Here is a 72,089-nt window from a genome sequence, read left to right as displayed (position 1 = left end):
GTCTGGCCGCTGTCCCGGATTCCTGGCAATGTTTTTGAAAACAGACAGACCAACGATTAAGAACCTCTGATACGCGGCAAAGGAGGAAACCAAGCATAGACTTGTTCTTCGTGCTTGACCATGAAGCCTTCTCGTCGCACAAATTCTTGCTTACCACAAGCTATCAAGCTATTAGCTGACATGCCATGCTTCGTGCGCATGCGAGCGTCGGTGTAACACAAGTGCAGCTTCGCCCGTTCGGCGGCACGCTGGAAAGCGGTTAACTAAAGCCCCTTGCGGTTAACTGGAGTGCTTCAATGCCGAATCCAAAGTTCAAGGCTGCGACAGCTACACCATTTCTGGAGAGGGGCTCAGTGTTGCGCCGCAGCAATTTTATTGCGAAAGGCAGCACTTTCAGCTGCCTTTCGGCTGCATTCTTGAACATTAGTACGCTCTGCATGAAAATTATGCGATCCGATATAAACCGCGCTTACTTAGCCCGTTATTTCACATAGACATTCTTCTGCCGATGCGTATCGCGTTTTTTGTCCCCATTACATTAACGTGGATAGTATACACTCTAGCCGCGATATCACGTGTTTGTCAAACAGAACGTCATCATATGAGGCAAACATTTCTATTGAAATGATCGTAACTGACAGAGGCAATCGCCCAGCCAAGCATGGCACTCATGCGTACGCTGCTGTCTTAGCTCACGAGCGCCCACACTTTGTAGGGTTCGACAGTCACTTTTGTGAAAGGCCTTTAGAAACCAGTACTCGATGCCGAGGTCTGAAATAGCCCTGTTACAAACTTGCCCTACCACTGCAAGGTCCTATACATTTCAAGCCATTGGTAGGATTTCAGTGCCGGCGCACTCTATGGGCCAGGCTGTTATATAGGTACACAATAAGAGAAGCTTTTAGCACACCGGAGGCGTATACCAGTTTGCCAGACCCCTCCGGCGCACCCGCAGTGGCAAATGGCTGGGGTCACTTTTCCAGCTTGAGGCAATTTTTTCAACTGGAAATTGCATACTGGTCTGGGTACTGGAGTGCTGCGTCTTATCTAAATATCGCTAATGCAGAAAATACACATTGTTGGACAGTTCCGCGACACTCCGCACAGCAGAGAGAGTGGACCGAAAATGACGGTATTGAGAACCAAGCCGGCGCGCCCATTCGACTACGCGCTCACCTGACGTCATATTGTTTGCAAACAGGGAGAAATTCACTGCATCGTCTGGTGCAGTCCCGCCTTGCAGCGAGCGACCAGTTTTTCCGTCGGAAGAAGTTGGTTTCGTACCGATGGTCTCCGCTCGAATGTGGGCTGCGGCAGCGGATTTCACTCACTCTTGAATCAGGATGTCCTGATGTGAACGTTACCATAGCAGAATCGATGCGGCATTTCATGACATTGTTCGCTGCAGAAACATTCGTTTACAATCATACCGTAAACTCTCACAGACCCTCCCTTCTGCGCTTAAAGGGACATTGAGGTCAACTCCATTCAATTATTGTTCTGCATAAAATTGATTCTGTGACTCCGGCAATGTTGACGCTTGCAATGTTGATGTTTGACGTTGATGTTTGAATTCCTCGGACCAAACTACAACGATAGAGTGATACATCGTATGTGCACGTCACTATAATAACCCTTCTGGGGATTTTTACCGTGAAGGGCCATTATATTAAGGTAGCGCTCAGCAGTTTTTTGTCAAGCAGTATAAGAATACTGTCGCACTACAACAGAAAGACCGCGGAAATTCGATGCGCCGCTTTGCTCTCCTCTCCGCAAGACATTGCACAGCTAGCCTTTGCATGTCAGACCGAATGTGCGCCACTTGGAACAACCCTAATCCAAATTGAAAATTCGCAGTTTTGGCCCCATCCATTTGCCCAATCACTACGAAATCTGCACCTTGAAGCTGTCATTACAATAAACAGACCTATATATAGTTAACTCGAACTCGCATATCCCGAAATATCGGGGGAATTGGAGGTTTTTCACGTACACAAAAATCTCTACTACGTGCAATATGTCGGTTAACGCTTATGTCCAAAGGTTTACGCGGTGAAATTCGGATATCTTGTTTTCTGGCCGATGAAAATTCTATGGGTAGTGGTGTCGTCTGAGCCGAAGCGGAAAGAATGGAGGTTGCTGCCTTCATCGCATTATCAGCGCGATCAGGAACACTTCCGTTACATGGGTTTTGTTTTGTTATAATGAAGTGCTCGAGCGCTTTACGTAGTAAAGTAGCACAGAAAGACGAGGGTAAAGGATAGAAGAGACGGTGCAAGCGCTGAAAAGAACAGTCAGAAAAACTGACAGACATCGCCCTGATGGTCTGGTGCAATGAACTTCGTAAGCTGAATGCAATGGCCAAGAACATTTTGAAGCAGGCTTTGTAACAGGCGAAAATTCCATTAGGAGCTGCTTTGTCGCGTTTAGTAGCAAGAGCCCCAAACTGAGATATAAGGCAGAAATGCGATTACCTATATAGGATGTTTCACCTAAATGAGGCCAATGTTTAAAAAACGACAACGCACTGCCTGCAGATCTGAATCAATACTGGAGCGTTGTAGGCATGCAGTCGTCTTGTCCAGGTCCGCATATTTTTCAATGCACCTAACTTACCAAAATGCCCAAGAAAGATAAATTAGCTAACCTTTGTGTCATTAAGGCTGGTGCCAAACTTTATTTCTGAAAGCTGTACAGAAATTTGACAAATGACCATTTCAGATTTGTCCAGTTTAAATTTAGCGCTTTTTTTATTCAAGCTTAAAATAATGCCTGCGAGATTTAAAAAGTGTCAGACGACAGTTCACTCTCCCGCCACAATTTTAACTTGCACCCTCAAACCTGCACTGATGGAATGAGATCGGTTACGGAAAGTCACAATTAATAAAGAGGGCACCACCAGTCACAGCATGGGTCACAGTGATTGTTCCGGGATGAGCACGGGCACTTTGATTTCGTAGCATTATGAGGCTGCATAGAGTGCTCCTGCTATGGTAGCCACCAAAGCCACCATAACTACACCGTATAAAACAGGTAATTTCCTGCACCCCAATGTGACCGTGCCTCTCGTGACGAAGCATTTTGTCGCACATGCATGGCCTTTGACTCAAACAACAGCGCCATATTCGTCCGCTCATAGTCTCGCAATTGTCCGGCATATACCACGCGCTTCACTACTTCTCATTATATTTTATTAAAGGGACATTGACGACTGAGAATTTGGCCTGTATCAACAGATTGCATTGTTCTAACGACAAATTATTTCACTGAGAACAGAGCTCTTACAAGATGGAAGAGGCAAAAAAAATGAAAAACAGGTGTAGACACCACCAGATGATTTCGAAACTAAACAGTGCATCGTCAGTTTTTTGAGCACAGATCTCAAAGGTTACGCGTACAACACCAAGTCCTTAGAACAATGATAACGGAGTATAGGGGATGAGTTTGGACTGAGTGGCGGAAAAACATTTAAATACAATTTCCCGAGCAATAAAAACGTGTTCTGCTGTTGGACGATTAGCAACACACCCACAAAGAGATTCGAGCTTTACTACGAACAAAACAATATCGTATTTCTAATGAAGAGGCTAGGTTCGGATGATTTTCTTGAACTGAGACTATAATTCAAGTTGTTAATTCTGGGGTTTAACATACCGAAGACGAATAGGCCATGTGGGACGCTGCAGTGCATGGCTCCGGAGTAATTTAGACCACCCGGGGTTCCTTAGCGTGCAATGACACCGCACAACTCACGGGCGCCTTTGAGTTTCGCATACACAAATATGTAGTGACCACGGCTAGGATTGAACCCGGGTACCCCGGTTCAGTAGCAAGGTACGCTAACCACTGAGCCACCGTGGTGAATTTATAATTCACAAGCTCACATGGCACAAGCTCGAGATCATGAGCGTACAGTGTGGTCGCGGTATGTCCGCCCCGTCATTGTAAGTAATACAATATGAACTCCTATTTAAGCGAACTGACTTTCTACCCCGAAAGTTTCAATTAAGTATTTTACCTGTGCTAACAGACCATAGCAATTACTCACTGCATCCACCCAAGCACAGCCATAAAGCTACAAAGGAAAGCCAAACAGATTTCACAGAAACCTTGCAGTTGAGGAAAAATTAGTGCTGGTCCGGGGTTACAGCGAGCATGAATGAGGTCCGGTGTAATAGAGGTATCAGCCGTAACACGTGCGAAACCTTACTCGTGGGCAAACATTTACCCTGTGGGAGAGGAGATGGTGTCGGGCAAGCACTAGATAAGGTTCTTCAAAAGCGTTTTTTTTTAATATGCACTTTTCGTGTTCGTTTCGGACAATGTTGGCAGCGTCGTCGAGGCAGATGTGCAAAATGTATGGATGCCGTATACTCACAGTAGGCGGTAAAAGACTAACAAGTGAAACGGGGCGGATTTGGATTCTGTAGTTCATCTTTCTCGTCATAAATTGAGAGAAGAAACCAGACTGATGCCTGCGTATTTCAGCGGTTACCTGTGCCACCTCGGATGTGCCATAGTTCTTGGTTTCTGAAATGGCATTTTGGTGCAGCATTGGCGCAATTTCATCAAAAATCATGGATTTGTACCAGCGCGCAGCAGGTTTAATGAAATGGCGCAGGTTAGCGCAGGTTGGCGCAAATGGCACAACATTCCCACGCTCTTAGGATTATGTTTTTCCCTTTTGCCACACGCAGTTGCTTGATAGTTTTTGCCAAATAATTTCGCTTTACTTTGGCTGGCTTTTATGGCTCGCTCTTGATTTTGTCATGTGTAAGATGGTGGTTTATTCGGATAAGCTTCTAAACTAGAGCAGGGCCAACAGCAGTCTGAGGTCAGCTAGTCCAGCCAGGAGCGTGCACCTTGCGATGGCCATGCGTTTCGCGCGTATGCCGGTCGTCTTCCTTAGAATGGCCCCCGAACAGAAAAAGATCCATCCTGGCGACTTAAGGCGCGGATAAGACAGCGGGGTCGTAGTATCTCTTGAGGCGCGAGATATTTACAGCCTTACGGCCGCGGCGTCTGAGATCGGTTGACGACGTAAGGGGCTCAACAATATAGCTGACTGGAGATGTTTGGTACAAGATGCGATAGGGCACTTGATATTTAGCGAGCAGTTTCCGGTAGTTACCCGGAGTACGGGGAGGTATCCACAGCCAGACAAGAGAGCCGGGCGAGAAATGCTGGGAAGGTTGATCTTCATCTTGGCGGATTTTTTGAAGGGACTGGGTAGCTGTCGTGAGTGACCGGGCGGTCTGGCGGCAGCCTTAGCTGTGCCTTTGTGCTTCGGAAATGGTAGTGCACTCAGATGCGTCAGGGTGGTAGGGCAGAAAAGTATCAATGGGAACGGAGGGGTGTCGGCCATAAAGGAGGAAAAAAAGAAAAAATGCTGCTGTAGACTGAGTAGCAGTAATGTACGCGAACGTAATATACGGGAGAATAAGGTCTCAGTTCGTGTGGTTCGAACCGACGTACATTGCCAGCATGTCCCCCAGAGTGCAGTTAAAGCGTTCAGTGAGGCCGTTGTTCTGAGGGTGGTAAGCGGTGGAAGTCCGATGGATGACGTTGCACTCACGGAGCAGTGCTTTGATGACATCAGATAGGAAGACACGGCCTCTGTCGCTTAGGAGTTCTCGAGGGGCACCGTGGCGAAGGATGAACCGACGCAGAAGAAAGGACGCCACATCCTGTGCCGTGGCAGCAGAGAGCGCGTCGGTTTCAGCATACCTCGTGAGGTGATCGACGGCAATAATGATCCATCGTTTGACAGAAGCAGTGTACGGGAGGGGCCCGTATAAATCAATGCCGAGTAGCTGAGTCAAAGGGGCAGCAATTGAGGCAAAGTTGCGAATGAAATGCCTAAAATAAGAGCAGAGCCCTAGGAAGCTGCACTGGTGGAAGCTGCACAGTAAGGAAGTTCCTTACTGGTGGAAAGTTTGGGAAATTCAGTCACGGCACGAAGTTTCGCGTGGTCAGGGCGTGCACCGTCTTTCGACACAACGTGACCTAAAATTGGCAGTTCACGGGCAGCAAAGTTGCATTTTTTAAGTTCAACTGCAGGCCTGCGTTTGTGTGGCATGTCAAGGCGTGCTTCAGGCGACATAGATGCGTTTGAAAGCCGGGTGAAAAGGTAACGATATCGTCCAGGTAGCACAGGCACGTCTTCCACTTGAGGCCACGCAAAACGGTATCTATCATTCGCTCGAAAGTAGCAGGAGCGTTACAGAGGCCGAAAGACATGACGGTAAACTCGCAGAGGCCGTCTGGGGTCACAAACGCGGTTTCGGCACGATCTGCAGCTGCCATTGGCACTCGCCAATAACTAGAGGGCCAATCAAGAGAAGAAAAGAGCTCCGCGCCTTGTAGACAGTCTAGAGCATCATAAATACGAGACAGAGGGTAGACGTCCTTGCGTTTGATATTATTAATGCGGTGGCAATCGACGCAAAATCCAACGGAGCCATCCTTCTTCTTGACTAGGGCAACCGGGGAGGCCCAGGGGCTGGTGGAAGGCTTAATAACGCCGCTCCGAAGCATGGTGTCTACCTGTTCTTCAATAACTCGTCGCTCAGTGGCGGAAACACGATATGGGCACTGTGGCAGAGGGGCATCGGCGCTGGTTTCAATGCGATGCTCGGCAGTCGACGTGCGCCCCAAAACGCGTTAGTGGCAAACGAAGGAGGAGCGAAACTCCTCAAGAAGCGCAAGAAGCTGGGTGCGCTGAGTTGGAGGAAGAGTGGCGTCTATAGAGCGAAGGAGTAGGTGGGTCAACAACGGGGCGTACGCAGGAGTAGGTGAGCTGAGAGCGTCCATGGCGACCGGCGCTGATTGTGCGGCAGCGTCGGGGTGTTTGAAAACAGAATCAAAGAGCTTCACGGTGCCGACGCATTCCCCGCGGCGCAAAGCGAAGGGGCTTGAAAACGGGTTGAAGACCCATAGTGCGGTTAGGCCGGCGGAGAAAGTGAGCAGGGCATAAGGCAGCGGCAGACAATGGCGGCGTAGAAAAGTAGGAGACGGCGTGAAGATGACACTGACATCGCGAACACAAGCACAGGACAGAGGGCACAATCACGGAAGAGCACGCAGGAAAATCGGTAATGTCGGCGACAAAAGCTTTGGCAGAAACAGGAGCGCCACAAATTTCAGTCTCTGGCACGGGATTCGGCAATGTAGAGAGGGCTACTTGAGCCCGAGTACAGTCGATGACCGCGTCGTGGAGCGATAGCAAGTGCCAGCCCTAGATGATCGAATGCGAACATGAGGGCAGAAAGATGAACTCAACCAAATATAAAATGTCTTCTATGACTACTCGAGCAGCACACGCTGCTAACGGCTGGATGAGGTGCGCACTTGCAGTTCGTAACGACAGGCTAGAAAGGGGCGTCTTCACTTTCCTCAAAGAGCGCGGCTAAGCGCTGCATCCATGACAGAAACCGCAGCATCGGTGTCGACAAGCGCCAACACAGATACGCCCTCTACAAATACTTCAATTAAATTAGTGGCAGACAAACGAGGACTTTGAAATTTCGACGACTGCCCAGTTCTCGCCTCAGGAACTGCGGCGCGTAGTTTTCCTCTTGAGGGGTCGAGGGACGCCGTCCCATCGAAGAGATGGAGCGCCGACGTGGAGAAGGCGAACGGCGTCCAGATAAAGCAGTGCGCTCAGGAGACAGAGAACGGCTTAGGGGCGGCTCAGCAGGAGGTGGGTACTGACGCTGGGACCAGTAACCGGGAACTTCAGGAGGTGTTCGTGAGACGTTCATGCGTCGACGGCACAGCCGCGCCACATGAACTGGCAAACCGCAGAAGTAGCTGATCGGGCGGGCGGGATTTACGGACGGTATGTGATGTGCGCTGGTCCCGTGAGTGGAGACGAACGTATGGCTTGCGGAAACCGCAGCAATAGAAGAGAAGGGGATGCCTCGCCCACTGCCGACGGTAAAACGATGGCGCACGACACTGGGCTGGAGATCTGCTTCGTGGGGCCTGGCCTGCCGTGTAGGAAGTGGTCGAAATGGTCGACGGGGTGCACCGGCTGTCTGCAAAAACGAACTCACTGTGGCATTGGGACATGTGGCTTGGGGCAGAGGACGCAAGTCCGGGGCGTAGCTATCGGAATCGGAAGGATGAGGTAGTGCCGAGTCCATAGCAGGTGGTGGATGGAGCCCGCTGTAATGCGTCGTAAGCATTCCACCACTTTCGGTGGCCGTCTCGTCTGTCACAGAGGCACAGTCACGTGGGAAGGCACCAAGTGGGAAAGGAGCCGTGGCAGGCGGTTCGGGTGGCGCGTTTTGCGCGACAAGGCTCCGGTGTGACTTGCATGCGCGCCTCGCGACAGGAAGGACAGTTGGGCTCACTGTGGTTGGGCTTCAAGGAGCAGGGAACTTGGGACTAGAAGGGAGTCTGGGCCCGGGTCGAGCGAGGGTGCTGCCGGTGATGGCCCAAGGTCAGGTGCCGCAGCTGGGAAGCAGGGCTGGGCAGGAGGCGCCCAGGGACGGGAGCTCGCAGGTGTATGGCCGTCCGTAGGGGCCGTTGCAGCAAACTTGGGAGAGACCGGGATGTAGTACGAGGCAGCTGGGTGTGAAGATGGGCAAGAGGCCGACGCGCGCTCACGTGGCACTTGCCGAACCGTGGGTGGGGGTACATGCGGTGGCGGCGATAGCGGAGAGACCGGTGTGGGAAGGGGCGCCGACGCAGGAGCGAGCGGGGGGAAAGCCGAAACAGCTCGGGTAGGGAATGTGGCCAGAGGTGGTGGGTCGAGTGGAGCCGCAGCCTATGAGTCGGGAAGATGAGCGCAAAGAGGCGGCGAGAGCTCCAAGCCAAAATACCCCGTCAGGCCCTTCTTGAAATCGGCGTATATGTCGGGGCCAGGAGGCTGCAACCGCAGCTGTGCCAGGGGACCGGGTGGGAGTTCGCGGCTGGCGTGCTGATAGCGCAGCAGCTGGCTGGACACGTTGTTGACATGAAAGTGCGAGTCCAGCAGCGCCAGCCACAAAACGGGGTTCCTGGCATAAAACGCGGGCAGGCCCGGCACCCGAGGAAGGAAGGAGCGTTGATACGGCGGGAGAAGCTCACCGGATGCGATGATAGGCGCATGCATGGTGGCGAGGAGAAAAGAAACTGCCGAAGGCCGGGTGCGAACAGTGGGCGTGCAGCGGCAAGGCCAAGTGGAGGGACAGAACGGGCAGGAGCGCCGAGCCGGTGGGAGCGGCGTTGCGTGCGTCGAAGCTGTCGTCCAGTGTCACCAGATGTGGTGGGAAGACCACATTTATTGAAGTCCCGGTAGCCGCAGCTGGTGAGCCGGCGGAGCGGGCTGTTGACGTCGCTGGCCAGGCCAGTTGCCCAAAGCGTTCTGTGTTGCGCGTTTCAGGTCGCTTTCCCAGCTTCATCTTCAGCGCCGCTACACGTCGAAGCTCTGACACAGGGTTACGACTTCCGCGACGATGCGAAGGTCTCGCGCAAACAACATATGAAAGGCATCGTCATCATTGCCCTTGAGAGTATGCCTGATCTTGTCGGCTTCGGACATCTGCGCGTTCACCCCCTTGCACAGATCGACAACATCCTCGATGTAACTCGTGAAGGTCTCTCCTACCTGCGGCGACCGCGCACGCAAGCGCTGTTCGGCACGGAGTTTTCTGACAGCCGGAAGGCCGAATACCTCTGAGGAGTTTGCTTTGAAAACGGATCATGTTGTAACGTCCGCCTCGTGGTTTCGATACATATTCGCCACGCCCGTCAGATAGCAAATCACATTGTTCAGTTTGGTTTCCACGTCCCACTTGTTGTATGCGTTCACTCGCTCATACGATGTGAGCCAATCCTCAACATCATAGTCGTCCGTGCCGCTGAAGATAGCGGGGTCTTGCTGGCGGAGAGAACCAGCACAGACGACGGCGGCCGGGCTCACTTGTACGGTTTAGTGGTTTGCATCCGAAGGCATCGCGGTAGGGGGTAGCGTTCGGTTGCGGAGTTCCAGGGCGAGACGATATTACCCGGCACCTGCGCTAAATGTAAGATGGGTTTAATTCGGAGTAGCTTCTTAACGGGAGCAGGGCCAACAGCAGTCCGAGGTCAACTACTCCAGCCAGGAGCGTGCACCAGGCGAATGCCATGCGGCTCGCGCGTACGTCCGTCGTCTTCCTTTTTGCATCTTTTACGTCCCTTGCATTTGTTGCATTTTACTCATTTATCCTTGGCACGCCGCGTGGTACACTTTGACTGCATTTAGACACCCACCTGTTAAGTACTCTGTTAACAAAGTGACAATGCAAAAAATGGTTTCTTCAGATAGCTCCGCCTTCCTTTACGACATCCTGTTGGGACATATCTTGTGTAGTTGTGGAGAGTAATTCTGTGGCCTTCCTTTAAAGTTATTTAATAGCAATTACAAAGTCAGAGCCTTTTAAGCATCTCATCTGACTCCCAAGTTGCCGTTACCTTTTGGTGCCCACTACTGAATTCAAATGTTTTTGTGGTGCAAATTACATCTGCTCAGCACCGCCTCCACTTGCCAAGGGCACAGGCAGCTTTAACTTGCCAACATATACAGGCAGTTCAAATATCTGGCATTAAAGGGCTTTCCTAGTGGATTTTAGAGTCCCAAAAGCATAAAGCATTACGAAATATTTCGCCTTTGGTCTAAGTTGCATTAAAGTGGCTATACTTGATTGCAAGACATTTTATAAAACTAATCCCAAGCCAAATTACCTTCAACTACCGAAGAAGCCCAGCAAAAATCAGAGTTGCATAGGCCAGAACTACAAACTCCTCGCAAAGAAGCAAACTTATTCATGTTATGACTTACTAATGAAGCCAACAAGCAAAAACATGCTTCCAAGTTACCTTCCGAGATTCTTCCCTGTGTTGACTCAAAATGCAACTATATGCACCAAATTCGAAGTCAAATTCATAACCATTATTCTCCCTGAGGTATGAGGACACTCCTGAAATGCCAGTTTTCTAAAAAAATGCTATTTTGCACTTTTTTGGGAAAAGTTATAAGGGCGTTTGAGGTTACCAAAAATATAAAAATGCAAACTATCATTTTTTGAAGAGGGAGAGAGAACTTCTTTCTCTCTGCCTTAAAAAATGGCATGAATTTTTAAACTTTTTGTAGCCAAAAACACACCTCTACCTTTTACGAAAAAAACTATGATTCGGTCTTGTGGTGTTCAAAATTTACAGGCTACATTGTTACCTGCAACATGCTTGTGTCTATAACGCATCTGTTTAAATCTTGTTTTTCTAGAAATGAAGTTCTTTGTTGTGTTTTTCCAATATGGATAGAGCTGCACTCAGTGAAAATTTCAAACTTTGTACGCTCATTAATTATGTATCAAGGGACCAATGAACAAGGATTACCGAAATCCGCTAATATTTTTTATGCTGTAGCCTGTTATCTGAACGATCATGCTTGTGAAAAGCCAGTTTTTGTGTATGCGTTTAATTTTCTTGTGATAACTGCCTGAAAACTCATCACAGGCTCTTTATTCGAGTTCACTGCACAGGTGATAGACCCGCATAAATTCCGAAGCAATATGGCTAACAATGGTACGTTTCCGTGTTATCACTGTTGACTTAGAGGCAAATTTAGCACATTTCAAAGTAAAACATCATGTTTAAAAATTAAAAACAAAATATACTCACTGATGACATCAACATGGTATGCCTATAAATTAGAAATAGTAAATTGACTTATATTTACTATTTTATTAATATTACTAATTAATGTTTATTAAAAAAAAACATTCTTCCTTCACGAGTGTCCTCATACCTTAGCGGATAATACCCTGTAATGGTAGCTCAACAAATGCGGCATACATGACGAATTTTTTTATCAGATTATATTGACAATTACTTCCTCACAAATCTTATAAATGTAATTTAATTACGTTACAATTACTTCATAAAAGTAGAGCAATTACTTTTAAATTACCTTTGGTTTCTGACCACGGAATAACATAGAAAGGAGCGCCTGTTTGGCTGATAACGGGACATGATCTTTACCACACTGGTGAAACCTCAGTGGGCCATCTGATTGGCGGTGCTTAGATTTGGCATTGGCGCGGGTAGAAAACTCCCACTGCACTGCAGCTCCACCGGTTCCAGGGTCATTGGTGCTGGAAACTCTCTCCCTCTTATTCTGCAGGCACACGCGTGCGTCGTGGTTGTCATCTGCTTCACAGTGCCGCTCTAGCACACCGCTTGCAACGGCACAACCACTGATCAAAACAGCATTTCGTTTCATAGCATTGTCGAAACGTGGAGCATCGATGAGGTTATTTTTGCAAGGTGAACAGCGAAATAGGGAAAATGTGTACATAGCCGCAACAGTGAGCGAAGGATAGCGGAAGGAAAGAGTACTGTGCAAAGCTGAAAGCTTAGTGCCCGACGTGCACTGGGCATTCGTGTAGCAAAATCGTGCCTGCTGATTGCATTGCAGCAAGCCTGAACTGGAGCACCTGTCTATCTTACTCTGTGTTAAAGAAGTACTCCGGTTACAGCTGTCAAGCATTTCATATTTCTTTATTGCAAGAACAACTGAGCTTCAAAATGGCCATCGGAAATTTTGCCCTGCTTTGAAGAACGGGTGTTCTTCGCCATGCTGAACAGCCTCTCTGCAGAGGCAAATGAGGGCAACTCAGGGTTCTACATCATAAATGACTTTTTCACCCTTGATTACAACTCAAAAGCTGTACAATCACCTACTTCGTTCTTCATCCGCTGGCGAAAGTCATCGTTCATTGCGTCATGTGGTCGTGCCCTCTTTATTTTGAACAAACTGTCATCAGCGTCAGTTGTGGGCGGTGCAGTGGCTTGATCTTCAGACTCATCACCTCTGAAATGACCCTGGTAACAGGAGTGGAAAGCTGCCATTTGTTTTTGGTGAAGTTTCTCGTCCTGGAGCCACGCCAACTTAAAATGTGGATGTGTGGCTGCTGCAGTGGTGTAGTCCGCGTCCGCGAATTCTACAGTAACTGTACAAAGAAGCTAATCATCGAGTGCAAACTTGTATAAGCTGGGTACACACCATACATCCGGCATGTGACTTGCTGTTTCCAGCTGTTACCGCAGTACAGTAACCATTAACAGGCATTTGTACGCTAAAGCAATCTGCTCTCTCCCAGTCACTTAGCGCAGGGAAGTGTTGTACTACATGAATTGGGTAGCTGTTTGGAAGAGGATCATCGCAGCTCAATGACTGCCACTAGGACATACAGGAGTGTGACAGCAGTTACAGATTACACGACGCGAACGAATAAACAGACACCGTGATGAACACCTGCAATGAAACAGAGTTGAAAAATAAAATAAAAAACCTCACTGCACGGTTGCGACTATGTATTGCGAGATTCAGCGATAGCTGTCTAGGTTTCTAGTCATGTGATCACTGGTGTAGTGGTCACGTGATGCACCCCTGCTACAGTGATCTAGAATATGGGTAGTGGGTTCAGGGAGCGGCCGCCGGTGAGGCGACTTGTGTCGACGATACCAGATGGCGCCACCAGAGCATGGGCTGTATGAAATGCGGCGCGCCGCGGCGTGGCTGCGCGCTGTGCATAGAATCGTCGGAGAAATAAACAAGGCTCTGTCTTTTAAAACAGGACCTACAAATAGGTGAAGCTGCACACAGATATTATCGGCGAATCAAGAGAATTAGATGTAGTAGTAGCCAGCAGCCGGTAGCGCGGTGGTGCGGACGAGCGGCCCCGTTAATGCTTCGCAACGCTGATCGTGCTCTTTTGCAGGTAAGGCTCCCATATTTCAACGTTAGTGCATAGCAGTATTATCGCCGCCCTTAGGAAAGGCTGAGTAAAGGGAGAGGGGTAAACATTCTATCGATCATCGGGGTTATCCAGCGGCCAACTCGAAGCTGTCGGCAAACGTGGCCGAGCGTACTCCAGCTTGAGCTATCGGAAATGTTTTAGTAGAGGGACGGGGCAACAAGAAATTGGAATAAAAAAAAACGCTTCACTTAGAGAGCGTTGTGTGTACCACGAACTATATGAGAATGCGATAACTTTAAGTGGGGTATGCATGCCCCTGTTTTAGTTGTTGTTCCGATGCATGCATTTGTTTTCTCTTCAAAACGAAGGGTCAATTGCCGCCGATGTATAAAGGCTGATGAATGCAAGACAAGGCAAAATAACTTTTTATAAAATAAAGCACTCCTTTATTGCAGCGCGCCAACTATGCACAGTGTGAAACATATTCTTGAATTTCTCAAAGGAATGCCGTGTTTTCTTGTTTGCACAGTACATTTAGCCGCGCCACTATGAACACTTGCCCATCTTAGCATGAAGCTTCTTTTTCCTGCGAGCTTCTCGCGACTCATTGATTGCTTTAACATAAAAATACAGCCTTGTCAAAACATAAAACATGACAGTGCTGGCAGTGAGCGCTTCTGCGTGCTGGCTGCACTCTACACCACATGAAATCTGAGATTTGCCCAGCACCATAACATCTACTATGCTGTTACTGCACAGCTTTTCCTGACTAAAAAAAGTTGTGTAAAGGTTTTCCAGCCTTCTCACCGTCAAAAAAAAAAAGCCCACGGGACGGGTAGAGCAACCCTCCTTGGTCACAAATTGCAATAAACTCACTGTCTTGTCTTTCCTGATTTGGCGCCTGTAGAAGCAAGTTTTTGCATTCGACACAGTCACTAGGTGCAGTGAACTTGCGCGCTACATAACCCGCCATGTAGTGTATTAGCCGGTCATCGCTGTTTTCAGTAACATAACCGCTGTGATCTGGAGATATTTGGAGTAGTTCGCCTTCAGCCAATGAGAGATTGCCGGACTCTATGAGTTTGCCAATGTCTTCCTCTGCAGTGTTGGCATCATATGCGTCCAGCAAGGAACTAAGTGGCTCATTGCTGTCGGCGTTGCCTGATCTCACTACGCTCGCTAGATTGTAAAACGAAAGACAATTCACTACAATAAAAAATTGGGTTGGTTTAGGGTGATCGTTAGATCCACAGGACTGCCTAACGATACCGAAAAAGTTCTCCAATTGGTCCTGGCTCAAGCGCGATGTCATTAAATAGTTAAAGCCCTGTGTACTCGGGAAGTCCAATAGTTCGAGGGTGGTAGAAAGTGTGACCTTAAAGCCAACTGCTGTGGACAAACTTTTGAATCCTGCACCATTTGCATGCGTTTCCCAGCGTGATAACAGCTGCAGGAAGTCCTTGATTTGCTGTACACTGTTAGAGCCTGGATGCGATTTTTGCGCTGTAAACAGACGTCATGATCCTTATGAGACTGCTGACAGTTCTGAAGAAGTGAAAAGCAAACTTTAGTGCAGACATAGGACACCACATGGTAAAATAACCAAATTAAGTTGCTGTCGCAACGATACATTAAACAAGCATAGGAGCAAGAACGCAGTTATGCAGAAAAGTGAGAAATTAACATTTAGTTTAACATGTCCGGCAGTCATCAACAAATGCTATTGCTGTCAATGCTATAATGTCACGTGGTGGTGACAATGCCGCAGGCAACAAATGAACTGGCAGGTAGGTGTAGCCCTCGTATGAACTCTTTATTGGGCTGACTTGCGCCCGCAAATCTACTCGGCGGGCTCAGTAACACTGGCGCATCAGCTTCACATGCCGCAATTTTTTTTGTGGTCGTATAAAGAAATGAAAATGAAAATTGGTTTATAGGCGCCCGTGTGCTGTGCGATGTCAGTGCACGTTAAAGATCCCCAGGTGGTCGAAATTATTCCGGAGCCCTCCACTACAGCACCTCTCTCTTCCTTTCTTCTTTCACTCTCTCCTTTACCCTTCCCTTACGGCGCGGTTCAGGTGTCCAACGATATATGAGACAGATACTGCGCCATTTCCTTTCCCCCCAAAACCAATTATTATTATTATTATTATTATTATTATTATTATTATTATTATTATTATTATTATTATTATTATTATTATTATTATTATATAGGGAAAGAAAATGGCGCAGTATCTGTCTCACATATCGGCGGACACGTGAACTGCACCGTAAAAAAGGCACAAAGGAGGGGGCGAAAGGAGAAAGGAAGAGAGAGGTGCCGTAGTGGAGGGGCTCCTGAATAATTTCGACCACCTGGGGATCTTTAACGTGCACCGACATCGCACAGCACACGGGCGCCTTAGCGTTTCGCCTCTATCGAAACGCTAAGGCTTCCACTGAAACGGATTTCGAACGCCGTAAGTATGATCTTCATGGGCAATATAAAGATGCACCATCCCATGTGCCAGAGAGATAGAAAATTGAAAATTGGCACCGTCAGTTAGACGTGGATGGGTCACTGCCATTTATTCTTCTTGTCATCACAGAAAACAAAAGCTGATTGAATGAGAAGTTTCAAATATAAACACTGCAAGTTCGCAAGAACAGAAAAAATCTCGTTAATTGGACCTCCGTTAATTCGGCCCCCACGTCCGGTCACACGTATGTACCATTCTATGGCGTTAAACCATGGCTAAATCAAATGAAATCGTCCCCACCTCGGTTATTATTTATTTATAATTATTTCAACATACTGCAGGCCCTTTTCGGGCCCATGCAGGAGTGTTAACAAGGCATCAATGTGATCAAACACAAAAATACAGATCTTCTGTGATCTGAACACAAAAATAATAAAGAATAATAAACACAAAAGTCAATTTTATCAATATAATTAACAAATAATTTCACGGACGTACACTTCACCGCATCTTCAGGCAGTTTATTCCAATAGGATATAGCATCTGGAAACAGGGAGTACTTGTGGATATTTACACGGCTGACTGGTTGACGGACTGTTTTACTATGGTTAGTTCTAGACGAGTGTTCGAAAGGAGGGTGTAAGTATTGTGAATTTGTTATTTTGAAGTGGCCGTGAAGAAGCTGGAACAAAAACTTTAATCTTGAAATGATTCTTCCCTGTGACAGGCTTTGCAAATTTGATTGAATTATTAGACTGGTAGCGGTAGTCTGGCGAGAATACTTTGAGTATACAAACCTTACTGCTAGTTTTTGGATGCGCTCTAATTTGTTGATTAAAATTTTTTGATGGGGGCTACAGACTATATCCGCATATTCTCGGGTAGGTCTGATGAGAGTTTTATAGGCACTGAGTTTAATATGGGCCGGCGTGTTACGCAGCTTTCTCCTTAAATAATTTAATTTACCTTCAGCTTGAGAGCAAATTGATTTGATGTAGGGTTCCCAACGCAGGTTGGATGTTAGGATGAGTCCTAGATATTTCACCTGATCATATTTTTTGACCTGTGTGTCGCCAAGTGTGTATGTAAATCTTAGAGGCTGCTTCTTATTAGTGAATGTGATGCTTTTGGTCTTTTTCGCGTTAAGTTTCATTCCCCAGGTCTTACACCAAGTGTGGATTGATTCTAAAAAATTGTTAAGGAGAATTTGATCTTCTAATTTTTTTGCAGCTGTGTATACGACACAGTCGTCTGCAAAAAGACGAAGCTGGATCGATGAACTAACACAAGAATTAATATCATTTATGTAAATGAGGAACAAAAGAGGCGCAAGAACTGATCCCTGGGGTACACACGAATACACATCCAGGTTCTGCGAGACGTATTCACCTATTTTAACACATTATTTTCTGTTCTGTAAATAGCAAGAAATCCACGACACAACGTTACAATCAATTCCAAAAGATAGTAATTTTGTTTTAAGGTAATCGTGAGGAACAACATCAAACGCTTTAGAGAAATCTAAGAATATTGCATCTATCTGGTTGCCTTCATTAATTGTGTTAGCGATGTCATGAGTAATTTCAGCAAGCTGCGTTACTGTTGAAAGCCCTGTTCTGAAACCATGTTGTTTTTCGTAAATTAGATTATTATTTTCTAGATATGAAACTATGGCTTTAAAAATAACGTGTTCCATCATTTTGCAGCTTGTACTTATTAGTGATATTGGACTATAGTTATTCAGTTCAGTTTTAGAACCCGATTTGTGTATAGGAATTATTTTGGCACAGCGCCAGTGATCTGGGATTACGAGTGTTTTTAAGGATCTTGTATAAATTATATGCAGGTATTTGGACACCCATTCAGCGTATCGGGCTAAAAATGTGTTTGAGATGGAATCAGGACCCGGAGATTTTTTTGTGTCAACTTTTTTAAAAGAGAAAGGATTCCGACTTCACTAATGGCTAGTTCTGTCATGGGTTGCTTGATTGTGTAAGCGGGTAGCGAAGCGTGGGAGGCTGTTCGGGTGAAAACGGACTGGAAAAACTTATTGAATTTATTTGCAATAGCATCAGGTTTACTTGTGGTGTCACTGAAATCGGTAATGATGGAACCAGTTGACTGGTCCTCAGATAAGTACCGCCAAAACTTATGATGGTTGTGGGCCATGAAGGAAGGCAGCGTCAAATCAAAGAAACGAGATTTTGCATCTCGGACATTGCTCTGTAAACAGTTAACAACGCTTGCAATTTCGTTCTCGTTTCCCTTTTTTCGCCGTCGTTTTATTTTTCTTTTAATTTGAATTATCTCACGCGTTATCCACGAGTACTCTCCGTTTATACGTTTTTTTCGGAGCGGAACGTATCTCTTTTCGCAAGTATGTACAATGTTCTTGAAACAAGACCACAGTTCACGCACATCCGTCAATGCGCTGAATTCGGCAAAGCTGCACTCAAGTGCATTTAAAATTGCAGGATCATCTGCACGCTCATAGTCCTTGACAAAGGTAGGCGGTGTTTTCTTTTTTTTTTTTGCAGGTGACTGATATGGGACATGATAGTACTAGCAATTTGTGGTCAGATATGCCATCTTAATTACGCACTGAACAACCTGGAAGTGTACTGCTAACGAACATTAAACCAAGAAGTGAAGAGGAGGACGATAAAACTCGGGTGTTATCGGCAACCAGCTGATCTAAAGAAAACCCAAATGCAGTAAATAAAAGTGTTTCCGCGCTTTGGGCATTTTTTCCGTCATGTGAAAAGTCTGCCCAATTTATCCCTGGCAGATTAAAGTCACCCGATAAAATCAACTTAGATCTTGAATTAGTGTGCTGGGACAGGTAATCGTACATTTTTTCAAGATAATCTGGAGGGGCGTTTGGCGGTTGATACACGCCTCCCAGTAATATGCTTTTACCGGAATATGTTATTTTGCACCATACACTTTCGTGGTCATCGATACCCTTCAGGACTGAATATTTTATGTTGCTTTTAATTGCTATAGCTACTCCTCCCCCTCGTGATCCTCTATCTTTACGTAGCAATTTATATGTTAATGGGACAACTTCGGAATCACGTACCCCTGCTTGTAACCATGTTTCCGTTATAATTATAATGTGAGGATGGTGCCCCAGAATTAGCTGCTCAAGGTGACCTAATTTATTTGCTATACTTCTAGCATTAAATGAAAGGATTCTTAGTGTTTTGGTTTTGGTTGGTCAGATATGATTGCTGCTCGAGTTTGCTGTTCCTGGAGAGGAAATTGGTTGGGTTTGCCTTGCATCATCGGTCCTTCTGGTTTTGTCGACCCTGGTTTGTTGTGTTTCGTCTTAAATGAAAACCTTGCCATTGACCTTTAGCTTGTCAAAGGAAAGCGACACCTTCGCCCCAGCCGCCCTCTCGCGTTCCGATGAGCGCCATAGCTTAGCGCGTAAGTCTCGTACCCTTTTTGAAAAATCTTCAGATATGGAAATTTTAGAACCTTTTAGTTTGAAACAGCTTGACATAATATCCGTTTTCTCTGCAAAATTGAAGAGCCGAACTATGAATGGACGTGGTTTTTTTGCTCTTAGGATTACCTATCCTGTGAATTCTTTCGACAGATTCTACTTCCATGTCCAGCTTGTGTTTGAATATTTCTTGCTTAACGTGTTCCTCAAGTGATTTAGCATCCTCCTCCGGTTTCTCGATCACACCGTAAATCACTAAGTTGTTGCGCCTACTACGGTTTTCTAAATCATCTATTTTGCAGTTATACCTTGAATGTGTTTGTTCGTACTCCTGAATAGTCTTTCACTTTCATCAATTCTTTCATCGCATTTCTTCAGCCTACCCAAATCGTTTTCAATTGTTTCAATTCTCAGCCTCATATTATCGACCGTTTTCTCGACGTGTTTTAGGTTTGTAACTAGTTCCCTCAAAGTTTTCTTGGTTTTTGCTTGTTCTTTCAGAATCTTTTTCAGTAGTTCATTGCTAGGTTGACCGTCAGAATCAGAGTCAGAGTTGGGGCCTGGGTTGAGTTCAATGTCACCCGATGTCAGCAGTAAAAGCCCAATGACACTATAACAATCACAAAGCATACTAAGGAGAAATTGTGGACCTGGTAGCACCATCAGGGTTACATCATTGTCTCTAACTGAGGAAACAGAGTATTTGCCACCAACCTGTACAACAAAGACGAAGAATTTGAGCATTGGTCTCTAGTCGGTGCCACCAAGTCCACTGAAGTATCCAGCTGGCGGGATTCTGGTTATATTCCCGGGTAGGCGTGGTTCCGTTGAAGTCCCAGCAACAGCACGGTGATAGTGGCGCTCCGGGCTTGCTTCGATGTAGCGCAGATTACACGCATCTTTTTGGAAAAGCAGCTGCTTTGCCGCGTCCGCCGATAAACTGCCTTCCAGCAGGCCATGTGCCTCCGTGCTGGTGATCAGGCTGGACGGCCACAGAACAACCTGCACAACAAAGACAAAGAATTTGAGCATTGGTCTCTGGTCGGTGCCACCAAGTCCACTCGAACAGGTATCAGATCACTTGAGCAGATGGCTCCAGGGATGGCGCATAAGCTCTTGGCCATCCGGCGGGGCTGACGTGCTGTGTTATGATGGGCCCCGCCCTTCCCAATCAGCTAATAACGTTTTAGAGCGAAAAGCTATACTGCTCCCATGCAGAGCCTGAAGTTCGTCTGGCTCTTAGATTTGACCTCTAACGGGAGGCGCGTCGCGTGTGCAAAATCGCGCGTGGCAGGTACCCGCTGCGGTGGCTCAGTGATTAGGGCGCTCGGCTACTCATCCGGAGTTCCCGGGTTCAAACCCGACCGCGGTGGCTGCTTTCCGACGGAGGCGAAACGCAAAGGCGCCCATGTGCTGTGCGATATCAGTGCTCGTTGAAGACCCCCAGGTGGTCGAAATCATTCCGGAGCCCTCCACTACGGCACCTCTTTCTTCCTTTATTCTCTCACGCGCTCCTTTATCCTTTCCTTTATGGCGCGGTTCAGGTGTCCGGCGATATGTGAGACAGATACTGTGCCATTTCCTTTCACCAAAAACCAATTTAATGTAATTTAATGTGCCTCAGTCTTCATCTTGTTATTCGCCTACATCTTCCTCCTCTGCGTCCTTGGCAGTCACGCCCGCCGCTGTGTTGGCTGCTGCTCGGCCGCTCCTCCTCGCCAGTTGTGGCATGCGATGTGTCATAGTTGAGAGAAAACTGACGCCAACCAATGCTCTTAACTTTACCCAACGTATCGAGACCAACTCGGTCCCTTCTTCAGGGGTGACTTGGGTAAAGTTAAAAATATTGGTGGGCGTCTGTTTTCTCTCCGCTATCTCAAGAACCCAACCAGACGGACTTCCGTCGAAGATGTTTTCGTGATTTGTCATGTGATTCGCTTTTCGCTTGGCAGTCACCGCCGTTCCCGGACGCTCGCTTTTGCACTTGTGGCACGTGACGCTTAACGTGATCTGCTCTCGCTGAAACAATTTGCTCTCGCTGAAGTCTTGAAACATTAAAGATGGACCAAGGCTACACCGTGTCTAACCACGGTGAACAAAGCTTTCGCTCTGTATATCCTGGCTCAGCTGAGTTGAACCGCAGCCACTTTTATCGTCTGTCTGTCTTCCTGGATCTCTGTTGCTATCGGCATCACTGTTCTGGCATTTCCACTCATCTGTGCGGTTTGAAGAAGAAGCAGCATGATAGGAACGGCTGAAGAAGCCGAAGTATGGGGAATTTATTTATACCTCGCTGAACACTCCTTTTCTTCCCTCTCAGCTTTTTATATGCTTTGAGAAACACTTTTTGCTAGCTCGTATACGCATCGAAATATTATTGGATACGTAGAGGCTTTTCTGTACCAAGTTTTTTTACATGTGCGATATTGACGTCACCACGGTTCAACGGGTGCCAGCGGTAGACATTGAGTGATGATAAGCAATCTTTCTAGAAGAAGATCTGCTAGTCTTTTTGAGGATGCAATGATAGAGATGAGTTTTTTTTTACTGCAGACGTGAATATTATAAACAAAAACGTAGCATATGGGCGGGACGTCTATAGAAGGGCGAAGACAGGACGGTCCTGTCCTTCTACGTCCCGTCCATATCCTACGTTTTTGTTTATAACATGTCTTACCAACTGGCCACTCAGTATACTCTGTTAAAAGAGAATATTCCGCGCGGCAATTACATCAAATCTTAAATTAGTTTCTCTGATGAACTGAAAAATCGAAACTTTTGCTTCGTAGAAGGTGAATGTTAGGATTTATTTATTTATTTATTTATTTATTTATTTATTTATTTATTTATTTATTTATTTATACAAATACCTCACAGGTTCCACACTTGGAACATTGTGTGAGGAGAGGGGTTACAATATTTAGCAGACAAAAGATGGTACAAAGTGGAAAGAACAAAAAATAAACAATATTAAATACATTGGACTGCAAACAATGATTACACCGTACATGAAAAAAAAACCGTAATATATTGACACAGAGGAAAAACAGCAAACAAATAGTGGCACTGCATGGATTTGACAACACATACGAAAACAATTTATGTACAATATCATGGATGCATGAAGGTGGTCAATTCGTTTTTGAAGATTAATGGGTCACGTATGGTAGCAATGCAATCCGGAAGGCCATTCCAACACTTGATAGCACGTGGCAAAGCAGAAGAATTAAACGCGAGTGTTCGGCCGAATAGACGTTGGAAGCTAAGATTATTATGTAGGCGACGTGAAGTGCGCATTGGGCGTGTAAGTGGCAGTTTGGACGCGTGACGACTGTATATTAGTTTCTGTAGTAAGCAAAGAAGTGCGATATCCCTACGTGTCTGTAAACTTGTTAGCGATAAAGATAACTTGATGCTTGTTACGCTGGAATGACGGTTGTAGTCGTGAGAAATAAAACGCGCTGCACGGTTCTGAATTGCTTCGAGTGAATGAATTAAATAAGCCTGATGTGGTGACCAGATGGCTGATGCATATTCGAGTTGGGGACGGACAAATGTTAAGTATGCTAGCTTGCGGGTAGAAACAGGTGCGCTATGAAGATTTCTTATCAGGTAGCCAAGCGTGCGCGATGCTTTAGCAGTTATGCATTGAATATGTTCCGCCCAAGAAAGATTTGAAGTCAGATAAACGCCAAGGTATTTATAGGAAGACGTGCGGGATAGTGTGACACTGTTAAGGGAATAAGTGAATAGCGAGTTTGAATGCTTCCGGCTAACTGTCATGATTTTACATTTGTCAGTATTAAGTGTCATTTGCCATGATGTGCACCAGTTAGTTACACATTCAAGGTCCTGCTGAAGAATTGCATGGTCAGTGGTTGAGCGGATTTGGCGATAAATTATGCAGTCATCGGCGAACAGTCGGACCGATGATGTAAGATGCGATGGCAGGTCATTTATGAAAATTGAAAATAATAAGGGACCGAGAACACTTCCCTGAGGGACGCCAGAAGTGACGTCACTAAGGGGTGATGAAAAGTTGTTTGTTACCGTGAACTGCTTACGAAAAGATATGAAGTTCCGGATCCAGGAGACAGTTAGCGAGTCTAAATTAAGCGACGATATTTTAGCTATAAGGCGACAATGGGCAACACGGTCAAACGCTCTGGAAAAGTCAATGAATATGCAGTCAGTCTGGTAGTTTTCAACCATTTCTTGAATAAATCACTGGTAAGTTCAATTAGTTGTGTATCACAGGAAAACCCTTTTCTGAATCCGTGCTGGCGTGGGAAAAAGAAATCATTGTTCTCGAGATGGCGCGCGACGTTAGATGCAACGAAGTGTTCAAGTAACTTACATGGAACACTCGTTAGTGATATGGGGCGGTAGTTACTGTGTTTTTGTCGCCAGATTTGTAAACAGGGATTATTTTGCCAATCTTCCAGTCATAAGGAATTTCGCCGGTTGCTAAAGATTGCCTGAAAATATGACACAGAATTATACTAGAGGGATGTATGGTGTGTATGAGAATTTTTGTATTTATTCCGTCTACCCCTGAGGAAGTTGATACCTTAAGACTGTTAATTAGAGACGCTACGCCTTCTGCTGTTATATCTATTGTAGTCATGAATGGGTAATTGAGTTCTTGGGGTTGAGGTAGGTTGGAATAGTCTTCGGTAGTGAATACTGATGTGAAGTAGTCATTAAACGTGACTGGACAGTTCTCTTGGGGTATTGGACATTTGATTTCATCAAGCAATGAAATGGTGTCCGACGTGCGTGACGGGGAAATTGTTTTCCAAAATGTTGCGGGGTTATTTTTTATGAGCGATTGAAGGTCCTGTGATAAAAATTTATGTTTGGCTTCCCGGATGGCATGGCAGTATGATGCTTCACACAGTCTGTGCTCAGCATGCGCAGAATCAGTGCGCAATCGTTTCGCGGCTCTGAAAAGACGTTTTTTCTTGTTTTTCAATGCTCGTAAGGAATTGTTATACCAAGGTTTAGATATGTTGACCCGTAATGTTATTCTCGGAATGTGTTTGCGCACCAGTTTCGCTATTTTTTCTTTGAACAAAGTCCAGTTTTCGTTAACAGACCGGGATGAAAAATCACGCACAAAAATTTCGGAGAAATGCTCGAGACAACGATTAATAGCGTCAAAGTCAGCCTTCCTGTAATTTAGAATCTGTTTTGGTTGGGTGCGGCGTGAGTAATAAGGGGCATTAATCGATAACTGAAGAAGCTGATGATCACTGAACCCGTCATTATAAGATATATCACTAACCCTCTCGGGAGCAGATGATAAAATAAGGTCTAAAATATTAGCATCGCGTGTTGGAGCATTGACTAGTTGAACAAAAGAAAAGTCGAGTGTTAGCTGCATGAACTCATTAGAGGCAGATGAATGTGAACATAGGTTCAGCCAATCAATGTCTGGGTAATTAAAATCCCCAAACAAGAAAATGTCAGATTTAGGAAATCTGGTTCGAATAGCCGTGATATTGTCATGTAGGTCAGCGACAAACGTGGCAGGGGAGTCCGGGGGCCTGTAGCAGATGCCTAAGACAGTGTTACCGAGGCGGGATGCTATTGCTACCCATATGATTTCCAGTTCACATGGAATATCCACAAGGAAAGACAAAATGTTATTATTAACTGCAATTAATACTCCGCCGCCCCTTTTGCTTATTCTATCTTTTCGGTAAATTTGAAATCCGTTGCTATCAGGCAGAAGTTCCTCGTCAGCGATATCTGGACGCAACCACGTTTCCGTTAGAAGTAGTATATTACAGTTGCTATTATCAAGATATGAGCAGAGTTCGGTGCGTTTAGGAAGAAGGCTGCGTATGTTAGTGAATGTCAAATGGAGAGGTGGGCTTGGAATGCTATCTATAGGCGACTGGATCGGGTTTTTGGTAACACGTGCATTGCTTCGGCATCTTAGCTATCGTGAGACTTCTATTACTTGGTCAGTGTCAGAGTCGTACATGTATACTGAATCACCCATGCGCAGTTCGTCTACGCTGAGCTTGTAGGCCGTTTTTTTAGATTTGGCAAATTCCAAGAGCTTTTTCCTGGCGAGCCGCGTTTGTAGTGAAAAGTCCTCACGCACTGCATAATCGGTGTCTTTAAACTTCTTTCCGTTTTCGAGAATAAGTTGTTTATCCTTAAAATATGTAAGTTTTACTATGATTGGCCTGCATTTCTCAGTCTGAAACTGCCCTAGACGATGCGATCTTTCAATTTGTGTACATTGAAGATTAACCCCTAGTTTTTCGGAACAGAGATTTATAACTTTATTTTCTGCTGTCGACCATGTTTCAGACATCTCGTCCGGAATGCCAAAAAACAGCAGATTGGATCGCCTAAGTCTGTTTTCCGCGTCTTCACATCTCGATTCGATTTTTCGAAGCTGTGCGCCAATAGTACCTGACATATTCGGTCCGGACTCGGATGCTGCCGAAACCTGCTCAATCTTACGTTCCGCCATATCAACTTCGACTGTGCGAATCCTTTCAGATAGTTGCTTCAGCTCGACGTCAACACAGGCACGCCAGTGCTTAAGCGCAGTCAATTCGCTCCGAATGTCGTTTTGACCTAATTCTATTCTTTGTACCGTAGCGAGCACAGTTGACAGTACATCCTCGTTTCCGGGGTTGGGACCAGGGTTTGTCTCCACGTCGCCGCAGAGCATCAAGAGCAGGTTACTAACGCCGTGAGCGGCTTTGCCGTCAAGCAATCCTAACACATCACACAACAGCTCAGGGCACGACACCGCAAAGAAACAACGATTGCTGGATCTAACGCAACGGCAAGCGTTTAGGTAACTGACCTGGAAGAAGAGGCGAGGTGAGTGCACCATTCTGAATGCGGTGTCGTGCCCCGCAGGGGCGGCTGCTGGAGGCTGCTTATATTCCCGGTGGTCATTGTGGGAAGCAAAGACAATTCGGATGTTGGCGAGCGGCAACCGGAGCAAATGAACAATGCGAATGAGCGGACGCCTCACCTTCCGCTTTCACTTTTTTTTACCGCTATGTAGAACATCCTGTGAGCATCGGCAGCGAGCTGCGGGAAGGGGCTTGCGCAGTGCATCTCGTGCACCCTCGCTCGTGCAGCACGGGTGGGACACTCTCGACACTGTGAACAATACAGTGTGTGTGGCTGCTTTTAGTGCAGTAGCTCTACTCAATGCAAAAGTCGCTCACCGTTCCGTGGCTGATTTGACCTTGGTTTAACCTTGAGAAGCACAACATAGCAACAGAATGGCTTTGACAAGTTGACCTTGGCCGATTTGGACCAAAATCTATGTCCAACCATAACTGACCGTGCCCGACACGATGGCGACCAATGAATTTGGTTCGGGTAATTTCCAAAATTTTCGCCCGCGCCACCCCAGAAATTGACCTTGGCCGATTTGGACCAAAATCGATGTCCAACCATAATTCAGCATGCCCGACCCGATAGTGACCTCCAAATTTGGCCCGGGTCATTTCCAAAAATACGGCCCGCGCCATCCCCGAAATTTGACCTTGGCCGATTTAGACCAAAATCTATGTCCAACCATAACTGACCGTGCCCGACACGATGTTAACCCCCAAGTTTTACCCGGGCCATTGCCAAAATGCTATCGCTCGAGCTTGGGTATAACCGTGGTTAAACCCTGCCTAACTTTTTCAAAAGCTCCAGCCATTAGCGGCACATTATATACGAGCAGCAGGTATGTTAGTTGATTTAACATACGGATGGCCGTACAGAGCTGTTAATTCTTACGCGTCGAAGTGGATGTGATGTGCCACAGCTGGCGCATGATCAAGTTAATTGCAGAGATATGAGAGAGGCCTTTGCCCTGCAGTGGGCATAGTCAGGTCGATGCTACCGCTGCTGCTGATGCTGATGATATCCTAGCAGTAACCAAAACCGACGCGAAACGGGTTATGCACACATATGGCGACACTGTGCCCAAACAGGTAAGGGTCTAGTCAAGTCGTGGGGACATGGTTTGGGTCGTTTAAAGGGACACTGAGGAGAGCTCTATCAATTTTTTTTGTTAGCAAAATCTGATAGTTCGGCATTTCATGGCTTCGTTGCTGCTTGTCCGGGCGCGAAAGATGCATTTATTTGAAAGCAGTTTGAATTCGAAGACGAAGAAGTTTTTCCCGCCGCTCTGATTCAAACTCAGGAAACTCTTATGACGCCACGGCAACTCTTATGACGTCTCAGAACGGAGTGACGTGACACGTGACGTAAACGCAGACTCCGTGATTTCTGACGGCTAGCGGTGCGGTGCGCAACCTTCCTTTGCCAGCCTCAGAGATTCACGACTTCCATGAAGTAAGGAAAATTCCTCCAAGGTGGCGCCTCTTGTCCTAGGAAGTCATCACGCTTGTACTTGCGAGATTGGCCTGTGGCGGCGATACCTGTATTTTGGTTCTTGCTTTTTCTACATTACAAGAGCTTTGTTTTCAGTAAGAGTGGCGTTTTTGTGATCAGGAACTGCTATTCTATCGATACAAGTCAACTTCAATTTCTCCTCAGTGTCCCTTTAAGAGTGCTTACGCCGCAGCGAGTGGGAAACGACTGAAAAACAATTCATTGACGGTCCCAGCTAATTCAATGGCTTATGCTGGTCGTTGCAGACACGGTAGCCCTGGACAATCCGAACGTAGTGGACCTGCGGTCGGACACTGACCAAGCGGACACCCGAGATGCGTCAGGCTATGAGAGACGCTGAGGTGGGGGACGACGTCTACAAGGAGGACCCTACCGTCAACGGTAAGCAGGGTGAAACGCACAGGGGTAAAATACTAATGCGATGGCATTAGAGGCCCTGTCCTGTTCTCGAGAAAAACCGGCGTACGTCCGCCCGTCCGGGTAACGAAAAAACAGGTCGTCAACCTGCCATGCTGGGCAGGTGGCAACCTAGCCACCATGGAAGGTGACCATGAAATTAATTCAAATGAATTCAATGCACATGCTGCCTGCCCACCGAGGCACTGCGCATCAGTACATTGGTCGAGGGATAAACAGCGCCCTGGAGAACTATTGGTGCGACAATGAGCCTGATGGGAGCCTTGGAAGAGCAGCCTGGGTTTCATTAACCGCCACAGCACTCCGCCAGTAGTGGTATGAGGACACCCCATGATCTGTGAAGGGGAAAGAGTACTTGCATGGGAGGGATCTACAATGCTTTCGCATTATACTCTTAAGGGTATGTTAAGCGGTGGCCGAGCTTTTTTTTAAACAGCAAGAAAAAAAATTCGACCGAAATTACCTCGCTATTAAATCAACCATTCAATGCGGTAGCAATAAAACGGGCTGGGCGAGGAAATTGCGAACATTTGCTGGTAAAACAGGAAAGAGTTGAGGTACGAGGGGATCTCCCGCTTTCCCCACATCCCAAAATAAAGCTTGATCTGAGGGTTGCGACAAGGTCTATACTATGAAAGTTCATCGACTATAAGTATCGCGTTATCTTCCATGGGCTTTAGGCAGATGCTATTGAGTGTTCAATTCGAGACAGCCAGACATACACGCTGCCCTGTAAAGCGCAGGATTAAAGGGACACTGAGGAGAAATTGAAGTTGGCTTGTATCGATAGAATAGCAGCTCCTGATCACAAAAACGCCACTCTTACTGAAAACAAAGCTCTTGTAATGTAGAAAATAGCAAGAACCAAAATACAGGTATCGCCGCCACAGGCCAATCTCGCAAGTACAAGCGTGATGACTTCCTAGGACAAGAGGCGCCACCTTGGAGGAATTTTCCTTACTTCATTGAAGTCGTGAATCTCTGAGGCTGGCAAAGGAAGGTTGCGCACCGCACCGCTAGCCGTCAGAAATCACGGAGTCTGCGTTTACGTCACGTGTCACGTCACTCCGTTCTGAGACGTCATAAGAGTTGCCGTGGCGTCATAAGAGTTCCCTGAGTTTGAATCAGAGCGGCGGGAAAAACTTCTTCGTCTTCGAATTCAAACTTCTTTCAAATAAATGCATCTTTCGCGCCCGGACAAGCGGCAACAATGCCATGAAATGCCGAAGAATCAGATTTTGCTCACAAAAAAAAAAAATGATAGAGTTCTCCTCAGTGTCCCTTTAAGTGCTGTTGTGTAAGCTTTTCAATCTATTTATACTAATGCTGTCAATTGGGTCGCTGACGTTGATACGCGAATTAGATTTATGCCTTCCCCTTTGTGTAGTGGCGAATTCTGGAGCTGGTTTTGCAACGGCTATTACTTTTTTTTTTCAAGCGTATGAAATAGCATTCGTATCTTTGGCTGCACGATGGGCATGCTTCGCTGGTAGACTCGAAGCGAGTCGGTCTGAACTGACAAAGGAACCTTACTTCCTTGCTTCGAATCGAACACACAGGCTTGCGTTCTCCATCCCCGAGAAAACAAAATTGGCAGTGGCTTAACTTAGCTAAGCCTGGAATTCAGCGAAAAGCAAGGACGCTTGCTAAGCGTCTGAGGCTCGTTCATGGCGACTCCGCTGCCCGCTCGCGACAGCCGTTCTATGTACCACACGACCACGTGGCTATGACGTGGTATCACGGGGTCTTACGACACCCCTATCGGATGTCATCACGTGACCTCACATCCCACTATCGGATGTTCTTAAGGTCAAAGGTCATCCCAAAGGTCACCCAATGCCAAAGGCCAAGATCAAAAATTAGAGGTCATTTCAAGGTCAGAAGTTAAAGGTCAACTAAAGGTCAATGGTCAAGGGTTTGACGCCATAACTGTACCACATATGGTCATACACGGCTAACGTGGTTGGGCTGAAGGTAGTTGAAGGTCATTCTCCGGCCTACGCGACGACTGCTTTACCTACAGAAGTGAAGCTTTTCGCTTCAAAAAAATACATATTAAGGCACAGGAAGCCGATCTTTGGAATTCACCTTAACTAATTTACCTTAACGCAGAACTCGCATCTCTCTCTAAGTCGAAGCTCTCCACCAGCTGCGCGGGTGCAGGTACAAAGACGTGCCTCTTCGCAAGCGGCCTCTCGGGGGAAGCAAAACACGAAATTCACGTACTCTGTACAATGTCAGCGAGAAACAGGACGAAAACACTCGTTAAAACGAATCCTTCCTTCATGGAACAAATACACAGGCTCTTGCTGTGACACACTTCAAGCGTCACCCAGTATTCATACCCAAAAATTGTGGACAAAGGCATTTTTGAGCGGGGAACAGTTTATGAACGAAATTTCTCTTTCCACCCTCCACCACGAAATCTGAAGCCTCACTCCTTCCACTGACTCTGTCCGCACCGTCAGCAAGCATGTCTCATGGGTGCCGGGCTGTTGACTGCCATTCTCCTTCCTCTCCGCCGGGGGGGGGGAGGGGTGGCCTGTAGCGGCACTATCATCGTCAGCAGCGCTACGCCGCCTCGGCTCGTAACATAGCGCTCGCGCTGGCTACGTGGGGCCACGTGCGGCGTAGAATAAATACAGTTGATTCCTGGTTCCCGGCCTGTTCGCTTGGTCCGCGTCGCGCTCCGTTAATTTGTAGATGACGAAGTCAATGTCCCTCTACACAAGTCTATCAATGTGTCACATGTTGATGAGTGTGAGCAAAGGGTGGGGGGGGGGAGAAAGAGTAACTTCCTCGACCAGTAAAAAAACGAAGGCACTGCAAAAGGAACAGTTCAAGAACTGCAGTACATGTCGCATAAACTGGTGTAAGGGCCGCACTTTTGTTTTTAAAATGCAGGAGGGAATATTGAAGTTGCGGCCCATACAATAAGTACCAAAAAGGGTATAACCGCATTTTTTAATAAATTATCTAGGCCAAAAAAGGGGTCCGATCCATAAGCGGGGTAAGCTAAAATTGAAAAAAATCATTTTTACTTTTCTACCAATCTTGAATGACAAAACCTTGGAGAATATCTTTTGAGTGGGCACGCTTTAATGCCATTTAGCAGGACAAAAATAGCCCGGATCGCAAAACTGAGTGGTGAGCGGGTTTGGCTGATCTCCTTGGAGCTTGCCGTCACCCGCATTGCTGCTGCAAAAAATGACGTCCAATGTAAAACTAGTAGTTTCACTCAGTCGAGCTGATTGTTCAACAACAGTTAGGCAGAGAAATAATTGACATGGTGTGTTTTATTGAACGCCAGCGCGTTTTACCCTGTGCCCTTCTCGTTCATTCCGAGGCCATTTCGATGGCCCACTGCGACCAGCGGAGACAAGAGATTCTGGTGGGCGACGTCTCGCGCATCTTTATCAATGAGCAAGGAGGCGCGGCACATGCATGTGCAAGGGGCGCTCGAAGCATCATCATCATCATCATCATCATCAGACTAACTACGCCCACTGCAAGACAAGGGCCTTACCTTTATCCCAATGAATAACCCTGTACTGTGCTGCCTGTGGCCCCCTTATCCCGGCAGACTTCTTATTCTGATTCACCCACCTGACCTTCTGCCGCCCTCTGCTACGCTTGCCTTCTCTCGGTGTCTACTTCGGTGCCCCACACTTCAAACAGAAAGGAGCAAAAAGAGAGTAAGCAATTCTCTAGCGCACTCCCTTGCACAAAAGGGAGCGAACTAGAGTGCTTACTCCCTTTTGACTCCCGTGTATACAGACGTATACGTGTTTACAGTGTAAATGACCAATAACAATAACAATAATGGCTCTGATAGCAGAGACTAGTAAGTATCTTCAGAGTCAAAATGTAGGACTGCACCGCTCCCTTTGGTGTAGTGTCGCTGAGTCGCTACCTTGTAATCCACACCGTGTTCGCTCGTGTATGTGTGTGTACGTCTTGAGCGTATTTTTCTTCTACGGGCAAGCATTTTGATGGCCATTATATAGGTCAAAAGCGGATGCGTTTTGAATATGTAAAGCAGTGCTGTCGGAAGCGGCGGATTATATCCTCCTCGTGTAAGTGCTAGTCTAAGACGGTTCCCAGGACAATGTTTTAGTGTTGGTAGCATTAGAAGCCAGGGCCAACATTCGTCTTGGGTTGTAAAATTCTCCCTTTTGCTGGAAAGAACCGACGTCCCCAGACCGGAGCATTCCCATTGGGAGGAAGAAGATGACGTCACCAGACGGGAGCGTTCAGACTGGCTATGGGGAAGTGACGTCATCAGAGCGGAAGTGGCATCGATACCGTAAAGCATCAACAGCTGCTAGCGCTAACACATTGCCAACACACAACAATGAAACTAGGTGTCCCTTTTATTTTATGGACTTGAGCTCTTCTTTTTAGATGTACCCTCCTCACCGTCCTCGCTTCATCACCTTTTGACAATTGAGCACCCTTGGACGCTCCAGCAGTTAAGTGAGATATTCAGATCTTAATCAAGGGGGACAAACCGAAGAAGGCCACTTGACCAATGCATTACCGTACATACCTGCTGGAGCAGATCCCCCCGCCTGTTGCACTTCAATATAACCACGTCGCCACTGTAGCTCGGATTGTGAGTCGCTTTATTAGAAAGAGTTTCTCCCAACAGGTGGCGGGGGTTCATAGCTGGGATGTACCCATCAGAAGAACAGCCGCCTCCTTCTGGAGGACCTGAAGCCCCGCGTCAGATACAGGGACTTCCACTACTGCCCCAGGACTTCGCTGCTTTGCCTCGAGAACACGCACAACTTCTGCGGGGGCACCGTCCTACCCCTGAACTACATGGAACAGGTGCGACAACTAGGTGCTTCCGGTCAATGCCAATACGGCGCCGGTTCTCAAACCGTTGTCCGCAGACTGTTGGCGGACATCCTCTGCGACATCCTTAGGGAGCGAATTCCGAGAGTATTCTTCAGTTACACTTCTGCTGCTCCACTTATGAGGCTCGAAAGTACAATTGTGCATATCCTTGAGGCCTACAGGTCAAAGTATACCGTGTGCTTGCATCGACGTGGTTTGTGCATGGCTGTTCCTAAGCAGTCATTGCTGGATTCATTTCTCCTCGGATTTATTATTTATTAAAAGAGGGCCCGTGCTTCTTGTTACATGAATATAAGGACCCCGGTGCGACCATCTGTCGGCATTGTCATCAGAGTTTTTTTTTAGCGAAAGCTTCACTACGCTAGGTTTTCAACGGGGCAGAGTCAGTTCAGTCATGTGACAGGTTTCACGTGGTGTCACGTGACAGGTCATGTGACCTACTGACGTCTTCACAATCTGCCCACCGTGGCAGATCTTGTTGCCTCTTCAGGGCTCCCTTCTTCCTTCTACGGTGACACGGTGAGGCCGTTGCACGTGTTGGGAGTTTGGCCAGGTGTTTTTTATTGCTCAATGTCAAAGTCAATGTATTGGTCAATGTCCCCCTAGGCCTCGTGCAATATATTTAGCTTCCCCGGGTGGGGGTCCGGCTCCCTGGTTCGATAGCCTGCCGGCCCAAAGTTTGCCCTTGGATTCTTTCGGTCGAAATGGCGTCAGTGACATCCCAGTGGCGCTTGTACCCATTGGAGACGGGGCCCTAAAATTGAAAAAAATTTAAAATTATCCAGGAGCAGTTGAAGGCTGTTACCAGCCGCCACCTGGAAATCTATGAAGTGCGCCCTTTCGGCCGTAGGGGCATTCTGTGCCGATCCTCGGATGTGCAGTGCGTGTCGGAGTTTCTGCGCTGCACATCCTTCGCATCATTTCCACTAAATCATTTTATTCTAGAGCAACTGGCATGTTCAAAAGAGATCATCCGCGACGTGGACCCATAGGCCTCTCCTCAGGAACTACTTGACGACTTTCAGGACGCTGGTATCGGCGTGTTATCAGTTTACCGCTGCACCAGAGATGCTAATGGCTCACATGTGCCGACAGAGTCTGTGACTGCAACGTTTGCAGGATCTTCATGCCCGTCTGAGCTTAAGGTTTGGCCCATAGTGTACCGAGTCGACCCGCTATATCCTCGTCCGTTGCAATGCAGGAACAGCTGGCGCTTAAGTCATAGCAGCAAAGCTTACAAATCTGCGACGCGTTGCCGACTATGCGGGTAGAACCATTCCGCAGACCTCTGCTCATCTGAGGGTCCTATTTGCATGCTCTGTGGCGGCATTCATCCGGCTGATGATGCTGGCTGTCCCAAACGTTCAGATGAGCAGAATGTTCTGGACATCATTTAACAGAGAAGGTGCTCTAGAGCTGATGCTTATGCACAATTAGACCGGAAGAGGCAATTTTATGCGGGTCTTGCAAGATCATTTGGTTCTGAGGCACAGGCGTTGCTGACAAAGTTTGTGGTGTCAGCTGTCGAGAAGGCGCTTGCAGTTATTGTGGACCGTATGCTGACTACATTCACTGAAGCTCTATCCCAGGGCATTTCAAGTCACGTTGCTCATTCAACTGCTGGCCTTCCAGTTCTATGAACTATATCCTTCCCATAGCCTCCCTGGTGTCTCTCCCCTGGCTCCTATTCCTGCTGCGTCCTAGTCTGTGCCTGTACGTGGCGCCGGGGATACAAGCCTTTTTACCGTTTGCACTACGGACGTCGAGATGGCGAATCCTTCCCAGAAGCGTCGAGCTCCTTCCTCTCCGTCGAAGTCTGCCCTCCCAAACAACAAAAGCAAGAAAGGTTCCCCCAGTAATCCACATACAACTGATGTGTTAAAGGAGGCTGTCACAGCCTCTCTGCTTTTACAGTAACAATGGCGAGGTTAAAAGTACTACAGTGGAATTGCCGTTCAGACGTATCTTCGTTTCACGCTTTACAGAACCTTGTCTCACAATTTGACACAGACATAATCTTACTTCAAGAAACTTGGCTTATTCCTATTAGGTCATTATCTCTCAAAAAAATCCGGGTATTCCGAGCCGATCGCAATTGCGGCCGGGGTGGTGGCTTGCTAACATTAATTTCTTCTAAATTTGTTCATCGGGTGCATGTGTCACATCAAATTCAAAGACCTGACTGCGAATTGTTGGCTGTTGATATCGCAGTTCCACAGTGTACTCCCCTTACCGTTCCTAATGTTTACGTTCCTTCAGGTGTCCAAAGCACAGATCATTAAATGATCTTTTGCGGTCTAACAATAGAGGGGTGTTTGCTGGTGATTTCAATTCTCATCACGCAATTTGGGGTTTTCGTACTGATGCATGTGGGCAGCTGGGCAGCTTATTTGGTCATGGATGTCGGCAAGGGACGTGCGTTGCTGCAAAAGTCCAGGAGTTACTTTCTTGCGTTCCTTTTCTCGGTCTGTCATTGACTTAACATTAGTCATTAACGGGGTTTCTTCGTGGTCTATAGTGGATTGCGGTACTTCCAGTGAAAACTTTCCGATATCTTTCACAATAGCAGCTTCTCCCCTCAGGGCGACTGCTTCTTCACAAACTTAACATTAGCAGTGAACGGGGTTTATTCGTGGTCTAAAGTGGATTGTGGTACTTCCGGTGATCACTTTCCGATATCTTTCACAATAGCAGCTTCTCCCCTCAGTGTGACTGCTTCCCCACAAAAATTCGTAAACCGCACACTTTTAAAAAACTTGTGCAATCCTCTTTCACCTTCATTGCATCATCTGTTAACTTGGATCGCGCTAACCAAGTTCTCTATTGCGTGTTCACGGTGCAGTCTACGGTCAAAAACAAGCAACCCTCCCTGGGGTGGATTGATAAGTGTGAGAGTGCATATCGACTTATAAAAGCTGCCTGGAAAACCCTCTGTCATAGCCACTGCCCGCGGAATTGGATAAATTACTAATTTTTCGCTTCTGCATTTAAAAGGACCATTGGTAAGGAGAAGGAGGAGTACGATGCGAATTTGAACAGCTATCTATCAAGCCCAAATAAGCGCAAAGCTTTATACCGATTCATGGAACGAAACCATAATACGCCGTCCTCTCATGTTATACAGTCAGTGGTGTTACCACCCCAGGATGCAAAAAACAACTTGACCAGACAGCACAAGGCCTTGCTCTGCGCTTTCAAGCGCGGTTGGTGGTTCCATTCGTCCTACCCCCTCCGCGCGCAGACTTTATTGCGATTGCACCCTCTGAATTATTTTCCATTGCTCCTGGCCTCAAACCTCCAGCTCCCGGATGCGATGGGATCTCTATCGGTATGTTGAAGTCTATTGCGGATGAATTTACCTCGGATGTATTGCATATGGTTAATATGTCCCTGAAGACAGCTTGGCTCTCTCGTGGATGGAAAATTGCGAAAATAATCTTACTTCTCAAAGATACAACAAAGGGTTTTGTATTTGATAATATTCGGCCGATTTCCCTCTTGCCTATTTTAGTTAAACTTATTGAACGCATTGTTCACAGCCGTCTTACAGATCACGTCCTTGCAATAGAAGCCTTCAGTGCTTCTCAGATGCGGTTTCGTCGGTGTGCTCGATTTGAATCGCACATTTAGATTTGGAAAGAAGAATTAGGATTGCAATGGAGAAGGAAGAGGTCGCGGCTTTAGTCACTTTGGATATCGTTAAAGCATATGACAGCCTAGAGCATTCAATAATATTGAACAAGCTTGACGAAATTCGGCCGCCGTTTTATATTCTTGCATGGGTTCAGGAATTCCTAAAAGATATGCGTTTCTTCTGTTCTGACGGTTCCTTTACTTACGAGACTTTTTCACGGACTAAGGGTGTGCCTCAGGGTTCGGTACTGTCTCCTTTTATTTTTAATATACTTATGCGGGATATACCAATTCAAGGTGACGTCAAAGTGTAAGTGTATGCGGACGACATCGCCTGTTTTGCTTCTGCTAGAGACATTCACTTGCTTTACTAGCTTTTGCAGGCCTCATTTAATTTAGTCTCATTTAATTCTCATCGTGAACAAATCTTCCGTTCTCGTTTTTTCTCCAGCGTCTCCTCTTTATATCTGTCTACTGTATTGTGGCGCCCAAATCCCTCCAGTTGAGTCCTTAAAGTACCTAGGTGTAATTTACTACCCTCATCTAGACTGGCGACCTCATAACAGAACTATAATCCTCAAAGGTGAGCGAGCTCTTTGTCGCCTGAGGCGAATCAGCAATAAGAAATTCGGAATGCGCAGAGACGCTCCCTTATTTCTCTATAAGACTTACGCAAGACCAATTCTGGGGTTCGGTTACGTTCTGTTCTCCGGTTGTCCTAAATACAAAATCCAACCTCTGGTTCTTTTGAAGAGGCGCGCTCTACAGCTTTGTCTGGGTTTACCAAAATCAGTGGCGAGCTGTGTCCTCTTTCTGGAAGCTCGCATACGGGACTTGAACTCTCGCTTCCAGCTTCTTACAGTGCGCACCTTCTTCCGGGGCTTGAGGTAATGCCTGGAGTGGCTCCTCCAATTTTTTTACTAACCCAGCTTTGTTTATAGATAAACATTGGCCGCTTTACAAACTGCCTCAATTTGTGTTTACTGACCACCTTTTGCCCAGGATGGCAGTCTCGCGTAGGTCTGTGCAATGCGTCAGCAGTTTTCAGGCTGCACCAAGCTGTTTGCTTCGACCATACGCAGCAGCTATATACAAAGCACTTATCTGCCAATGTGCTAAACGGTCTCCTGGAGGAATATCTGTTTCAGTATTCGAGCCATGCTGCAATTTTCACAGATGCCTCTCAACAAGGCGAAAAGGCAGCAGTAAGCGTTTATTACCACACACTAGATTGGAGTTATTCTCTCCGGGCCCCTGATTACACACCAATTTTCGCTTCTGAATTTCTCGCTATTGGTTCGGCCCTTCAAAAAGTTCCCCGCAATATTTCTCAAGTTATCATTATCTCGGACTGCCTCTCAGTCTTGGCTGCACTAGAAAGTTCGGCAACTAGTCTCCTGTACCGATTCCTAATGTACTTTGTGCCACGTCATGTCCTAGAGGCGCGCTTTCAGTGGATCCTAGGGCACTGTGGCGTTACTTCAAATTCGATGCCCGATTTCTTAGCGAAATCAGCCATCAATGGGCCATTTGCCCATGTCGTTACGAACCTCACCCTTCTGGCCACGTCCCGTTATGAACTTTACCTAATACACCATTACCTGAGCCCATCCTTGGTACAGCGCATTTCGAACATTTGAAATTCCCATAGAACATACGTTCCTGCGCATCAAGACAATGTGAGGTTTCCATGACACTGTTGCGCTGTAGGATTCCTTGCCTTCATCTATATTTATGCCGTTCTGGGTTCACGCCGTCGAATCTATGTGTCATTCGGGGACGTTGAAACGATAGATCATTTCATCCTGTGTTGCCGGCGGTTTGCACGGCAGAGAATTCAGTTTTTGCAAAATCCTCTCGCTTAATTAAGGTTGCCGTTTACTCTTTCCGTCCTCCTCCCGTTAGGTGGAACCGTCAAAGGGCATGCCATTAGGCAGGTGTGTCAGCTTCTTCACAAGTATATCATTGAAACCGGGAGATTTTTGTGTTAACTTCTCGATGCCTTTACTTTCCTCTCAAAATTAGTTTCTTTTGATCAGTTCGTAAAATTTAGTTATTCTACTCGCACCGCTTTGTTTCCTTGATTTTCATTCCAAATTCCTCAAGCTCTCTCAAAATTCTTGATTTTCTTTTTCTCTCAGAGTCCTATTTATGAGCCGCTTGAGATAAACCTGGATGAGATTTTTCGTGTTTGGATCTGCACCAAACCCTGGCCAATCCCCCACCGTGGGTATGTGCCATCGTATTTGAGGCAACAACAACATCCTCGGTGATTGTAACGCTCTTGCAGGTTCGCAAAGGGGACAGGTCCTTGCTGGCTGCTGCTGTTCTCTGCTTCTCCTGGTGGTTCCGACTTGTTCATCATTGGTGAGGCCGTACTACGTTGGCGGTTTTGGCCAAGGCGTAGGATAAGATGCAGTTCATGCGAACCTGAGGGCGCGTTTTTGCTGAGAGATGTCGTTGACCTCTCCAGGTGGAGGGTTGACAGCTTGGTTTGCCAGCTTGCCAGCCCAAAGCCTGCCGCTTGAGTCCTTAAAAAATAGCATTGATGCAATTGCCGTGGCTGTCGTCCCAATCGGTGAGGGTGCGATCAAAATGAAAACCCCCCAACTAATTCAACAATAGCTAAGATCATTGACAGCCCACTATCTGCCGATCTCTGAAGTGCATCATCTTCTTTCACTCCCTCCTTTATCCCTTCCCTTACGGCGCGGTTCAGGTGTCCAAAGATATATGAGACAGATACTGCGCCATTTCCTTTCCCCAAAAACCAATTATTAATTATTATTATTATTTGGCGGTCGAGGCATGGTGTGCAAGTACTCGGACATCGCTTGTGTTGCAGACTTGCTTCAGTGCAAAATTTTCAGCTCACTACCGGTTAAAGCATTCATTCCCGAACAGCTTGCATGTGTCAAGGGTATTGTACGTGGTATTGACCAAGCACCTTCTCCGCAAGAAATTCTAGAAGAAATACAGGATGTAGGAGGTGGGGTCCTTTCAGTCTACCGCTGCAGTAGAGAGGTAAACGGCTCGCATGTTGCAACTGAGTCTGTAATAACAACTTTTTCTGGCTTTTTCCTGCCTGATGAACTAAAAATTTGGCCGATTGTCTACAATGTGGACACTCTACATCCCCGCCCTCTTCAATGCACCAACTGCTGGCGGTTCGGACATAGCGGCAAAGCATGGAAGTCGGAGACACGCTGCCGTTTATGTCGAGAAGGTTATTCTGCTGATAACTGCACCTCATAGCAGCGTCATTGTTGCCTCTGCAGCAACATCCACTCAGCTGATGATGCCGACTGCGCAAAACGTAGTGAAGAGCGTAGCTTGTTGGATATTATCAAAGAGAAGCGGTGCTAAAGAGCCGATGCTTACGCTGTTCTTAACAGGAAAAAAGACTCATACGCTAGCCGTGTGCGCGCTTCTGTTGGGAACATTGAATCCAACTTGACTGCCTCAATTGTGACCTCAGTAGAAAAAGCCCTTAATAATGTGGTTGCCGGAATGTTAAACACTTTTTCTGAGGCGTTGGCTCAGTTTGTTGCAGTTCAATCTGTGACACCATCAACATCCATTCTGGCAGCAACGCCTGCATCTGTTTCAGCTTGTGCAGCTAATGCTACCCGCTCAATATAACCTCCTGATGCTCCCCAGGTCTCACCTAACATCTCTGTTCCTAGCATTGCGTGTCGCACCGACATCTGCACAACAGATGTCGAAATGTAGTGCGCTACGCAGAAGCGCCATGCTTCCTCGTCACCATCTAAATCTAGTTCTGGACAGATGAAAGCTAAAAAAGGACCACCCAAACTTCTTCCCCATGTTGATATCCTTAAAGAGGCGATTTATGCCTCTTCAATTGGTCAGTAATCATGGCAGGTATAAAAGTGTTACAATAAAATTGCCGCTCCATATTTTCTTCTCTTCCAGATCCAAAATTACCTATTCGCAAACATAAACCTATGTTGTGCTTTTACAAGAAACGTGGTTATCACCTTATAAATCATTTTCAAAGAGAAACACCACATGAGCATATATTGTCACCGGCAAACGGGCGAAGCACTCAAACCAGGTTTAATTAGACGTGCTGGGAGTGCAAGACAGCAGGGAGCTCGAGCGAGGAAGAAGACGAATACCCTATCCCCTCGAGTGCGCAAGGCATGGCAAGTCCCATCTAAAACAGTTCGGCCGTGGTATGGCGCCACTGGATTGCTGGGTACTGTGGCATTACTGCCCCTCGCTGAAGGGCAACGACTCGGTGCCGCAACAATGAGAAGCAGGAAGGCAAGCGACGGCGAATGTTCCGGCGGCTGGTGTAGACACGCCTGAAGACCTAGCGGGATGGTACGGCTCCTTCCGTGCGACATGGACGACTTCGGGGGTCGGCCGTCTAGAGGAGCGAACTGTACCCTGAGAAAGAACCTCATAGTTCACCTCACTGACTTGGCGGAGTACCTCGTAGAGGCCAAAATATCGACGTAGAAGCTTTTCGGAGCACCCACGCATGCGTATTGGGCTCCAAACCCAGGCTTGTTCGCCGGGCTGGTAACTAACAGCTCGGTGGTGGAGGTTATAGCGGCGAGCGTCGAGGGCTTGCTGGTGCCAGATGCGCTGTCGGGCGAGTTGCCGGGCGGCCTCGGCGTGACGAAAGAATTGGGCAGCACCCATAACAGATGAGGTACTACTAGTCGGGAGCAGCATGGCGTCCAGCATGGTTGTGGTTTCGCGACCATGCGCTAAACGAAATGGAGGGAAGCGTGTAGAGCAGTGTTATAGGCAAATGTGACGTAAGGGATAATGGCGTCCCAGTTGCGGTGGTTTGCGTCAACATACATGGAAATCATGTTGGCGATTGTCTTGTTGAGCCGTTCGTTCGTTTGAGGGTGGTAAGCGGTTGTCTTGCGGTGACTGTTGCCGCTCAGGCGCATAACCTCCTGCGTAAGGGCCGAGGTGAAGGCCGTTCCTCTGTCAGTTAAAACGATGGCAGGTGCACCGTGACGAAGCACAATATTTTGAACGAAAAAGTTTGCAATTTCTTCAGCGGTACCACGAGGGAGAGCTTAAGTTTCACAGTACCGGCTGAGGTAGTCGGTGGCGACCACAATGTAACGGTTACCCAGCGAGGACTCAGAAAATGGGCCGAGTAAGTCCATGCCGACTTGGTGGAAGGGGACTTGAGGCGGATCAATAGGCTGCAGTAGTCTGGCTGGCATAGTCGGCGGCGTCTTGCGACGTTGGCAATCGTGGCAAGTTCTGACGTAACGCTGGACAATTGCAGCAACCCTGGGCCAGTAGTACTTTTGGCGTATCCGCGCCAAAGTGCGGGAAAAACCCAGGTGACCAGAAGATGGGTCATCGTGGCACGCCTGCAGGACTTCGTCGCGCAATGCCGCAGGTACGACGAGCAGATAGGCAGCTTCTGTCGGGTTGTAGTTTTTTTCTTATACAGAACGCCATCGCAAAAACAGAATGATGACAGTCCACGTGAGAAGATTTGCGGGGGCGACGCAGCGCTTCTTTCAAGACTCAATGAGAGGCCGTAGTTCAATGTCGTCCATTTGGTGTTGCGTGAGGATGGACGTAGAGATGGCGCAGAGAGAAATAGAATCGTCGTCGGGATAAACTCGGTTATCCTCGATAGGAGCACGAGACAGACAGTCGGCATCACTCTGCTTCCTACCGGACTTATAAACGATGGTGACATCGATCTCTTGAAGGCGAAGGCTCCAGCGTGCAAGCCGTCCCGAGGGGTCTTCGAGGTTCGCCAGCCAACAAAGCGAATGGTGATCACTGACGACTCTAAAAGGGCGGCCGTATAAATACGGGCGAAATTTGGTCACTGCCCACATAATTGCCAGGCATTCTTTTTCAGTAGTGGAATAGTTCGCCTCCGAGCGTGAAGAAGTGCGGCTTTCGTATGCGATGATACGTTTGATACTATTCAGCCACTGCACAAGGACCGCACCGAGGCCGATGTTGCTGGCGTCGGTGTGCAGTTCAATGTCGGCTGATTCATCGAAGTGGTCAAGGATGGGCGTACTCTGGAGACGAGTACGGAGGTCTTCGAAGGCCTGTTGTTGCTCCTGGCCCCAGAGGAACGATTCGGCATCTTTCGTGAGGTGGGTGAGGGGCTCAGCGATCTGGGAGAAGTTCGGCACAAAACGCCGATAATAGGCGCAGAGACACAGAAAGCGGCGCACACTGCTGCGCTTATCGGTTTGCACGGGAAAAGCAGCGACGGCGGCTGCCTTATCGGGTTCAGGGCTGACTCCCTTAGCGCTCACGTTGTGGCCGAGAAACTTCAACTCCTGGAAGGCGAAGTGACACTTTTCGGACTTAAGGGAAATACCGGCCGAACGAACTGGTGCGAACACAGCGCGCAGGCGCCTCAGGTGCTCTTCGAACGTGGCGGAGAAGATGACAACGTCATCTAGGTACACTACGCAGGACTTCCATTTTAGATCGGCAAGCACGGTGTCCATCATCCGCTGAAAGGTAGCAGGAGCCGAGCACAGGCCGAAAGGAAGCACCTGGAATTCGTACAGACCATCCGGTGTAATAAAGGCGGTCTTTTCCCGGTCGCATTCGTCCACCTCGATTTGCCAATAGCCACTGCGTAAATCTAGAGACGAGAAGTACGTGGCGTGGCGTAACCAGTCCAGGGAGTCATCAATGTGTGGCAGAGGATAAACGTGTTTTATGGTGACGTTGTTCAGACGCCTGTAATCAACACAGAACCGTATGGTTCCATCTTTCTTTGCTACTAGAAGCGACGCCCACGGGTTCGTCGACGGTTGTATCACGTCGTCTTGGAGCATTTCTTGAACTTGGCGGCGAATGGCATCCCGTTCCTTCGAAGAGATCTGATAAGGCGGCTGGCATAACGGTCGTTGGTTTGCGTCAACTATAATGCGGTGCTTCATGAGCGGAGTCTGCCCAACCTTCGAGGTCGAGGCAAAACAGTCGCGTAAAGATTCGATAATGCTCTCGAGGCAGCCTTTCTGATTAGACGGGAGGTTCGGGTTCACGTCGGTTTTTATTGGAGTGGTCGGTGCCTCCACTGATGCCGGGATTTCGGACAGCGAGTGCTGTCCCGCGAATTCGCTAAGTTCTTCGAAATACGCTATAGCTGTTTTGCCAGGCAAACACTGGGGTTCAGAACCAAAATTGGTCACTAAATGTTCGGTTCGCCCACAGTTCAATTCAATAATTCCGCGAGCTACACACAGAAGCAGTGAGATGTTGGTTTCAGCGATGCCACGAGTGCTGGGGCTGTGATCACACTCGACGGTGACAAACATGCTGGCTCTGGACGGGATCAATACGTCGTCGTCACAGACGCATAACTTAGCCCTGCGTGGCTCGGTATCGTCGTCGACAGGGCCTTGGGTGGAAAACGACACAATTAGCTCCTGGAGGTTGATAAGGGCACCGTACTCCTGAAGGAAATCCAAACCGAGTATGAGGTCTTTGGAGCACTCGGGTAACACAGCAAAGCAGCCAGGGAAAGTAACACCGCGGATCTGGATTCGCGAAGTGCAGACACCGATCGGAGTTACCACGTGGCCACCAGCTGTCCGGATCTGCGGCCCAGACCAAGAAGTCAGAACCTTCCTCAAGGCCGTGGCTAACCGTCTGCTCATTACGGAAAAATCGGCGCCGGTATCCACGAGTGCAGTAACGTCGTGGTTGTCGGCGGATACCGGCATTTCGGCGGAGACCAGTCGGTCGGAGCGCGTCGTCGAGGTCGTCGGTTCAGGTCGTTGTCGGTCGGAGCATCGCGGCGGATCACCGGTTGGAGGCTCTTGACTCGGTCCTGTAGCGGCAGCCCTACCCGCGGAGGACGCCGTCTTCAGTTTTCCCGACGTGGGGACGTGCCTCTGAACTGGCCAGAGGATGATGGGCGGCCGGGCGAAGAGAACCGCCTTGGGGAGGGATGGCGATCGGGACTGGCGTAGCTTCGAGGTCGAAGATTGCACGTTATCAGCCAAGTACTGCTCGATATCACGTGGTCTTTCACTGTAGCGTGGTCGAGGTGCGTCAGGTGAAATACCCCTTAAACCCATTCTGCGGTAAGGGCAGTGGCGGCGGATGTGGCCGGGCTCCCCGCAGAGGTAACAGAGCGGCCGATTGTTTGGCGTACGCCAAACGTGCGCTTTGCTCACGGGTGGCCTGAACTCCTGCTGCACGGAGGGTACAGTTGCGACTGGCTCCTGCAGGTATGGCACAGGAGCGACGGGGAAAAAGGTTCGCATCACTGGCCCGGGACTTCGTAGCACCTTGCTGTACGTCATAACGGAGGGCGCCGGGTGTGGAGCTGGGGGTGGCTGCACAACTCGTCGGATTTATTCGCGGACCACGTCCGTTACGGCAGCGGCGCTGACCTGTGGAACTTCAAAGCGAAGTTTCGCCAGTTCTTCGCGCATAAGGCTTCTTACAAGCTCCCGAAGATCCTCGGCGGGCAGCGACGTAGGCGTGTACTGGGAAGCGGCCGCTACAGTAGCCTGACGTCCGTAGTGGGCGCCTCGTTCCTGCAGAGAGCGCTCGATACCCATTGCCTCCTTGGTGAAGTCGGACACTGTTCGTGGCGGGTCACGGACCATTCCGGCAAATAGCTGCTCTTTTACGCCACGCATGAAGTGGCGTACCTTCTGGGCTTCGTGCATAGCCGGGTCGGCCCGATTCAACAGTCGCGTCATGTCCTCTATGAACATCGCGACCCTCTCATTCGGCTGCTGTGATCTTGAGTGCAGTGCGATTTCAGCCCTTTTTCGTTCGCTGGTGTTGAACGTGGCTAAGAGCTCTCGGCGAAAGATCTCCCAGTTAGTGAAGGAAGCTTCGTGGTTCTCATACCACGTCTTGGCCGAGTCCTGTAGTGCGAAGTGCACGTTCCGCAATTTGCGCTCGCCGTCCCTCTCGTTGAAGCCCGCCACACGATCAAAGCTGGCCAACCAGTCTTCGACGTCTTCAAACCTCTTACCGTGGAATGATGGGGGCGACCGAGGCGTGTGAAGGACGAACGGCGGGGCATTCCCGGAATGCGGACTTGTCTGGCTAGCCGTAGCGGACGTCATGGCCCTTGCTGGTCTTGCGAGTTGTTCGAACTCTGGCTGTAGGCCTCGCAGGCGGCGGCTCGCCTTGTGGACTGGTGTTGTAGACACGCGTTGAGAACTGACGTCAAGAGCGTCCTCGAGGTCAGCGTACATGGACCGTTACCCAGCGGTTCCATCAAATATGTCACCGACAAACGGGCGAAGCACTCAAACCAGGTTTAATTCGACGTGCTGGGATTGCAACACAGCAGGGATCTCGAGCGAGGAAGAAGACGAATCCCCTAGCCCTTCGAGTTCGCAAGGCATGACAAGTCCCATCTAAAACAGTTCGGCCGCGGTATGGCGCCACTGGATTGCTTGGTACTGTGGCAATATTACAAGAATACTTAACCGTAAACGAAAAATACAGGGAATATACAGCATTTTATACTGATGGATCAAAATCTCCACACTACGTCGCAAGTTCTGCGGTTCAAAATAATTGAGAAAAACAGTACGGCTGCCTGAGTACGCATCAATTTTCAAGGCAGTGTGTTACGCAGTCTGTGAGCTGTAGAAAAAATTATAAATGAGCACATTGTGAATAGCATCATTTACACTGATTCTCTGAGCGTACTCACCTCACTTCACCATAAAAACACAGTTAGACCACTAATCGCTGACATCATTCATATCATAAGAAGAGCTAGAACACAGGGAGAAGACAAAAATTTTGCTGGGTGTCAAGCTACATCGGAATCACAGGCAATGAGAAGGCGGATGCATGTGCTGCAAAAGCTCGGAACAAAGAAATAACGTGAACATTCCATACAAAGATGGCATGAAGCTGGTACAGTGTAAAATCAGGTATGACAGTCTCAATGGAACACTGATAGAAATAATAAGCTACACTTAGTAAATCCCTTAATAGAAGAATGGAAGTCATGCTCAAAGCAAAAACATTTTCATCGAAGTTATTTTTGCCGTCTCCGTAATGGACACGCAAACCTAACACAACTTTCTAATGACAAAACAAGACAGGCCTTTATTGTAGAAATGTGGAGATGAGCTCACAATAAATCACATCCTATTCTCGTGCACACAACTCGAACGGCAAAGAAAAAAAATATTTTACCGTATTTTACAATGAACGCATTCCCTTCCACCCCAATTTACTTTTAGGAGATAATTCATCTGTAAGAATTTCATGTGTTTTTAGTTTTCTGAAAGACGCAGCGATTTTAAACAAAAAATAATATCACATAACTATTATTTCTAAAAATCCTTACCCTATGCTTTGACGCATTTTACGATGCACCTCATTCATTTTCTCAGACCTGAGAAGGCGGCTGAGGTCTAAATTTGATTAGTTGGTCTCCTTGGAGTCCCTGTCCGGACAAGGACTTTCACTGAGGACAACCAATGCTTGAAATAAATCCTACCATGTGTTTGGCGCATGATAGCCTGAGTAGCTTATGCGCCATATAGAATCCCAATACAATACAATACCATACAATACACAAATCGTCTCTCGACCACTCGACCTAATCTCATGGACGTCACTATCGACCGTGTTACTGTGCGCGCCCTGATTGACACCAGTGCCCATGTATCAGCGATGAGTGCTGCCCTCCGCCGTCGCCTCCGCAAAGTCCTCACGCCTGGCATGTCCCGTGTGCGTATTGCGGATGGCGTCACGCCTGCTGTGGACGGTATGTGTACCGTGCGCGTTACTATTGCCGGCCAGAGTGTACCGGTTCAGTTCACCGTGCTGACCACTGGTGCGCATGACCTTATCCTCGGCTTGGATTTTTTGACTGAACATTCCGCCCTTATTGACTGATCGGGGGGTGTCCTAGACCTCCAACTTCCACTGCTGGATTCAGAACCATTCGTTGTATCACTGCGACTGTTCAGGGCCAAATACTCTCGCCTGTCATCCCGAACCGCCTCTTTCGTTCCACTGACCCCACCTCGCCCAGTCCCAATCTTGACCTCTTGCTGACCCGTAACGATGCCCTACCTCATACCATCGCCATCGTCTTAGACAACGCCCTCTCGCTGCATTTCCTCAACTTCGGCGTCTCTTCTTAAGTGCTCCCGTCCGGCATCTGCGTGGCTACGCTATCCCCTATCGCTCCTTGCCACGTCGCTACGTTGGCCGCCACCCCTGTTCAAGACACCGCCGCCACGCGCCGGCAGGATCCTCTGTCGACAGACGCCTTCACGACAATGATGGCTACCGACCTCCGTCCCGACCAAACTGCCCAGCTTCGTGCCCTTATCGAGTATTTTTCGGATATTTTTTGATTTTCATGTGAACAACACCACGCTGGGTCAAACTCTCGCCGTCAGGCACCGCATTGAAACCGGTGATGCCCCTCCCATCCGCTGCTGCCCCTACCGGGTCTCTCACGCCGGGCGTCAGGTAATCAATGCGGAAGTTACTTGTCAAGAAGAAGGAGTTTTTCAATTGATTATCGCCACTTGAATAAAATCACTATAAAGGACGTGTACCTCCCGACGCGCATCGATGACGCACTTGATTGGCTCCATGGTGCCAAATTCTTCTTATCCATAGATCTTCGTTTGGGCTTCTGGTAAATTGTTGTAAATGAGCAGGACCGAGAGAAGACCGCCTTTGTGACCCCTGATGGCATTTATCAATTTAAAGTTATGCCTTTCGGATTATGCAACGCGTCAGCAACATTCGAACGCATGATGGGTGCCATTTTGCAAGGCTTTAAGTGGTCCACCTGCCTGTGCTATCTCGATGAGTCATTGTCTTTTCGCCGACGTTTTCCTCTCATCTCGCTGACCTTTCCCAAATCATTTCCCTCTTCCGCCAAGTTCCGGCCTGCACCTCAACTCGTCTAAGTGCAGTTTCGCGCGCCGTCAGCTCGCCATCTTGGGTTATGTGGTCGACCACACGGGGTCCATCGTGACCCTGATAAAAACCGAGCCGTCTGACTTTCCCCAGCCACGTTCCTGTAACGACGTCCGAAGCCTCTTAGGGCTGTGCTCCTACTTTCGTCAAATTGTTGAAGGCCTCGCCGACATCGCTAGCTGCCTCACCGACGTCCTGAAAAAGGACGCCACCTTCATCTGGGGTCCCGACCAAGTACAAGCGTTTTCCACCCTGATATTGAAGCTTACTACCACGCCAGTTCTGGCACACTTCGGTGTGACCGCTCCCACTGAAGTCCGCACTGACGCTAGGGGCTACGGCATCGGCGCTATCCTCTCTCAGAGGCAATCCGGACAGCACCGTGTCATCCCCTACGCCAGCCGCCTCCTCTCTGCCCCGGAGCGCAATTACTCAATTACGGAACGTGAGTGCTTAGCCCTTGTGTGGGCGGTTGGGAAATTCCGCCCATATTTATACGGCCGCTACTTTACAGTTGTCACTGACCACCATGCGTTGTGCTGTGTCTCTTCCCTGAAAGACCCTACAGGACGGCTAGGTCGTTGAGCACTGAGCCTGCAGCAGTACGATTACTCTGTATTCTACAAGTCTGGTCGCTTGCACGCCGATGCTGACTGCCTTTCCCGTTACCCTGTTCGCCCGTGTGACAATCCTGGCACTGACAGCGAGGACGCCCTGTGCTCTCTCTCTCTGCCCTCGCCAACATGGCCGAAGAACAGCGCCACGCTGCGGTGCTGCACTAAATTATCGACCACCTCCATACCACCTTATTAGACCCTCCGAAGTGCCGCTTTGTGCTCCGTGATGGAGTTTTATACCGTAGGAGCCTTAATCAAGCAGGCCCTGGCCTCCTCCTCGTTGTGCCCAAACACCTCCGCACTGCTGTCCTCCGAGAGCTGCATGATCTTCCCACTGCTGGCCACTTGGGTGTCTCCAGTACTTACTACCGCGTGAGTCGTCGATTCTTTTGGCCCCGCCTCTACCTCTGTACCTCTGTGTACGCCCCTATGTTGCTGCCTGCGAGGAGTGCCAGCGCCGGAAACGCCCCACCACTCTGTCGGCCGGTCTGCTTCTGCCGATTGACGTCCCATCCAAACCATTCGAACGCCTCGGCTTAGACCTTTTGGGAACGTTTCTGCAATCCACCTCGGGTAACAGATGGGTAGCTGTTGCCACAGACACACTACTCGTTACGCAATCACGCGGGTACTTCCCACCAGTACTGCTATTGATGTTGCCGATTTTCTTTTGACTGACCGCATCCTACATCATGGTGCTCCTCGTCAACTTCTTACCGACCGAGGCGGATGCTTCATGTCCAGAGTTGTCGCGGACATTCTTCGGCCGTGCACTACAGAACATAAGCTCATCACTGCCTACCACCCGCAGACAAACGGCCTCACAGAACACCTCAACCGCACTCACCAAAATGTTGGCCATGTACGTTTCTCCGGACTACCGCGACTTGGATATCGCTCTACCCTATGTGACCTTCGCGTAAAATTCTCCCTCCATGACACTGCCGGCTGCTCCCCTTTTTATCTTTTGTACTGCCGCGAGCCCCTACTGCCTCTGGAGACGCTGCTTCCCACTTCTTCTGCTACTCGCTTCCCGGCTACTCGCTTCCCAGAGCTCTCAGCAGGAAGTCTACAACCGTTCTCACCGTGTGGTCTCCTTCTCCCCTGGCTCCCTCGCCATCTCGCCGCGTGGGGCTCTCTGAAAAACTTCTGTCCTGCTATATCGGACCGTACCGTGTGCTGCGCCAAGTCACCGCAGACACTTATGAGATCGCTGCGGCCTTCCTCGGTGCCAGGTCCTCTCAGCATGAGCCTGATATTGTGATATGTCTCGCAATCCCATTCACTGCACTGATGTACACCGGGACGGTGCCTTTTCGACCGGGAGTCCGCGCAACGGATAATCTTCGTAAAGACGACGTGGAGGAATTGCCGGGTGTGTGCGCGCTATCCGCTCAGTGTTCTCTGTGGCCTGTGCTCCGGTCGTCCGTCTGCCTGCCTAGACTTCGTGCCACGTAGCCATATTGTGCAAGTAGATCACTTACCTGGAGGAGCCATATTGTGCACGTAGATTACTTACCTGGAGGAAGCGGGAGCAGTACATAACGTGTGGACTTGTGCTACAACAGACCTTTGTAAACTGAAAAGCAACAGTCTTGACAGAGGTTGTACATAGTTGCAGGCCCAATTACCAAAGGTGCAGTAAGGTTTTGAAGGTTTAATCGCACATTAGTATCCACCCAAGCGCAGCCTTCCGGGTAAAAAGGAAGTAATGAAACCAAGGAACCCCGCTATTTATGAAGAAACATCCGGTGTTCAGAGCTAACCTAGACTGCTAGCAGGACAGCAGGGAAAGGGGGGAAGAGAACGGAGTTTGTAGGAACGGTGTAGTAAGGTTGGTTTTGAGGAAAGGAAATGGCGTAGTAGCTGTCTAGGCAATTTGCCTATTATCATCCACACAAGAGCAGCCATATGGCTACAGAGGATGCTGAATAATTACTCCATTATTTACATACTGTTACTCCCTGTCGCTATCGCTCACCCGAACTGGAGTCATTTCATTTACTGTCATTAATTTTAGAATAAAACAACGCAGTGATGCAACAAGCAGAAGTCACTTTATTTCAAAGTTCAAACAAAAACAACAAAGAGCATCAAGTACCCTTGAATGCCACTGCACACAAAAATGAAAGAAGAAAGGGTGCCACCAGTAAGCCCTGCTGCTGAAGACCTGAAAAAAAAACATGCAAGCATAGAGTTATGCCACTGATTCAAATTGCCAGCTTGCACGCTGACAACACAGCTTCCCGCGCAGGGAGCATCGCCAACTAAAGCGGTCACAAAACATTAGTGCGAACATACGAATAACATAAGACATGCACACGAAGGCTGCACACAACTACGTCGAAAGACATTCTCGTGATCTGTACATGATCAAATTAGCCCAGGACAGATGTTACATGTTCTAATACTCGCGGATTTTATGCATTCAGTGCTAGGAAAAATTGGAGGGACGCAATATCCGCCTTAAAGGTATGACGCGATAGCGTACCCCTTAACGTCACCTAGGTGGCCCACCAGCCTCCAACACGTTGTTCCCTTGAGACCACCTGCCAGAGCCATGCCCGTGAGTTTTTTTTTTTTCTCTCATGGCGCCGACGCCGACAACGCAAATACCAGGGCCCGCTTGCACAAAACTCGTTAGTCCAGTCATACTCTAAACTTCAGACGCAATCGCAGCTCATTGGAGTATATCTTCCCTAGCCGAAAAGTTGCTTGCACGAAAGAAACTAGCCTGCAACAAGGCAGGAAGTGAAGCTTTCAATAGGCAGGAAACCTAGCCTGCTTCGGGCAGTCTCAACGAAAAATATTGCAGTCTTCTCCAACATGGCTGCTGTGCGGTTGATCCGCCTCGAGTTGCTCGCCGATCGGCTGTTGCACCGCGAACGCGTATTTAGTGACGGGACAGATCGGCTTGACACATTCAGCAAGGAGCAGCTGCAGCGCCGCTTACGGCTCGGGCGTGAAGGCATTTCTCGCCGAGCCAAGCCAAGCTTCTTCGCTCCAAGATCGAGCCCTCGACGCGTTGGAGCGTTCGGAGAGGCGCTTTGTGCACCGAGCTGCAGCTGATGCTGGCACTGAAGTTTTTGCCTCCGGCTGTTTCCTGAATTACTGCCGGAGGTGTGATCGGCGCCCACGAATCTACAGCAAGCCGCACAGTACGCCGAGTTGCTGTCGCCCTCGTCCGCCGCAGCAAAGATTGGATCTGGTAAGCCTGTCTCCAGCCTTCTATCTTTCCCTCTGTGTTGTTACTGCCGCTTGCTTTCTTTGGCTCTGCGTATTTTCGCATGTATTTTAACCAGTTGCGCGGCTTGAACATCAGCTGCCGCACGTCCGACGTCTCAAATGCGTTCTTTTTCACGCGAAAGGATCGCAAGCAGTGTGTATAATTATCGCTGGCCGTGAATGTTTTGGTGTTCAAGAGCATATTTCTTGATTCTGTTCTTTCGAACCGACACCGTGCGAGGCTGTGTGATGGTCAGGTGAGATTAATATCATTATAAATGTGACTCCCTTTCTATGTGCGCGTGCGATCGAGTGTGTGCAAGCCCGCGCATGGCATCGGCGTGAAACGGAAGATGACCACCCCCGTTTTCTTTCCAGCTGGCCGTCGCCTAGCCAACTGCGGGAAGCCCAAGGCGGCTTCTACGCTGTCGCCGGCTTTCCTTGCGTCGTCTGTGCGATCGACGGCACCCATTTGCGGATACAGGCTCTCAAATAGAACATGGTCGCAAATGAGAATCTCCAAAAGGGGGCCACATTAAGTTGCGGAGAGAAGTTGAAAATAGCGAAAATTAAATGTAGCAATGCGTATGGCACTTATTCATGTTCCCTGCATTAGCAACAGCACCCTAAACGTGGCTCTACAGCCTACCAAATTTCCTAACCTGTTGAGCGTTTTGCTCAATTCTTTGTTCCTGTCCTTTTGTGCCAGCTAGTTGCAAGAAAAATATTGGCGGTGCTTTAGCTTTGCTTAAACCTGGAGTGACGCGATAGCTACAGCTCTAGCTATAGCTCTACAGCTGGCCGAGTGAAACTTGGTCACGTGACCAACCACGTGACGAACCACGTGATAAGCCACGGCGCCGCGCCGCCGGCAGCTGTCCGCACCACGTGTCCAACCACGTGAGAGCATGGCGGCGCAGACACAGGGTGTCGGCGCCGCCACTGCCACGGCGCCGCCACGCTGAAGGGACGAAATGCCACCGTAATGTGGCTATCGCTACAAAAACTCGTCGAAAAAATTCAAAAGGGAACTTTACTTGACATAACTGAATACATTTATTATCGCATCACATCATGGCGCAGAAAAAGTCTAAATGATACATTTCGACCGTTTCCTAGAAATACACAATATCACTCATGCACTGAACCAGCTTCTGAAAGTGTCAGTAGTAAATATTAAGTATGACAAAACTTTACACTTTTTACACAGACGTGTACCACTTGCAACTGCCACACATCACTAGGTTGGTTGTGAGGAAAGGAGAGGTGCAATAGCCGCGCTACAATCAGGTCAGCCACATGAACCGCGCTGTTTTGGAGGGAACATGGGCAGCCATATGTGCACTCCGGTGGCATTTCAAACGTGCACTGCACTAATTATAAAACACAGGTGGCCTAATTTTCATGAAACACAAAGAACACAAAACAGCACAGCGTGACACTATAGAAAAAAGTATAAACATCTCATACATCAATACACATACAGCGGGTATATATTGCACATCGAGACAAATTATCACAAATATGGCGAAGAACGAAGAACATTTAGTGCACATATAAGTTACTATATATAAGCATAAACAAAGAATTTCACATTCGCTTAGTCGTGCAAGCGATACTGCGAGTTTTAGCACTGAGTGAAGAGACGTAGTAAACCGTAACAAGCTGCAAGTGTGCACATACTGCAGTACAAAAATTTTTGGTCGATATTTCCTTAAAAAAGTGAAAACAGGCATACAGACTTGTGCAACGTCGCGAACAGGCAAGGGAACTTTTTGCCATTAGAAGTCAAGTCGGCTGCTGAACACATCGCTTTTCTCTTTCTTTGCGAAGCATCTCACGCAGTTTGGGAACTGATTTTAGTTTCGTTGAAATGCCAGCGGCTTTCAGTTAGGTCCGCAGTTCAACCGCGTCCATATCCTCGATGCAAGCGGGAGGTGTATCCTCGTGCTCCGTTTCGGGAGCGCTTCGAGCCCTATTTGTGCGACTCTCTTATAATCATACCTTCAACCCAGTATAAAGGATCGTGTTTTTTTGTACGCGCGACTTATTGTTACGTGTGCGCTATTCTCAAGGCATTTTGCCAGCTTCAACGCATCGGCGCCAGCAGCATTCCATTTATTGGATTTTGCATGATGCAATTGTTTCAGAATATCATTCTTTTTCTCAATGCCTTCGCTGGAAATCCACCCCAAACACTTGAATTCTTTATGCTTCTTTGAGGCATGACAGGAAAGAATATGCATATATGACGTCATTCTCTCAGCCCCGCAAACCGTATGCCCTAGTTATCCAAGTTCTAAGTAGGTTTTATGAAATTTTGTCGTTTCTTGCTCGATGCTTTCGCCGCTCGTGTTATGCTCAATATGATCAAAAACGCGACTAAGCATTTTCCAAAGTGAGATGATTTTCTTTTCTGTTTCCGGGCTGAGTTTTCCTAGGAGCTTCTCTGGCAGCATTTCGAGCATGCGCTCGCAGGAGTCTCCTTGAATGAGGTAATTTTTTTCCTTTTCTTTCGTCCTACCACAGTTCAAATTTTATACCACAGCTGTTAATTGCCTGCACAATCGCTTCTACGTGAGTGCCCTTGGTGTTTAGGTTCGTAACTTTATCGCGGTTGTCTTTGTCCATTGCTTCAACAATCAATGCATCAACCAGACGATTAACGACTCTAATGCGCATGTGTAAAATATCTGGAACCACAAACGCAGGTTCAATGTTGAATAAGGGAACTACTTTCATTCCGTGTTCTTTAGCAAGGCCGTCCTCTCTCATATTTTTTAGAGTGCGCAGAAGAGGCGGCTTATTAAGCTCTGTGTTCGCCCCAGCTCTGCTTCGTTCCTTTAAATTTGCACGATAGAAAGGACATGGGTGCCTAGAAGACGCTGACTGCATTCCTTGAACTATGAGCAAGAATTTTAGATCGGAGCCCACACAGACTAAGGCAGGAACTTCCTGTCCCTCCAAGATAACACTGCCCCTTTTCACAACACTGGTAACTTCGTCAATCAAATCCTTCAGACTTTGTGTAATCTGAAAATAGTTGTCAGAAACTGCGACGACTGCGAGCAGGCGTTGAAAAGTATGGCTGTATGATTGATTGATGATTGAGTATGATTGGCAGCAGCCTGCTGCTGTCAATCAGGAGAAAAGAGTTGTCGAGCTTGGTCGTTTGCTGACAACACAGCCATCTCCTTCTATTGTAACCAAAATTGACTGCGACCTGAGCCCTTCTCCTGTCGTACCTCTTTTGACTGCGTACTCCCCAACAGATTTCCAGTTCGTGCACAAAAGACACCTGAGCGCCAGTTACCTCTCCTGGGGTTTTAAATTTACACAGCAGTGCTTTCGTCTAGTTTTTGCATGTACGAGTTGATGACACGGAGCGAGGGTAAATTAGGGACAGTTGAAGACATTTTTTCCCAAAAAACATTGCTTACAAAGTGGTTCTTTCAGAGCGCGGTGATTGCACGGACGCTTTTCTTCTCGGGGGAAGATGGATTCCGATAGTCAGTTTTACCATTACTGCGGTATTATTTTTGATATTTCGCGCTACACAGATGCCGTCAATATCAGAAAAATTATTTTGTGCAGTAGCCCTTGAAGGTCTTCTACAACCAACAGGCATAAGTTCAACCCATAGCTTTCTAAAATTTCTTCTAGCACTTGAACTATCACACATCCTGCAGAATGCAGCTTTCTTCTATCGGTGCTTTTCGAACCTTCCCCGAACCTTTTTCCGCGGTTGTTGAGCAAGCGGCTGTTTTTGCCTGTGATGACAGGCTTTTATTTTCGTCTTGCAGCTGAAGGCATTTTTTCTCAAAATCTTGAATGGACTTACGCAGCTCTGAAAGAGACCGCTCTGATACACCCTCCATTAGCTTCATTTCTTATTGTAAAGCTTGAATAATCGTGTCCTTGATATTGTTATTTGGATTTTGGACAGAACTTTCCTTATCAAATGGAATGTTTAAATGGCTCTTTTTTAAGGAGCCCCTCTTTTGCTCTGCCTTTAATATTTCGGTGCTGAGTGGCTACCGGGGTGCAGAAGCTTCTAGATCTTGTCTCAACAAACCTTTAAACTCTCTGAGCTGGGCATGCTATGTGGAGTCAAAGAGTTTATTGTCTCAAAATACGATTTCTCCAAAAGCGTTTTGTTGCTAGAGATTTTCAGAACTGTTTGATTTGTCAATGTAAATGAAATGCCACATTCAGAAATCTCTAAGCGCGAAGCTCCCGAGCTCATTTTTAAAAGAAATACTAAACAACACAAATTGAAATGCAAGAATCAATACTATATAAAAAAACAAAAACAAAGTTGCAAAACGTATGCGCTGGAAACATAGATTTGAAAGGCGGAGGACTCACTAAAACATAAATCAGGACATTTCTCTGGGTTAGGTTCTGCCTGCAACAACCTTCGACACAAGGAACATTTGCAGACTTTCCACAGGATAGCCGTTTGGAAAGAGTTTGCAAGCTTTCTGTCGTGTCACAGTAGCCTTCACCCGCACTGGAAACTCAATCGCCACTGCACTGCAAGTTTCGTTTCTCGCTCAGGTCTCTCGTTATTTTCCACGTACTAATCGAGTATACCACCCAAAGGGAAAATTCAGCTTCGAGAAGTCTGCCTCGATCATGATCACTGCACAGAATCCAAACCCTTTCTAGCCGTCTTCCTTTCCTACTGAAAACCCATCTAAAGATGTCCAGGTATATGTTCACCTTGACAAGCCCGCTGGACCGACGGCTGTTTGAAAGTTTCTTTTGCACAGCGTAAATGACTTCCTCAGCAGCAGCTTCCAGTCGTTGTGGTGATGACTTGCTTGGGTGCTTAAATTCCCGGAGACAGGCACCGTTCAGACTTTTTCTTGATTCAACGGAGCAATGCCACTTGGAATATCCTTTCCGTTTAAGAAGGTATCCCTTGCTCTGTAAGAAAGAAGCCAAAGATGGCATGGTGAAACACTTAGCGCAAGAAAACTCACACACGCCGAGGAACGAAAAAGCGAAGCACAAGTGAACCAAAGAAAAGACAAAGGAAAGACATGTCGCTACGAAATGAGAGACAATGAAATTGAACGCTAATTTATGCAAATGTTAACATATCCATTTGTGACGAAATGTATGCCTTCTTCAGTTACTGGGAGGCTTTGCTCAAAATCTTGACCGCGCGCTATCTACCTAACTCAGACTGCCCGCTCAGCGTGAAAAAATACATATATGAAAAATGCGTTGTCTTTGGAATCATCGCTAAGTTTGGAAATCGTGTACTCAAAACTGGCGGTATACAAATAGTTACGGAGGCATTTTGTTATAAGAAGTGTCCCTGACTGCTGCGTTTTGGACCTCCTACTGTCCAAATTTCCGAAACCACTAATTTCTGTGATACATGTTCGTCAATGAAAACCTGAAAAAACCTAAAGAAAACCTGATCAAGGCACCTTTAATAATTGCTTTTTTTGGGGGGAAGGAAATGGCACAGTATCTGTCTCATATATCGTTGGACACCTGAACCGCGCCGTAAGGGAAGAGATAAAGGAGGGAGTGAAAGAAGAAAGGAAGAAGAGGTGCCGTAGTGGAGGGCTCCGGAATAATTTCGACCGCCTGGGGATCTTTAACGTGCACTGACATCGCACAGCACACGGGCGCCTTAACGTTTTTCCCCCATAAAAACACAGCCGCCGCAGTCGGGTTCGAACCCGGGAACTCCGGATCAGTAGTCGAGCGCCCTAACCACTGAGCCACCGCGGCGGGGCTCAAGACGCCTTTAAAATGTGTATTCCTCCCAGCTTATATATATTTTAGCTAGCGACATTATTTCAAACATGAATAAAAAAGGCAAAACAAAAAGCTTTGCATTTTCCTGGGCTCTCTTATAAACTAACAAAGCGAAAGCTGTCGGCATTCATTGTGTTCATTAGCATTGGCGCTGACAACGTTCTAGACCGATGATTTTGTGGAAAGGAAGGGCGCATATGACTGGCCACCTGGGTCAGTGGACGCCTCAATCGCGCTTTGAGGTACGTGGCGGTGGCGAGAGATGTGGGCCGCATGCATTAGCGCTCATAACGTTGTGGGAGACACGCGGCACTGCAGCAATAGGCCACAGCGTTCATTGGGCGACCAACCTCTCGCGATCAACCATTAATTTACCTGCCACCTGCCAAGGTGGGCGCGCTGCCTATCCAGCGAGCGGAACGCAATCAACGCTACAGACGCCAAGCCGCATCTACTTGCACAACACGTCACAGCTCTCGCTCTAACAATGTTCAGGAGTAGTTGAACCACAACTAATTTTTTGTTTATCCAGCTGAGGCTCGGCTAAATCACGTGGTCCGGAAGCAGCCGCTCCGCAGCTGCGGAGCCCCTGCGCAACGACGGCAAAGACTAGGCTTGGCTGCGCGGCGAAGTCACGTGATTCCTTGCTATGGCTGCGGTGCTGCAAAGACGTTCAAGGTCAAACGTGAGGCAACGGCGTAATCGCTCCGGTAGTTAACCGTTAGTTACTCAGTAGTTAACCGGTAAGTAACCGATAGTAATTTCGAAAACGCGATTACCCTCATCGCAGTGGCTCGACAAAATTTGGCCATACTGTGCGATGGCCCAGTGGTTAAGGTGCTTGTCTACTGAGCTGGAGTACCCGCGTTGGCACTCAACCGCAGCCACTGCGGTTCTATGGAGGTGAAACGCAAAAGGCACCCATGTGCTGTGCAATATCAGTCCACTTTGAAGATCCCCAGTTGGTCGAAATTATTCCGGAGTTCTCCACAACGGCGCCACTTTGTTCCTTTCTTCTTTTACTCTTTTCATCTCTTCCCTTACGGTGCGGTTCGGGTGTCCGCCGAGATAGGCGAGAAAGTTACTGCGTCATTTCCTTTCCTCAAAAACCAATCTTCAAGAACCAAATAGCACATTTCTTATTGTGTAAATAGTTTGTATATATTATTAATCCCCCTATCCTCTCTTCCTGTCCCCTCTCCTCTTTCGTTTCATTTCTCCCTTCTGTCTACTATCCTTTATTTCCGCTGCCCCAGCTCAGGTGCTTCAGTATCGATGGCAGATGCCGGGGCTAGCAAAAATCTTTTCATTCCTTTTTACTATTATATTAATAAAAAACCACTTACCGCCAAGAACCAATTAGCACCAAAATACATGCGCTTTCGAAAGCATGCAGACAAAGAAACCTTTCCGGTGCACGTAACTAGTCAAAAAACCCAAATTTTGTCGAGGCAGAGCGCCAAAGACAGCCATGTTTCGAAATTATAAAAGACTTGTATGGCTATTACCAACGACCGGCTACAAATCTATGATTGCAACTAAGCGCCTTACACCAATCGTTAAAAGTTAATTATTAAAATCTAGTTAACCAGCTTACTACTAAAACAATTCACCGGTTTTCTGGTGCCCAACAGTAGTAATACTGTGCCGAAAAAGTCACATCTTAAAGCCAAAAAGCATACCTTTAAAAATTTCTTCCCTGTAACACCTGGTAAACAGAGTCGCTCAGCTAATCCTATGAAAGCTTGAGGAAACAATTAACCGCGCACTCTGCAAATATTCGACATTTGAAAGGTTTAGGTTGTCATCTTTTCCATACAAACATATTGTTATGCGGTAATTTTTATTCCTCCACATGGGAATGTAAACTTCAGTTGTTTTCGTCAAAGCGAAAGAGCTGCAGGTTTCTTTTTTTTAAGTATTGCCGCTTCACTCTTCTGTCAATAGGTATGCTATACCGTTTTACATCGCCCACGAGCAATTCCTGTTAGTTACTCAAAGATACTTTTCGCTCGCCTTACATGCTTAGCATAATGTATACTTGTGAATGGCAATGTATCCGCTAACCTTGGCATGTGTACATATGTAAATAAAGTTCTCACTTGGTCTACACTTATGTTGAAAATGATGAGATCAAATTATGTAAAGAAAAGAGATAGCGCTGCTTGTTAATTACGCACTTCAGAAATATTATGACCAGCCGTAGGCCACTGCTATATTTCTGCATTAGACGGACCTATGCATATTAACTCTTAAAGCTTCGGTAAATTAGCTTTCTTGTCTTGCATAACCTTCGGGAATTAATAATACATTTGCTTTCGCACTAAAAACCACATCCACCGCCCTCAATTGCGTAATCAGGACACGCAAACAAACACAAAACACAACATGGACCCAGGTGCTTACATAAATAGCTTGGGAAGCTTGTTACTTACCGTTTTGGTAATGACTCTCTCGACCAGGTGATACATCAAAACTTCAGCAGAAGAAAGTCAATGGACCCAGGGAACTGGCCAACCAGATACAGCTGATGACAGACAGTAGCGAGACAGTTAGGTCCTGCCGTATTTAAACGGTGCAGGAGCCGAGGAAAAGGGGTATTGGGGGTGATGGCGGATATGCACGGCAACACACTTCCTAGTTTTGTTAGCCAGGAAGCCGCTCTGTTAAACACCTGCACGTGGGAATGAGTCAACCCGTGTACACACACGCGACCCGGCCAATACTTTTCTTCATTTTACGAAAGACATCATTTTCTAGCAAAAAATCTTCACCTAACAAGATATCAAGTCTGCATCCTTGTTCACACAACGCCCAGAGCGGTTCCGAGCACACATGTGCTTTCCGCAAAAACTTTCCACCGGTCTAAACAACGTGACGTTGAAAGACTGCAAAGCACACCGTAGATGTGCAACCGGAGACGTATACCAATTTACCGGAAGGCCGGCTGCGCACGCGCAGTGGCTGCCCATCACCCCAACAATGCCACTGCGCATGCGCAGGAGGGGTCCGGTAAACCGGTATACGTCTCCGGTAGTACGTCTACGGTATGCTAAAAATGTTCAGAACTGCTTTGCCCCCGGAGCCGGGTTCGGGAACGCTCTTCCGCCACCACTGTTCTCCCGTTTAATAGTGCCTCGTTATGCGTTGCAGTCTCTTCTTCCACTGTGCGGAATTCACAGAGCAAGAATCCCAGCTCTCTCGAGGGTACAGTGTTCACACCTCACAAACTGCGTCATTATGGTTAGAGCCATGACGATGGAGGGGAGGGGGGGGGCACCATCCGCAAACCATGGATGTAAGAAGAGGTAAGTGTCTCCTGTGAGCTATTAACATTCTTCCGTGTCTGTTGGATGTGCCACGACTAGAGTAGAAGCCTCCTTCGTGGGTTAGCTTCGGTGTCCAGTACAATAGTGCCGTCAAAGTCAATTCGGTGGTCGCATGCCTCGCAGTGTTCGGCCGCAGCGCTGCGCTGACGGTTAATTTGTCAAACCTCCGGCTTGTGTTGCCTCATTATTTCGGCGAAGTTCTTCGTTTCCCCTAAGCACGAAGCCAGGCAGACCGAGCAGGGGATTTTCTATACAACGCCTTGGGCCCTTTCTTTTGGGTGATGGTCTTTTGGGGGGTGTGGGGGGGAGGGGAGAAGCGTCCGATGGTGGTAGTCGGTTTTGTGCGTTGTATGTACCCCTTCTTTACCGAGAATGCGAGCCAGCGCCTCGCTCACGCCTTTCGCCTATGGAATGCAAACACTTTTCCGCTTCTGGCATGCCCTTGGGGAAGGAATAGAGCTGTTCTTCCATGCACATGCACATGTGCGCGCCCCGGCCAAGCATTCTTATTTTCTAAGAATTGAAAATTGCCTCCCTTCCAGCAATGCAGACAGCTTTGCTGCGCATTCGACGCTGATTTCCCGGACATGGCCGAATCTCCTTTGACTAGGGAACAGTGGCACCTTTCGTACGTGCCTTTCAGTGTCACTGTGTACAGCGCCCAGAAATAAGCTTAACTAAGCCTGTCCTAGCACAGAAATCCATTAGCGGTTTTGAAAGCCGCAGTCGCGATAACCTTTGCCGGAAATGAGTTTTTTTAAGTTTTACTCGTGTTTCATTGTGCCGCTGTCGAATTTACGTTGTTCTTTTGTCCTTTGCTAGCCGATAGTATGTCTGTGTACTTTCAAACAACTTTAGTGACGGGATCATAGCATACAGCGTGTTCTTGCCATCCGTACTTTCGTACGCGCTGTTTTTGTGAAGATGTTTAGGATCACTGAATAATTTCCTTTGTGAGTTCAGTAAAACGAACTCAGAGAACCAAGTCTTGGGTCCAGGTTTTAAACTTGTGGCTGGAATCCCAACAGAGCTCTTCCTGAATTACCAAATGTCCTCGAAATGTTATCGCTACGTCAGCAGTTCGTTTCGATAACATCATGCGTGACGCTATAGATACGTTCTCACATCAAGTCGTAGCCATGCCCGATACGCGGATTTCTACCAATTCTTACTTTGAGCCTTCCTTTGGCTGTCTAAAATTATTCCGTCGGCATGTATATCTGCGAAAGCACTAATCCGGAGGTGCAGAGCCTAGAAAGATCGTCTCTTCCCAATGTATGTCCACTCCTTCCCGAGCATAGAAAAAAAGCGGAAGGAAATAAGAAATATCAAAGAATGGGGAGTCGAGCCCGCGGAGGACACGAACAACGGCCGCTGCGCAAGAATACTTGGATATAGGTCGCAGCTTTTTTTTCAACATGGCACTTACTGCACGAGGTTATGTATGTATAGAAAGGGGCTATATACAGATTATTTACTAAGCACTCAGCTAGTAGCTGCACAGCACTAGCTTGACAAAAGGCAACACAACTAAAACGGCGGCAAATATAGACACCGGCTCAACAGCTGAAACCAGTCCTGCAGAAAGTCTGTTCGGTCATAAACGTCCTAAGTTGTAGCCTGTGATGCTACAACTGAGGTTATCTGCGCAGCCGAACATGCCTCGCATTAAATTCCACCGCACTCTTGCTCTGTACATTGCAGAGCGTCGTCTTCGTCAACTTCTATCCGCTCCGTCCCGCGGCACTGCCCGCTCATTGTCGTGTTCTACGTAGCACAAATCCGTGCTTTCGCAATGACTGGGATGTAAACAATCTCTGCAGATTTTTCTTGTCAGCAGTAGCCTGGAAATTGCCAAGCGTTTCGAATTATCGCTTAGCAGAATATAGTTTCCTAACGTTTGCTATGTTTTGCCGACTTTGGAAGAATCTTCATATCAATATTAATGAAATCGTTTGGCGGCTTTCTTCACCTCCCGTATATTTGTTCGATGAATTTCATTCCTCCGACGTTAAATGCAATGCTGAGCCAGCTTTGGACAGTTGGACAGTTGTGCTCTATTTGACTCATTTTTTGCCACACAAGCCGAAAACACGTGGTTTTTGAAGCTTTCACCAATCACGGGGCCGCGGAAAGGTCTCGCCCGTTCACGATGGTTGGTTTTATTTTGTACTGTACACAGGCCATAAAAGCACAGTGCGCTCACGTTGCATGACAAGGAACGAAGTAAAGGCTCTAAGGAAAAGCCTTTCAGCGTGCCGCCTTTTTCAGTGAGTGAGCAGATGAGAACCACGGCCACTAGATGATGCGGTTCCATCGAGCGGCCGCATTGGTACCAACCGCTGCCTCCACAAGCTGGTAGAACAACCGCGGGCTTACGGGGTCGCATTTTTTATTCTGGCGCTCAGGCTTCAATTTTGGATTTTGACGTGGCCTGTCTGTACGTCTGAAATTTACTTGACCTGAAAAAAAATAATAGGAAATGTTTTACGGCCGCGAGTGAGTCTCGAACCTGGGACGGCGAGAACACATCAGTTTTGCTGGTTACTGCATTAGACAACTGCAACACCGCCGCAGCCGAACATTCTGCGTCCTAAAATACCAGTTTTGGTTGCAGACTAGCAGTTTTATAAGTCTTTAAACCCAACCAGACAGGCAAATCTGTCAAAATGTTGTTTTCAATTTTTCATTGAAAAAGCAACCACGGTCTGAGCTCCACGATTCGAGGAAAAGTAAAAGGAGGAAGAAAAAGAAAGGCAAGCAAATGCACAGCAGTGAGAAGAAGAAGAAGAGAAGAAGAAGAAGAAGAAGAAGAAGAAGAAGAAGAAGAAGAAGAAGAAGAAGAAGAAGAAGAAGAAGAAGAAGAAGAAGAAGAAGAAGAAGAAGAAGAAGAAGAAGAAGAAGAAGAAGAAGAAGAAGAAGAAGAAGAAGAAGAAGAAGAAGAAGAAGAAGAAGAAGAAGAAGAAGAAGAAGAAGAAGAAGAAGAAGAAGAAGAAGAAGAAGAAGAAGAAGAAGAAGAAGAAGAAGAAGAAGAAGAAGAAGAAGAAGAAGAAGAAGAAGAAGAAGAAGAAGAAGAAGAAGAAGAAGAAGAAGAAGAAGAAGAAGAAGAAGAAGAAGAAGAAGAAGAAGAAGAAGAAGAAGAAGAAGAAGAAGAAGAAGAAGAAGAAGAAGAAGAAGAAGAAGAAGAAGAAGAAGGAGACTGTGTGCCATATTACTTGAGGAGAAGAAGAAGAAGAAGTTAGAACAGACGTGCTGACGTGTTCTTGCTGGCCGCTGCTGTTTTCTTCATCTTCTGGTGGTTCCGGCTTGATCATTTTTGGTGAGCCCGTACTACGTTGGGGGGTTTTGGCCAAGGCGTAGTTTAAGACGCAGTTCATGTGAACCTGAGAGCGCGTTTTGCTGAGAGATGTCGTTGACCTCCCCAGGTGGAGGGTCGGCAGCTTGGTTTGCCAGCTTGCCAGCCCAAAGGCTGCCACTTTAGTCCTTCCACAATAATGGCATTGATGCGGTTCCCGTGGCTATCGTCCCAATCGGTGAGGGTGCGATCAAAATGAAATCCCCAAAACTAATTCAACAGGAGCTAAGATCATTGACTGCCCAATACCTGCAGATCTCTGAAGTGCGTCCATTTGGCCGTCGAAAAATTGTGTGCAAGTCCTCGGACATCGTTTGTGTTGCAGACTTGCTTAAGTGCACAATTTTCAGCTCGCTGCCGGTGAAAGCATTCATTCCCGAACAGCTTGCATGTGTCAAGGGTGTTGTAAGAGGTGTCGACCCAGCATCGTCCCCGCAAGAAATTCTACAGGAATATCAGGATGCAGGCGTTGGGGTCCTTTCAGTCTACCGCTGCAGTAGAGAGGTAAACGGCTCTCGCGTTGCTACTGAGTCGGTAATAACAACTTTTGCTGGCTCTTCCTGCCCTGCTGAACTAAAAATCTGGCCGATTGTATACCATGTGGACCCTCTTGAACCCCGCCCTCTTCAATGCACCAACTGTTGGCGGTTCGGGCATAGCGGCAAAGCATGCAAGTTGGAGTCCCGCTGCCGTTTATGTGGGCAAGGTCATTCTGCTGATAACTGCACCTCAGAGCAGCCTCATTGTTGCCTCTGCAGCAACAATCACTCGGCTGATGATGCCAACAGCGCAAAACTTAGTGAAGAGCGTAGCTTGTTGGACATTATCAAAGAGAAGCGGTTCTCAAGAGCCGATTCTTACGCTGTTCTTAACAGGAAAAAAGATTCATATGCTAGTCGTGTGCGCGCTTCTGTTGGGGACATTGAGTTCAACTTGGCTGCCTCAATTGTGACCACAGTAGAAAAGCTCTTAATAATGTGGTTGAGCGAATGCTAAACACTTTCTCTGAGGTGTTGGCTCAGTTTGTTGCAGTTCAGTCTGCGTCACCATCAACACCCGTCCTGGCAGCAACGTCTGCATCTGTTTCAGCTTCTGCAGCTAGTGCTAGCCGCTCAACATCACCTCCTGATGATCCCCAGGCCCCACCTCACATCTCTGTTCCTAGCAGTGAATGTCGCAGTGACATCTGCACAACAGATGTCGAAAATGTCGTGCCCTACGCAGAAGCGCCGTGCTTCCTCATCATCTAATTCTAGTTCTCCACAGATGAAAGCTAAAAAGGGACCACCCAAACTTCATCCCCATGTTGATATCCTTAAAGAGGCTTTTTCGGCCTCTTCAATTGGTCAATAATCATGGCAGGTATCAAAGTGTTACAATGGAATTGCCGTTCCGTCTAGTCTTCTCTTCCAGATCTAGACATACTTATTCACAAGCATAAGCCTGATATTGTACTTTTACAAGAAACGTGGTTATCACCGTATAAATCATTTTCAATGAAAAACTTTCGAGTTTTCAGGTCAGATCGAAATGTTGGCAGGAGAGGTGGACTGCTAACCATGATATCTAAAAATTTATGTCATCACGCATGTATCTCTAAGAAAATTCTTCTCCCTGACTGTGAGCTTTTAGCGATCAAACTTTCATTTCCGCATTGTGCTGATATTACAATTGCTAATGTCTATTTTCCTTTAGGTGTACACAGGACAGACTGTTTAGACAGCTTGGTGACTGGCACAAACAGTGCACTCATCGCAGGAGATTTTAATTCTCACCATAGTTACTGGGGAAGTCGCACTGATTCCTGCGGCCAGCTTCTCTGGTCGTGGCTGTCTGCAAATGCTGTACGGTGCTGCAATTCTAGAGAAATAACCTTTACACGAGGGGTTGCTCGCTCAGCCATTGACTTAACATTATCTGCAGGTAGGCTAGATGCGACTGATTGGTCGACAGAGGATTCGGGTACGTCTAGTGATCACTTTCCCATAACTTTCTCTATCCGGTTATCTCCTCTTAAAACTAGTTGTGTAACCCATAAATTTGTCAACCACAAAATTTATAAAAATCTGATGTCCGCCTCACTTGCTTCTATAGTTGATACAAGCCGGGATGACAGAGTTCAGCAGACGGTTTCATTTTTGCAAAATGCAATAGACCACTCAATATTCGCTGTGCCCGCAGCAGCCTCTAATAAACAGCCGTCTCCTTGGTGGACAGAAGAATGTGAGAAGGCCTATCGTCGCAGAAAAGCGGCCTGGAAGAGGCTGTCCTGCAACCAGAGTCCGGCTAATTGGTTAAATTACAAATTCTTCTCTGCATCTTTCAAGAGAACAATTGCAAAAGCCAAGGAGGAGTACAACCAAAATTTAAACACACATCTTTCAAATCCTCGTCATCGGAAATCCCTGTATAGATTTATGGAACGTAACAAGAGTTCTGCCGTCCCTCTTCTCACTAGTTCAACAGTGTTATCACCACAAAAGGCTCAGGAGAGCCTGGAGTGTATTGCTCAGGGATTGGCGTTACGCTTCCAGACGCAGAGAAACGTCCCTTTGTGCACAATTTCACCCTCTTCGGATTATACCGAGGTTGACGCATCAGAGCTCCTCTCAGTCCTGGCAATGTTGCATCCTGCAGCTCCTGGACCAGATGGTGTCACTGTTGATATTAAAATTTTAGCCGAGGAGTTTACAAGCGCCCTCTTAGATATGACCAATGCTTCTCTGGAAAATGCATGGATTCCAAGCATTTGGAAGACGGCGAAAATTATTTTATTAATGAAAGATGTAGGAAAAGGATACGTCTTGGATAATATTCGGCCAATTGCATTGACTTCAAATTTAGTCAAATTAATAGAAAGAATAGTGCACAGTCGCCTCACAAAACATGTTCATGACATCAACGGTCTCAGCTCAGCCCAGATTGGCTTTCGTCGTGGATGCTCTATATGGTCCGCGCATGTGGATCTAGAGAGCAGGATCCGGCTCTCGCTACGCAGAAGAGAAGTTTCAGCTTTGGTCACTCTTGATGTAGCAAAGGCCTATGACAGTGTAGAGCATACTATTTTACTTAGCAGACTTGCTCAGTTACATCCTCCAACCTACATTTATGCGTGGATATCTGAATTTCTGAAGGACAGATTCTTTTACTGCGCCGAGGGAACCCTATGTTCAAATACATATTATCAATCAAGAGGTGTGCCGCAAGGATAGGAGCTATCCCCTCTGCATTTTAATATTTTGGTCAGTGACATCCCCATTCGTCCTGATATAACAGTTTTTGTGTATGCAGATGACAGCTTTTTTCGCCTCGGCCAGGGATATCCACTCCCTTTACCACATTCTGCAGGGATATTTGGATGCTTTTGGAGTATGGTTGCAGGGTAGTAGAATGGAAAGTTGGGCGAGTTGGTATGCGTTCATTTTGGGTGGAAAAAACAGCGCGAAAGGGACGGAAGACAAAGAAGAAGCGCTCGTCCGTGTGGTTTCCTTCTTTGTCTTCCGTCCCTTTCGCGCTGTTTTTTCCACCCAAAATGGTTGCAGGGTATTAATTTATCCCTGAATGTAGACAAATGAGGAGTTTTGGTATTTCCTGCAGACAGGCCTTTGCACATTTCATTAGTCCATCGCTCTCTCCAGATTCCACATGTGGAATCCGTAAAATATCTGGGTGTTACTTATCACCCAGCATTAGATTGGAGCCTTCATGTAAAGAACTAGGCCGGCTGACAGGAATCGCCAATAAAAAGTTTGGGATGCGCCGCGACACGTTATTGTTACTGTACAAAGCCTACGTAAGACCTATACTTGAATTTGGTTGCATTCTGTTCTCTGGTAGCGCAAGCTACAAGATTCAACCCTTAATCTTACTGGAAAGGCGCGCTCTCCGCCTCTGCCTTGGTCTCCCAAAATCAGTTTCAAACGTCCTGCTTTATCTGGAAGCCCGTATCCCTGATCTAACTTCCCGTTTTCAAATACTCACGGTGCTAACTTTCCTCAGGTCGATGGACCCAGTGTCTGATGTCAGTACTCCTATTTTTGTGTCTCATCCGGCCTTATTCTTTTCTCATCATTGGCCACGGTATCAAATGCCAGAACTTATGTTAACGCAGAACCTTTTAACACCGATTGGTGATCTCAGTTCTTTGCAGTGGATTGATGGCACGCCGGCAGCAGTGGAATTCCATTTCGACCACATCTTCCCATCTCATGCGAAACGCATGCCCGCAAACATTTTAAACGGTATTCTCTCGGATCACATAGAGGAATACCCCCATCATACGGTGCTTGCTACCGATGCCTCCGTCAACTGCCAGAAAGCTGCAGTTGGCATCTTTTCGCAGGATTTGGCATGGAGCTATTCTGTCTGCATCCCAGATTATATTCCTATATTCTTTGCGGAATTTTTGGCTCTTGGAATGGCCCTTCACAAAATTCCATGCCTTGTGTCTCATGTTATTATTCTCGCTGATTGTTTGTCGGTGTTAGTCTCCCTTGACACTTCACAAGAAGATTTTTTGCGCCGTATCCTGCGATTATTGTCCCAAGCATTTTGAAGGTGGTCTTTTTTGTCTGGGTCCCTGGCCATGCTGGTATTCATTCAAATGAGGTGGCTGATTACTTAGCTTGGTCGGCTCTTGACGGGTCAGTGACACATCCCGTCCCGAATTTCAGCCTGCTGGCGATTTCCAGGTTTCAGCGGTTCCTACATATATCAGCCAGGTTACGAGATCCCTTACTAAATACCACTGACTATCAGCCCTTAGCACATAATTGGAACGTCCGTTCGTCTAAATCCAGGCTGTGTGAGGTAACAATGACGCGGTTGCGGTGCAGGATTCCAAGTTTGAATTTATATCTACGCAGGTGTGGGTTGACACCGACGAACCTATGTGACGCATGTGGGAAAGTTGAATCTTTAGACCATTTTCTCCTCTACTGCCCAAGGTTCGCACTTCAGAGAAAGATTTACCTGGAGGTCCCTCTCTCCAGGTTAGGGCTCCCTTTATCTTTGCCAGTATTATTATCGTTTGGTGCGAACGCCAAGGGATTTGCATTGGGTTCTATTTGTGGGTTTCTCCACGATTACATAATCGCAACTGGTAGGTTGATGTGCTAACTCTTTTAAAGTTCTACGAGCTCTTCTCTTCTCACCAAAATGCTGACTGTTATTTAACTGTCAATATTGTTCTGTTGTTTTTATTCATTGATTTTTCAAAATTCACGATTGGGGCTACACTTTTGTCGTCATCTTCCATGGAAACTTCTTTGTTTATTCTACTACAACTTGACCAATCCCCCCGTGTGGGTATGTTCCATATACCTGGGGTGAAGAAGAAGAAGAAGAAAGGCACAGCAGGAGACCGCTAACCACTGTCCTTTCTTTCCTCCCCCTTACCAACCTGCAACCGGCTGCCCGTGTAGCTCTTGAAAAAGAATTTTTCCCTACCTATGCATCTGCTCACATCTTTGGCCCTTCACGTTACCGCCCCTCCTCCTCTTCATCCGTTTTAATGCTGCGAGCAGTGGGTATTCTCGTAGCCTTTGTGGGAGGAACACTGCCAAAAAAAGGGTGAAATTCAAGCAAGTTTTGGTTAAGACGGTTCCCAATTCTTGCTATTTGTTTTAAAATCCGCGACAACAGCAATGACTTATCGCTTTAAGCATGCTGCTCGAGGAGGGTGTGTGATTCGTTCCCCAGTGCCGCCGTGTACCCATTGGTTTCCAATGGGCACAAGTTTGCTCGAAACCTGGCGCTTGGTTTCTTTGAGTTGAAGTGCTCGGAAAATGGTCGTTCACCTAACCTTGTGTTGAAGAAAACACTGCACTATTAACAAAATAAAACATTTCTAAGAAATGGATACCCAAGATTCTTTACTCGATATATCATCCAAAACCGAAAAGGAAGCAATACAAACAACTCTATATGCTTACGCTTAGGACACGCCAGTGGCAAAAACGCGCATGCAGTTCGTACGCAAAAGGTGTCAGCGAAACCTTGGCCAGTATTCTCAGAAAGCAAGGGATGCAAACTATGCACAAGACGGCCACCATTATCGGACGCCTCCTCTGCCCCTTCAAAGACAGTCATCCGACAGAAAAGGCCGAAGGCGTGGTATAGAAAATACCCTGCTTCGAGTGCTAGGTGTCGTAGGCTGTGGAAACCAATCAAGGCAAATTTAAAAGTCGCGGGAGGATGTTAATCAATCCCTGGAAACGGCGCCCTCTTCTTACAACCGCGGTCTGTGCAACCCCCCCGGAGCCACACGTCGAAGAAGTAGTAGTTTGCCAATCGCTTGAGAGGCAACAACAACCGACGAAAATACAAAAAGGACGCTAAAAATGTCGCTGGCCCGGCAATTGTTATCTAATCGCTCAAGTACCGGAACTGCAACCGGCGGAATTAAAGGCAAAGAGAGAGGCTACCGAGAAGTACACAGGAGAGCGACAGCAAAAAAAAAGGTGGGGGTAGGTTTACACCTCATATGCAAAAAAAATGAATATGTTCGCGCCACTCGTCCGAGAGTGCCTGTAGGTGCTGTTGCACATATTCGCAACAAGGTAAACTCACTGCATATTCAGGGCGGCGCTCATGTAACGCCCTGTCGCTAATTAATCATGTGACCGCCACATTGCACAAGCAGGCTGGGTGCAGCGCCCAGCAGCCGCGCTGGAGAAACGCAGTAAGCATTGAAACCTCGTGTTATCCGACAGTATCTTCCGCTCATTCTTCACCAAATTTAAATCATAATCAAGAACATTTAATTCACGTTTGACTCTTAATTGCTGCTTTGTGTAACGGCGTATTTACTTGCATGCCAAAGAGATGAAACACTCTTCAAAATAGTTCCCAGCATGCCATTCTATGAAGTGTTCGTTAGCGGTTGACATATAACTGCCGAAACTAG

General features: G+C 47.4%; 1 pseudogene; it reads left to right on the top strand.

Moving 5' to 3' along the window:
• The first annotated feature begins 26,983 nt into the window (after positions 1-26,983).
• On the top strand, positions 26,984-48,082 carry LOC144119581 (uncharacterized; annotated as a pseudogene).
• The last annotated feature ends 24,007 nt before the right edge of the window (positions 48,083-72,089 follow it).

The sequence above is a fragment of the Amblyomma americanum genome, chromosome 1, assembly GCF_052857255.1.
Source record: "Amblyomma americanum isolate KBUSLIRL-KWMA chromosome 1, ASM5285725v1, whole genome shotgun sequence".
Lineage (NCBI taxonomy): Eukaryota > Metazoa > Arthropoda > Arachnida > Ixodida > Ixodidae > Amblyomma > Amblyomma americanum.
The sequence above is the reverse complement of the archived record's forward strand: the minus strand, read 5'-3'. Positions and strand labels throughout refer to the sequence as shown.